At 29.8% G+C, this 72089-nt stretch overlaps 4 protein-coding genes and 3 long non-coding RNA genes across 10 annotated transcripts in view; 4 read left to right on the top strand and 3 right to left on the bottom strand.

Annotated features, from left to right (window-relative positions):
* LOC105969611 (agamous-like MADS-box protein AGL70) overlaps positions 1 to 2715 on the bottom strand; it is a 5207-nt gene extending 2492 nt beyond the window's left edge. Inside the window, exons 1-2 of the mRNA XM_012994383.2 lie at positions 2272 to 2715; positions 283 to 349 (exon numbers count right to left, since the gene is read on the bottom strand). Of these exons, the coding sequence (XP_012849837.2) occupies positions 283 to 349; positions 2272 to 2456 (252 nt within the window). The 5' untranslated portion in view covers positions 2457 to 2715. The remainder of the gene's footprint in view (positions 1 to 282; positions 350 to 2271) is intronic.
* LOC148766835 (uncharacterized) overlaps positions 1 to 5751 on the top strand; it is a 46037-nt gene extending 40286 nt beyond the window's left edge. Inside the window, exon 3 of one of the 2 annotated variants that reach the window (XR_016034487.1) lies at positions 5306 to 5751. This is a non-coding gene — a long non-coding RNA (uncharacterized LOC148766835). Of the gene's footprint in view, positions 1 to 336; positions 1446 to 5305 lie in introns of those variants that run through there. The other variant, XR_016034478.1, reaches the window with a different exon arrangement.
* Positions 5752 to 29445: 23694 nt separating this feature from the next.
* Positions 29446 to 35185, top strand: LOC105969610 (uncharacterized). The gene is made up of 13 exons (XM_012994381.2): positions 29446 to 29812; positions 30344 to 30417; positions 30535 to 30618; positions 31482 to 31557; positions 32139 to 32203; positions 32775 to 32876; positions 33451 to 33540; positions 33652 to 33726; positions 33943 to 33975; positions 34080 to 34160; positions 34243 to 34302; positions 34390 to 34518; positions 34638 to 35185. The coding sequence occupies exons 1-13, from the start codon at positions 29767 to 29769 to the stop codon at positions 34806 to 34808; spliced, it is 1086 nt and encodes a 361-aa protein (XP_012849835.1). The 5' UTR covers positions 29446 to 29766; the 3' UTR covers positions 34809 to 35185.
* A 3833-nt stretch (positions 35186 to 39018) lies between these two features.
* On the bottom strand, positions 39019 to 40737 carry LOC105969614 (uncharacterized). The gene is made up of 3 exons (XR_001173834.2): positions 40326 to 40737; positions 39941 to 40006; positions 39019 to 39773 (listed from the first exon to the last, which is right to left on the bottom strand). It is a non-coding gene; the product is annotated as an uncharacterized LOC105969614 (long non-coding RNA).
* Positions 40738 to 41323: 586 nt separating this feature from the next.
* Positions 41324 to 47336, top strand: EMB2813 (DNA primase, large subunit family). Its single transcript, XM_012994384.2, has 19 exons — positions 41324 to 41617; positions 42228 to 42289; positions 42383 to 42486; positions 42570 to 42651; positions 42752 to 42811; positions 42939 to 42996; positions 43092 to 43111; positions 43455 to 43538; positions 43619 to 43683; positions 44069 to 44117; positions 44438 to 44485; positions 44570 to 44659; positions 44752 to 44811; positions 45052 to 45111; positions 45415 to 45489; positions 46019 to 46104; positions 46639 to 46732; positions 46812 to 46919; positions 47057 to 47336. The coding sequence occupies exons 1-19, from the start codon at positions 41476 to 41478 to the stop codon at positions 47075 to 47077; spliced, it is 1368 nt and encodes a 455-aa protein (XP_012849838.2). The 5' UTR covers positions 41324 to 41475; the 3' UTR covers positions 47078 to 47336.
* A 6940-nt stretch (positions 47337 to 54276) lies between these two features.
* On the top strand, positions 54277 to 57789 carry LOC105969609 (uncharacterized). 3 transcript variants are annotated; one of them, XM_088825163.1, is made up of 4 exons: positions 54416 to 54544; positions 54720 to 54741; positions 55531 to 55882; positions 56874 to 57789. In XM_088825163.1, the coding sequence occupies exons 3-4, from the start codon at positions 55686 to 55688 to the stop codon at positions 57547 to 57549; spliced, it is 873 nt and encodes a 290-aa protein (XP_088681289.1). In that variant the 5' UTR covers positions 54416 to 54544; positions 54720 to 54741; positions 55531 to 55685; the 3' UTR covers positions 57550 to 57789. The 3 variants fall into 3 exon arrangements, with proteins under 3 accessions (XP_088681290.1, XP_088681289.1, XP_012849834.2); XM_088825164.1 differs by lacking the exon at positions 54720 to 54741 and having other exon boundaries at positions 54277 to 54544; XM_012994380.2 differs by lacking the exon at positions 54416 to 54544 and having other exon boundaries at positions 54602 to 54741.
* An 11589-nt stretch (positions 57790 to 69378) lies between these two features.
* LOC148766834 (uncharacterized) lies at positions 69379 to 71360 on the bottom strand. Its single transcript, XR_016034460.1, has 3 exons — positions 71132 to 71360; positions 70363 to 70501; positions 69379 to 69698 (listed from the first exon to the last, which is right to left on the bottom strand). It is a non-coding gene; the product is annotated as an uncharacterized LOC148766834 (long non-coding RNA).
* Positions 71361 to 72089: the final 729 nt, after the last annotated feature.

Genomic DNA, 72089 nt, shown 5'->3' with positions numbered 1-72089 from the left:
CGAGACTGATGACTACAAAAGTTCCAAACACCACATATCTCACAAGAATAAATATTATCAATCAAACTCGTGTATTTATTAATATCACCAATCATGTAGTTATATGACAGACGTGAAAGATTACGAAATTATCTTCCTTAATTGATAATTGACAATGCTTCAAATTTCAGTAATGATCCACATTTTGACAATATAAATCTCGAGTAAGACCTGTGTATTCAGTTTTTGTTTTTTTGTTTTTTTTTTTCTTCCAAAATCTATTGTCGGAGGCGTGAATCTTACCTTTGTATCGCAACCATCTTTCCCACTCTCGACTCGACTTTGATATTGTTGCAGGACCTGCGCCATGCTGTTTAACAACAAAAACAACAACAATAAACATGAAAGCTCATGCAAAAACAAAATAATATTGAGCTACTACCAAAAGAAAAATAAGAATGCAATTGGAATAAAGCTAAGGCAAGAAGAAATGCAATGATCTTTCACTACGAAACAAAATCATTTGTACTTATCAAACATGGAATATTGGAAAGTAGAAAATGACACATTCATAAATTGTCTAGAGTTTGTAGTACATTTTTTTTTTGATAAATAGTTTGTAGTACATTCATTCCTTACAAAAGTACAATATGTTTTGGATCTTACATCGCTAGTACGTACAATATCCATCTGTCCATTTTTCAATTAAAAAATAAAATAAAATTATATCTTGCTCGTACATATGGAAGTCTTAAAAAAATGTGACCAATCAACCAATAAACGACATGAACTTCTAAATAAGCTCGAATTTTTCATTTGAACTCGTGTCTTGATTACCAAGTGGAATACCATAGAGGGTTACGTGCTTATATTAAAAGTACAAAAACGGTCATGTGCACAAACTTACCAGCGGAGGATCTCACAGTTAGAAACCTACCAGCGTCAAGAATGTATAAATTGAAACATTACATGTATTTCGAGTGTCATAAAAAAGAAATTAAAAATAACTGTTTGCTTGCAACTTCATTATTCAACATTCAAAAATACCACACACACCCTTAAGCAACAGCTTGCTCTTATTGTCCTTCCCTATTTTTTAAAATTAATACAAGGTGAAATTTTTTTTTAAGAATTATCATAATAATTTCAATGGCTCCTTTACTTATTTATTATGAAATAATACTTTACATGGTAAAAAGAATAAAATATTATTCTTATCTTAAATAACAATAATATTCTCTACTGATATTAAATTTGTTATAGTACGTACAAGCATTAAAATAAATAATATGTTACAAATAATAATATTATTAAAAAATAATTTATGAAACGCTTATACAAAGATGGAAAGTTATATGTGTTTCAACAAAGCTTGTCATATGCACGAGGATAACTCGTGATTAACAAATTAAATACTAATACGAAACAACTTTTTTCCCGAGTTAATATATCATTTTTTTTCCAATGATTGAATGACAAATGCTAATGTTGTGTAGGAGCGTGCACGGCTCGGTTTTGCAATACAGCAAACACGTACCGACAATATTGGTATTTCATATTTTAACAACCGAACATGTCGGGTTTATTTGGTTCGGTGTTAACCAGTTTCGGTATCTATTCGGTTTGTTTTCGGTTTCGGTTTCGTCTATTGATTCGCCATAAAAAAACGATATTTGATTTACAGTGAATTTGGACTTTCATTACATTTGTTTGAAAAAATTAACAAATAACAACCCAAAATTAACTAATAAAAAACATGTCACGTGGAGGCGTTCGAAGGATAAAAGAGCAGCTAGGGGAAGACGGTAAATATTTATACTATATATCAAAGAGACGTATTTTTTTATAAATTGGTTTTGTTCGGTAATTTTTTATTCCCCATACACAAATCGATATTTTGGGTTTTTTTTTAAAAAAAAAAAAATTACCGTATATGCAGTTTTAAGTCAAAACGGTGCATATCGGTTCGGCTTTTAATAAATTATTATATCTTTATGTTTGTAATATGTTGAGAAGTCTTTATCCTTTTTCTCTTTAAATCAGGATGAAATTGCATGAGCAATTTTTTAAGGAATATTTGAATTCTCCACCACCATGGGACTACTTTTAATTTTCAAGTACCGAAATAGTAATTTTATTACCCGGTCCCCTTATTAATTCCTCTATTTTAGGAATGTGAGAACTAGGGTTTTGAAATTCCCACCAACCAACAATTTCAACTCTATGTATATAAACAAAAACATAATTCAAATAATTAAGGAAAAGAAAAGAAGATTAGGCGGTGTTAATTACCTATTAGCGTTACAATACTCATAAAGCTTTCCCCTCTTGGAGAAGAAAATGGCGGCCACGTCGACATCGCAGAGAGCAGATAACTCCTTGGCTTTCTTAATCAGACCATTTTTTCGCTTCGAAAAACAAATCATTCTCGCACTGTTATCCTCGATTCGCTTGATCTCCAGCTTCTTTCTCCCCATCTTCGGTAAACAAACGGAAATCCCTCTTTCTCTCTCCCTTTTCTTTGTTCTTTTCTAGAGAGAGAAAATAAAATGAACTTTTGTAATTTATTTTGTGGTTAAAAAAACAGCCGCCTTTCCTCGCCAGTAAATTCTTGTTTCTCACACAGTGTGTGTGTGTGTGTGTGTGTGTGTGTGTGTGTGTGTTGTTCACTTATTAGAGGAGGAGTGGGGGACTCTGTATGGGAGGATAATTGGAATCATCTTTGAGTGAACTGTGGGAGTAATTCTCCTTTGCTGTGACTTTTAATTTTTAAAACAAAAAATTAATAAATAATACTAATATGTATGTGCGATTACTAACGTGTGTATATTAATTATAAAAAATATATATATATATATATATAGGGGTGTACACGTGGCGCCACGGGGGCGTATATACGAAGCAGACCATGCTATGTTTCCCTTATCTCTGGCCCAATCCCTGTACGACAAGAAGACAAGTAGCTTAGCTATGATTGGCTCCCAATTCCAGAGGTACATTGAATGTTAAATACGAAAAAACAGCCGTCTTTTTTTATTTTTTTTATTTTCAACCAAAACAAGGAAAATCTCTGCTGTACCACAACTGAAAACTTGTTACGTCATATGGAGTGGGCCCTAAAATAACATATGGAACACTTGCAGCTCAATTTTATTTGTATTTTAAATCTTAGTACATTAAAATTTGGGTAAATTACACACACACCCCTTAGGTATGCTCAAATAACTGTAAGGTCCCTGTGGTATCCATAATTACACTCACCCCCTGAAAGGTACTTAAAAACTCTAACGGCATAATGTATTGGATACATTATTCCGATAGGGTTCTAATGGACTATTGGTTTCAGGAAGTGGTGAAGACAACAAAAAGTTATGGGTGATTTAAGAAATATTGGGGGAGCCATGTCACCCCATAACTCCCTATAACTCTATGTTATCTCCACAACTAGCTAAAAGTAATAGTCCATTAGAACCCTATCGGAATAATGTATCCAATACATTATCCCGTTAGAGTTTTTAAGTACCTTTCAGGGGGGTGAGTGTAATTATCGATACCACAGGGATCTTACAGTTATTTAAGCATACCTCAGGGGTGTGGGTGTAATTTACCCTTAAAATTTTCTTTTTTCATTTAAAAGAATAATTAAAGTATACAATTAAAAAAGGGCGAATGGCAAATAGGCAAATGCACATTGGTCCAAAAAAAATAGTTTATCAAATAAACTCATCTTCATGTCTTTAGTCTAAAATACCCTCCATAATATAATTCTTATCAATTTCATCTATTATGCTCTAACTTTCTTAATATTATACATTGACCCCGGATTTAAACAAATATATCACATTAACCCCCATTTTAATAAATTTTTGAATTTTTTTTTAAACATTTTTTTTTCTGAATTTTTTATTCCGGCCCGCTTCCGGCGTTGACTTTTTTTTTTTTTTGTAAACTTTTTTTTTTTCTGAAATTTTTTTCCGGCCGGTCAACCACCGTTGACCGACGATCTCCGGCGTTGACTTTTTTTTCAAAATTTTTTTTCTGAGAAAAAAATATTTTAATTAATATTACTGTCTTGGCTACTAAATTACTGTCTTAGACAGTAATATTACGGTTTGGGAAAAAATATTATGAATATTATTTTCTGAACAATAATATTATTAATATTACTGTCTGAAACAGTTAAATTATTGTTGGAGACAGTAATTTAGCAGTCAAGACAATAATATTAATTAAAATATTTTTTGTTAAGAATCAAAAATTTCAAAAGAAAATAAAAAAGTCAATTGGCACTTAAATTTCTGTTTCCGACAGTTAAATAACTGCTGGAGACAGTAATTTAGCAGCAACCAAGGGATATTAATATTAATCAAAATATTTAAAAAAAAATCAATTAACAGTGAAATTACTGTCTCCGACAGTTAAATAACTGCAGGAGACAGTAATTTAGCAACAAATACAGTAATATTAATTAAAATATATAAAAAAAAAGTCAATTAACAGTTAAATTATTGTCTTCGACAGTTAAATAACTGTTGCAGACAGTAATTTAGTAGCCAAGATACTAATATTAATTAAAATGTTTTTTATTTAAGAAAAAACAAAATTTAAAAAAAAATGTCAACGCTGGAGACCGACGATCAACGGCGGTTGACCTACTCGAAAAAAAAAATTCAATAAAAAAAGAATAAAAAAAAAAAAAAAAAAAGTCAACGCCAGAGACTGACGGTCAACGGCGGCTGACTGACGGTTTTCGGTGGTGGCGGATCAAAATTGGGGTCAAAATTGAAATTATGGTTAAAATTGGTTAATTGATAAAATTGGGCTAAATTGGGGTGTAAATCATGAAATTGGAGTTGAATTGGGTTTCAATGAATTGAGGGTAATTTTGGTATATATAAAAGGATTTTCCTTATCGCAAATAAGTTTGAATGAGCTGAATTTATTTGTAAGACAAAAAAGTTGGATGTCCCTCTTTAAATGAAGTGTCCTTGTCATGGGTCTATTTGCCATTATCCTTAAAAATATATGTTGGAAAATGCAGTATTTTAAAATCTAAATATAATATTTTTTATTGTTGGTATTATTAGTAAGAACCCCCCAATACATTAGGATATATTATGATGGATCCGCTCCCTTTTTCAATAATAGTGAAACCCCCCTTAATTGTTTAATTAAATTAATATTTATATAATTATTAGGTGTTATACCTGTATTATCCCTAAACACATAAAACCCTAGCCATGTCTTTTTTACCCAACAGCCGTTGTATCGTCAAATATTATCTCTATCTCTTCTTCTCTTCTTCTCTAACTAGAAATCTGTGCAGCGTCGGAGGCGGCGGCAAGGAGAGAAAGAAGGCGACACCACATCTCGACAACGATGAGGGAAGAACCCCATAACTGCACTGCCGCCGCCCCTCCTCCATTACACATCCGCCTAACTTCCACTCCAATTCAGATCAGCACCGTCGCTGTCATCTCATATCTTCCATGCCTTTAGGGTTTCGTTTGGTTGAAGATTGGATTAACAGGTTGTCGCAATCTATATTTTGTTTTTTTTATTCGTTCTACGATTTCTCTCCATTGTCGAGTTCCAAGGATGATGTGAGAAGGCCCATTCTAATTGATTTTGTGGCAATGATTCGTGTTCCTCTAATGCTTGGATCTTGTTAATTGAGGAGCAATTTTCTGAATTTTTTATTTGACTATTTTTTATGTTGGGTATGTTACACAATAATATAGTTGTTTTCATTATTCTGCTATTTTGTTTATAGTTGTTTTCGAGAGTTTTTAGTTGTTTTCGACATTTTTAGTTGATTTTTGGTTTTTTTGGTAGTTGATTTTAATTTTTTTTTATTGTTTTTATCAATAATATGATCTGCTCGAAATATAAAATCGAAAAAAAATTGAATTAAAAAAATTAAAAAAAATTTTACTTCATTTATATTTAGTTGTTTTCGACGTTTTTAGTTGATTTCAATTTTTATAGTTGTTTTCAATAATATGTAGTAATTTGTCGATTTGGTAAATCAGCTGGGAAAAAAAACCGAAAAATTGAATTAGAAAAATTGAAAAAATAATAGTTGATTTTGCAAATAATGTAGTTGTTTACGGAAATATTATATTTGATTAGGGAAATAAACGAACAAAAAAAGTAATTTTCTCAGTAATTTGTAGTTGATTATGGAAATAGTTGATTTCAGAAATAGTTGATTTGAAAAAATATATATAATTATTTTCAGAAATTTTATAATTGATTTCAAATAAAAAACTTAAAAAAATTCAAAATTAAAATCGAAAATAAAATTAAAATGATTATTTTTAAATAAATAAACGAATGGTATAATTTTAAAAAATTAAATAGGCATTAAAGTAGTTGAGAGTGAATAATAAGGAATGAAGGGTAAATTTGACAATAAAAAAAAGTTGGATCTATCACTAATAAAAGAAAAGTGGTTGGACCCATCTTTATTAAAAAATAATAGATGGGGTTCTGACTAATAGTCCCTTTATTGTTATTCTTTAGGTGCATATTTTAATAAATAACATCTAGTTGTTATTAGACCAATTAATCGAATATATTCATATTGATAAATTTCAGGAAATCAGTAATTTGAAGTATTTAAATTTATTTTAGTTCATTAATTTCTTAAAATATATTTTTATTCATTATTATTCAATATATATTACTTTTTATTCTTTTTCGAATAATTTAACTATAGTTACTTTTCAACTTTTATGATCCAATAATTATTAGATTGTTATGTTTATTATGTTTTAATTTTAGAATATAAAATATTTGATGTTGAGGGAGGTAAGTGTTACAAATAATATTTTAAGGAGGTAAATGTTACGTATTCTATACTTCAGGGGTGCAAAGTGTATTTAGCCCCGCCGAATAAAAGTCAAGGCCGGAGATTGACGGTAGAAACAAAGAAAAAAAAAAGTTTGAAAAGGAAAAAAGTTAAAATAGATTTTTTGTCAAAATTGATGAAATTAAAATTAAATTGGGGATACAATTAAGAATTGGGTTTAAAGTTTTGGGGTATTTTTTTCTTACACATTAAGTTTGCATTTACTTATAGGGTTAATGACAAAAAGGTCCATGATAAGGACACTTAATTAAAAAAATGACATTTAACTTTTTTGTCTTTCAAATATTTCCAGCTCATTTAAACTTATTTGCAAATAAGGAAAACCTTTTTATATATACCAAAATCACCCCCATTCCTTGAAACCCAATTCAACTTCAATTTAATGATTTACACCCAATTTATTCCAATTTTGAGCCCAATTTTGAACCGCCACTGCCGGAGCCGCCGGTCTCTGGCGTTGTCTCTTTTTGTTTTTTTGAAAACTTTTTTTTTCGGTAGGTCAACCGCCGTTGACTGCTGGGTCTCCGACATTGATTTTTTTTTTTTTCTAATTTTTTTTTTCTTCAGAAATATTTTAATTAATATTATTGTCTAGACTGTTAAATTACAGTCTCCAACAGTAATTTTAAACAGTAATTTTAACTGTTAATTGACCTTTTTTTCTAAACATTATTTTAATTAATATTATTGTCTTGGCTGTTAAATTATTGTCTCCAACATTAATTGAACAGTTGATTTTTTTTTCTTTTTGAAATTTATAAAAAAAAATTATTTTAATTAATAATACTGTCTTGCCTGCTAAATTACAGTAATTTAGCTGTCGGAAACAGTAATTTAACTGTCTGATACAGTAATATTATTGTCTGGGACAGTAATTTTAGTGTATTAATTAATGTTATCGTCTTGGCAAGTAATTTTGCTGTCTTTGACCGTAATATTCTGTCTTCAACCATAATATTACTATCCCGACCGTAATATTACTGCCTCATGCAATAATATTACTGTTTTGGACAATAATATTAGTAATATTACTGTTCGGGAAAGTAATATTCATAATATTATTGTCCCACCCAGTAATATTACTGCCAGAGATAGTAATTTAGCAACCACGACAGTAATATTAATTAAAATACTTTTTTAAGGAAAAAAAAAATCAAAGCCAGAGACGGGACGGAAAATAATTTCAGAAAAAAATAATTTAAAAAAACATGAAAAAAGTCAACGTCGGAATGTGGCAGGAAAAAAAAATTATGAAAAAAAATTATTTTCTGAAAAAAAATATTTTTTTCAGAAATTATTTAAATGGGGGTTAATGTGATATATTTGATTAAATCAGGGCCCAATGTGTAATATTGATGAAGTTAGAGTATAATGGATGAAGTTAATAAAAATTATATAATGGAGTGTTATTTTTGACAAAAGACATGGGATGGGTTTATTTGGAAAAAGAAAATTGCGTGGACCAATGTTCATTTAAGTCCTTTGTCATGTTCATCTTTGCCATTTGCCCATATATATATATATATATATATATATATATATATATATATATATATATATATATATATATATATATATATATATATATATATACTAGTAATTGTCCCCGTGCGATGCACGGGGCAACAAATTACATTGTTTTGATATTGTAAGAATATAAACAAACGTTTGATGTATCGTATGATCAAAATATTGTTATAATAATCATTCATTAATAATTCATTAGTGGAACATTACTAAGTATACTACACAAAAAAAAAAAAAAAAAAAAAAAACAAATAATTTTACTGTTGAATAATTTTCTAAATAAATTGAATCAACTAATACCATTAGATTGAAAAATTGAACAAAAAACAAAATCATCAACTATGTATTTCATGTTGAGTTTAAAAGTAATTAGATTTAATAACTTACTTAACCTAATCAAAACTAAACTATCGACAACGTAAAAGCCCATCTATATATCTTGCATCGTAATTAAGCCCTTCTTCACAGCCTCGTTTTGGTCCTGTTTTGTCACTGGAATTAACAATTATATTGGAAAATTTAGAAACGAAAATAAATATAAACAATAAATTAAATATACATACAAACAATATGTCTTGACGGCCGACTTCCAATAGCTTGTGGTTCCGCCCATTTTTTTTGCTTAGTTCTCTCCAATCATCCCTTTCTATAACATGTCCAATAACATCAAAAAGGAAATAATTGCTATTAGGGATGGCCATGGGGCGGGTACGGGGCGGGTATCGCAATCCCCGCACCCCCCCCCCCCCCCCCCTCGTTTAGAAAATCAAGTAACCCGTACCCGCCCCATACCTGTTGCGGGTTGGAATTTTAGAACCCGCCCCCAACCCATTTTGCACCCGCGGGTACCCGCCCCGTTTGACGACCCGTTTTTCCTTTTCTCTTCCATTTAAGATTTTCCTTCTTATTTTGAATATAAAAATCAATTCTAGTTATGTTCCTTTAAAAAAAATAGCTTTTTTTTCCCAATGCATATATATATATATATATATATATATATATATATATATATATATATATATACTAATTACTAAATACAATTAAAATATAAATGCAAATCAACAATCATTTTATAAATAACATATTACATCAGAAATTAAAAGCAAGCATCGTTGTCTTTTAACAAGCCACCCACTCACCTATGTTCGACAATACTTAATACAAAATAAATAGAAAGAAAATAAATAGAAAAATAATACATACGAGGGTATTATACATAAATAAAAAATACGGGTGGTAAACGGGGCGGGTACGGGGGAAATTTTACTATACCCGTACCCGCCCCTTACCCGTTGCGGGTATAAATTGTAAAACCCTTACCCGCCCCAATCCTAAACGGGGCGGGTATTACCCGTCTAAAATGGGGCGGGGTGGGGCGGGTACCCGCCGGGTCGGGTAATATTGCCATCCCTAATTGTTATACACAAAATTTGAAATCTTTGGTATAAATTAATGAAACACATAATTTAACAAAAATAAATTACCTATAAGCCATGATGGAAAAATATGCAAACTAATTACCACACACTCAATAGGATGAAGAAGAAAATAAGAAAAAAATTCTAAAGCCGGGTTACCAAAAGAAGAAACCTTAGGTAGGATGAAGAAATAAAATTCAAATGTTGTAGATCGAGGTGGATATAAATAAGAAGAGCAAACACAAACGTGTTGAAGTAGAAGAGAGAAGTTAAAAAGGTTAAGAATCTTAAGGGAAGTCTTTGGGAATCGTCCATCTTTGGGAATACGATAATTAGTATTTTATCATCAAAAAATAATATTTAGTGTTCAGATGTTTATGGCTGAAAATTAGGAGATAAAATAATATTTAGGAGATTTCATTGTTTGTGCATTAGATATATCTATGGCTGAAAATAGCAGTGATTTGGTAAGTTCAGGCATAAAAAAATGATAAAAATTGAAAATAATATTTAGGAGATAAAAATCGAAAATAATATTTAGGAGATAAAAATTTGATGAAAATCGAAAATAAAAATTTGATAAAAATCGAAAATAATATTTAAATTAATATTTAAGAGATAAAAATTTGATAAAAATCGAAAATAATATTTAAAATAATGTTAATGAGATAAAAGTTGATAAAATACGAAAATAATAATTAAAATAATATTTAGGAGATAAAAATATGATAAAAATCAAAAATATTAGTTAAAATAATATTTAGGAGATAAAAATTTGATCAAAATCGAAAATAATATTTATGAGACAAAAATTTGATAAAAATGAAAAATAATATGTAGGAGATAATTTTTTTATAAAACTCGAAAGCAATATGTTAAATAATATTTAGGAGATATAAATTTGATAAAATTCGAAAATAATATTTAAAATAATATTTATGAGAAAGAGATTTGATAAAAATCGAAAATAATATTTAAAGTATAAAAATCTGCTAAAAATCAAAATAATATTTAAACTATATTTAGGAGATATAAATTTGATAAAATTCGAAAATAATAATTAAAATAATGTTTAGGAGATAACAAATTGATACAAATCAAAAATAATATTTAAAAGAATATTTATGAGATAAAAAATTGATAAAAATCGCATATAATATTTGGGAGATAAACATCTGATACAAATCAAAAATAATATTTTGTAGATAAAATCTAAAATAATATTTAGGAGATAAATTTGATAAAAAAACGAAAAAAAAAAATTACAAATATGACATTAGGATTTCTTAGGGTTGCCCTAGCGTTTCGTTCTTTTATATATAAGAAAAATTACAAATATGACATTAGGGTTTCTTGAGTTGCCCTAGCGTTTCTTTCTTTTATATATAACTAGTAATTGTACCCGTGCGATGCACGGGACAACAAATTGCATTCTTTTGATGTTGTAAGAATATAAACAAACGTTTGATGTATCGTATGATCAAAATTCTATTATACTGGAACATTATTAAATAAACTACACACAAAAAAAAAAAGGACATAACTTTACTGTTGAATAATTTTCCAAATGAATTGAATCAGCTAATACCAGTAGATTGAAAATTTGAACCAGGAAAAAAATCATCAATTATGTCTTCCATGTTGAGCTTAAAAGTAATTAGATTTAATAACTTAGTTAACATAATCAAAACTAAACTATCGACAACATACCATCGTAAAAGACCATCTATACATCTTGCATCGGAACTAAGCCCTTCTCCACTGCCTCATTTTAAGGTTGTTTTGCCACTGGAATTAACAATTGGAAAATTAAGAAACAAAAATAAATATAAACAATAAATTAAATATCGCATACAAACAATAAGTCTTGAAGGTCGACTTCCAATAGCTTGTGGCTCCGCCCATTTTTGGTTAATTTTCTCAAATCACCCATTTCAATAACATGTCCAATAACATATAAAATGAAATAATTGTTATACATAAAATTTGAAAACTTTGGTATAAATTAATGAAACACATAATTTAACAAAATGAAATTACCTATAAGCCATGATGGAAAAAGATGTAAACTAATTGCCACACATGCAATAGGATGAAGAAGAAGATAAGAAACAAAATCTAAAGTCGGGTTACCAAAAGAAGAAGCCTTAGGTAGGGAAGAAATAAAATTCAAATGTTGCAGACATTTCTGTAAAACGATGTCACAAAATCCGCTATGGATGAAAATCAGATTTATTTACCCTTTTCTGTAAAAATCGAAAATTAGATTATTATAAATAATATCTAGGAGAATTTGATGAAAATCGATAATAATATTTAAAATAATATTTCGGAGATAAAAATTTGATAAAAAAATCAAAAAATAATATTTAGGAGATAAAAATCAAAAATAAAATTTAAAATAATAGTTAGGAGATAAAAATTTGATAAAAAATCGAAACTTAATATTTCAAATAATGTTAATGAGATAAAAGTTGATAAAATATGAAAATAATAATTAGAATAATATTTAGGAGATAAAATATGATTAAAATAAAAATTATGATTTAAAATAATATTTAGGAGATAAAAATTTGATAAAAATCGAAAATAATATTTAGGAGACAATAATCTGATAAAAAACGAAAATAATATTTAGGAGATAAAAACTAATAAAAACATGATAAAACTCGAAAAAAAATATTTAAAATATTATTTAGGAGATATAAATTTGATAAAATTCGAAAATAATATTTAGGAGACAATAATCTGATAAAAAACGAAAATAATATTTAGGAGATAAAAAACTAATAAAAACATGATAAAACTCGAAAAAAATATTTAAAATATTATTTAGGAGATATAAATTTGATAAAATTCGAAAATAATATTTAGGAGACAATAATTTGATAAAAAATGAAAATAATATTTAGGAGATAAAAAACTAATAAAAACATGTTAAAACTCGAAAAAAATATTTAAAATATTATTTAGGAGATATAAATTTGATAAAATTCGAAAATAATATTTAGGAGATAAAAATCTGCTAAAAGTTGAAAATTATATTTAAAATTATAGTTAGGACTTAGGAGATATAAATTTGATAAAATTAAAAAAATATTATTTATAATAATATTTAGGAGATAAAAATTTGATAAAAATAAAAAAATAATATTTAGGAGACAAAAGTCTGATAAAAATAAAAAATAATATTTAAAATAATATTTAGGGGATACAAATATGATAAAATTCAAAAATAATATTTAAAATAATATTAAGGAGATAAAAATTTGATAAAAAATTATAAATATGACATTAGGGTTTCTTAGGGTTGCCCTAGCGTTTCTTTCTTTTATATATAAGATATATATATATATATATATATATATATATATATATATATATATATATATATATATATATATATGAAATAATAAATCAATTCGATAAAATTTTAAATAAAATATTAAATAATATAGGAATAATATGATTTCAGTCAATTGTATATCTTCTGAAGTTAATTATTCATATTTTCAAGATCTTGTAGTAAATATTGTTATTTTAATAATCTTTTTGTTGTTATGGAACTTCAATTTTGAAGATGGGTCTAATTTCATTTTTTATAATTCATTTAAATTTATTTTTTATAACGTAATTTAAATGGTAAATGGATGTCCATGGGTATTTGGATGTTGGTAGTAATGTTCATGTATTGGATTTAGATATATTAAATAAATGGTAATGATTTTGGTATTTAAGCTCCGCTGTCATCCCTACCTGTAGTCTACATTTCCTTTTGTATTTTACATCCTATTATTTATCTTTAGGGTAAATTACAAACACCCCCCGAGGTATGGTCAATTTACAAAAACACCCCTCTTGTTTGGATAATTACAACGACCCCCTTAACTCCTGAAATTTAGTGGAATCTTCGAGATTATCTGGAACATCATCACTTTTGTACCCTATTTATCCCATTCGAACTCTACATTATGAAGCAAGATGATCATAATATGTGTTTTTTAGCTTGTATATATCAGTTTGTGGTGCATCGAAAACTGCATTTTTACACAAAACGAGTACAAACTAGAGCACATTCCACATAATCTAGATGATTATGTTGAATTTGGCACCATAAGGGTGGAGGTGTAAGAAAAAATCATAGTTGAGGGGGTAGATGTAATTATCCAAACAAGAGGGGGATTTTTGTAATTTGACAATACCTCAGGGGGGGGGATTTGTAATTTATCCTTATCTTTATATATAAAAGAAAGGTTTTGCCTCAAAACTCTAATCTCATTTTTGTGAAATATTTATAACCCTAGGGTTATTTTCGGTAAATTGAATATCGTACAATTAAAATTGAAAACTGCATTGCACGATTTATCTGTTCTCAAAATTCGAAAACCTCACGGGATAACCACCCACGCTCTACTCAATTTAAAAACTTCTCCTATAACTTCCACGATTTGTAATCGGCATAATCCATCTCGAGAATCCGTTGGCATCTTCATCTCCTCAACGTTGTTAACTTGCGCTACTTTATGTAATGGATGATTGACTAAAAATATTTTATAGAGTTTATTTTTGACTAAAGACATGGGGATGAGTTTATTTAAAAGACTGTATTTTTTTTTTTTTTTTTTTTTTGTGGACCAACATGTGCATTGAAGTCATTTGTCATGTCTTTTTTTGACATTTACCCCTTTTTAAATTGTTATTTAGTATAAACCCAATCAAACTCAAATACCTTATATACCCTAATTATTATGCCAATAAATTAAAAAATATATATATTGATATATTCAAACCCTGCCTTAATTTACATCCAAATCTTCTCAAAAAATTATGCACACGCTCCCAAATCAACTCTCAAAGTCTCATTTTTTTTTCTTTTTTAATTTCGATTTTTTTCTTTTTATACTTCTGGTTTTTCAAGTTAAATTAAAAAGAATAGTTTTTAAAAAATTGAAATCCACTAAAAAGTTACCCAAAATCACTATGCGAGTATAGTATTTTGTTACGAAATTCCATTATAAACTTATCGAAAATTATTATGTAATTAACAAAAATCACTTTGTAATTAATGAAAACCACTCTCTAATTAACGAAAATTACTATATAATTAACAAATTCCATTACAAAAATTCACTAAAAACTTATCAATTAACAAAAACCACTCTGTAATTAATGAAAACCTCTTTATAATTAACGAATTCCATTACGAAAATATGTTATGTAATTAATGAAAATCACTATATACATGTAATTAACGAATTCCACTATCTATAACCAAACATGTATGTTCATACATCTACGATTCTCTCGAGATAACTCCTGATTGTCATGTTGGGTTTCGATAAACCATTGAAGACTGATATTTTTTTGGGTCGATACTTTACAACGTGAATTGAATAATTTTTTGGACCCCGTACCCCATAGGTTCTATTTATCCAACATTTTTTTCACTCACTCACTCACTCCCACAAAAACCATTTCACACATACACACACACAAAAAGAGGGCGAGGGAGAGGGGTGGGTGTTGAAGTCGAGACATTAAAAACAGTAGAAACATACAATAGATATTTAATTTCTAATTATCGAATTTTGTTTTTTTTATAGGCCAAGTTCTTCTTACGGAGTCGATAAGTTTGGGTTTGATTGAAAGAGATAATGGGTTGGAATTGAGAAAAATAAAAACAAGCACCCTATTTTCCTTGTAATAAAAAATAAATAAATAAATTAGAAAAAATGTTTTTCCGATATATTTCTCGAAGTTTGACCCGATATATCGGTTTGACCCGCCACCGACTACCACAGATCGCCTCGGACCGCCTCACCTTCAAAAACTCAATTTTCAAAACCGCTACACAAATATCAACAACCGGTATTTAGAACACTGGTTAATATTATTGTGCTAGAGATTAATATAGCAATACTATTGTATTAAACTCTACTATAGTTAATATTACTGTGTTTAACATTAATATAGTATTTTTGTCAACCACAACAATATTGTTGTTCAAACGGGGGCAAAAAGATGTTAAAGAAAAAAATAAAAAAATTGAAAAAGTCAACGCCGGAAATCGGCAGAAAAATAAGGAAGAAAAAAAAAAGTCAACGCCGGAGACCGGTGGTGACGGGCAAAATTGTACTCAAAATTGTGTTTTGGGTCAAAATTAAATAGTTTGTGAAATTTGAGATCAAATTGAGGTTAAAATATGTTTTCAACATATCTTATGAAACAGCGCCGTTTTGCGTTAACATCTGCCTTTTCAAGTTCAAATTTAATTTCATTTGCATTTTCATTTAATACTTAATTTTTCGTCAGACCGAAACCGTGGGCCCCGCTACCACTATTCCTCTTCTTTTTCCAGCAGTTTCTTTGGGCAAGTGGGACTTAGAGCATCTGTAGTGGAGCTCCCAATTCATATTTTAGTGTCAGGTCCTCAAATTATAGGGAAATTAGATGCTCTAGTGGGTGATTTGTAACTCCCTAAAACTCCCCCAATTTTAGGAAACCCTCAAATCAGTCCCCACTCCCCACAGTTAGGACTCATTTAGGGAGGAGAGAGAAGGTCATTGGTGGGCCTCATCTATTATTATATTATTATATTATATATTTCATCAATTTTCTTTTTCACTTACCTTTAAATAAAATATTTTTTTAATTATGTTATTCCATATATGCCAATTACTTTATAACTTTTATTATTAATAATACAATTATTATGATTTTATTAGTTTTTTAATAAAGATTAATGGATATCCTTTCTTTTCTTCATTGAATATTTGAATTATATATATATGTTAATTTTTTTTGAGTTTATCTCATTTATTTATTCTATTTTATAATTAATTTATAAAATATTTAAATAAACTGTCAACTTTGTTGGATTAGTTTCTTTTATCACTACTAGCAAGGTGTATATAGTAATAAATGTGATAAAATGTTAAAAATAATTAAGATATTGTGATTTTCAAATTTAAATTAATAAGAAAATTATATTAATTAAGATAAACATAATATATATTTTATTATACTTAAATACATGTACATCTAATTTTTAAGGAGGATTCAGATGTACACTAGAGCACATTTTCATTTGGGGAGTGATAAAAGTGGACCCTAGCTTTAGGGAGTGAATAAATTGATGATGTGGCATGTGGGTCCCACTATTTAGGGGGTGGTTTTGGGGTTTACGACTAGAGATCCCTTAAATTTAATTGGCAATTTCATATTTTTCGTCCTAACTGCAGAAAACTGGGCCCCTGTTATTTTCCTTATTGTCAGACAAAAATATGTGGCCCGTATTATCTTCTTGGGCAATCTGCAATCGTTACCCCTCTTTTTCTTTTTACTTTTTAACTAAAACAATGGGTTTAGGCAGAAGGGCCCACATGCTTTTTTGTCTCCTCTTTTTTTTACTATCTTTTTCTTTATGTACTAGTATTTCACCCGTGCGATGCACGGGTATAATTTAAATAATAAAAAGTATTTTAGATAAAATAATTTACTAAAAATTTTAAAAAATTAATATATATAATATGACATAATAAAAAAAATTCAGTCCGTTTGATTTAAGTACGGAATCAAACAAAATAATTGATAAAAGTATTAAATATGAAAAATGTGGTATTAAAAATACGATACATCATCGGTTACGAATGTTACAACTATTGAACCAACACACTCGAGTCTTTAATGTGAAACTTAATTATCAAAGTGGGGTTTGAAAGCACATTCATTGACGTAGCTCATCTAGTTAATACCTAGCGAGTAACTTGCACATTGTTAATTTTTCATATGCAATCATGGCACACATTACTGAAACATAAATAACCTAAAAGTGAAGAGATAAATATAATTAATATTAAATTACTTTGATAAAATAGCTAGTTCATTGGATTCGACTGCAAAATTAGCATAAAGTGCAAATACACTTAACACAACAAAATAATACAAAAGTCAAATGTTCACGCCACCTCTAAACTTAACTCTCGATATTACAATGTATAATTGTACATATCACCTATAATATTAATATTAATACTAATATTAATTCTAATATTAATATTAATACTAATATCAATACCAATACCAATACCAATACCAATACCAATATCTATATCAATATCAATACCAATATCAATATCAATATCAATAACAATATCAATACCAATACCAATACCAATACCAATATCAATACCAATTCCAATACCAATATCAATATCAATATCAATATCAATAACAATTGCAATACCAATACCAATACCAATACCAATATCAATACCAATTCCAATACCAATATCAATACCAATATTAATGCTAATACTAATACTAAACTAATACCAACACTAATATGCGTAGTCAATGTAACACTAATACTAATACTAATAGTAATACCAATGGCTGCTAATACCAATGACAATGTTAATACTAATGCTAATAATATTACTAATATTAACTATAATACTATTATTAACATTAACACTAATAATGTTCATACTCATATTCATATTTATGCTCATATTTATACTTATACTCATACTCATACTAATATTCATACTAAAACTCATACTAATATTCATAATAATATTCATACTCATACTCATACGTCTACTCATACTCATACTTATACTCATACGCATACTTATATTCATAATCATATCAATATTACTACGAATACTAACACTAATACTAATATTGATAGTACTATTGATAGTAATATTGATACTAATCATGATACTTATACTGATACTCATAATGATAGTCGTAGGGATACTGATATTGTTAGTGATACTAATATTGATATAAATATATTGATATTGATACTAATATTGATTTTGATACTGATATTACTTATACTGATACTCATACTTATAATGATACGCATAATTATACTTCACACTACTACTTATACTGATACTGATACCCATGTTGATACTCATATTGATATTGATTATGATAATAATATTGATACTAATATTGATACTCTTATTCACACTCATACTGATACTAACACTGATACTCATAATCTGGCTAATATTGATATTGATATTTGTATTGATACTAAGACTGATATTCTAATACTGATACTAATACTACATTGACACTATTATGATATTAATACTAATATTGATACTAATACTGACAATAATATTTATACTCATATTGATACTAACACTGATACTCATTAGTCATACTGATACAAATACTAATACTTATACAAATATTGTTGCTAATACTGATGTTAATGTTAATTCTGATACTAATATTAATACTCATACTAATACACTTATTATACTCATACTAATACTACTAATACTAATATTGATACTAATATTGATATTCATATTGATATTCATAATGATACTAATATTGATACTCATACTAATATACTTATTAATACTCATACTAATAGTGATATTAATACTAATATCGATACTAATACTGATATTACATAGATATTACTATTGATATTCATATTGATATTAATATTGATACTCATATTGATACTCATATTGATACTCACACTGATGTTCATACTTATACGCATATTGATACTGATGTCGATATTGATACACATATTGATACTGTTACTGATAATGATACTGATATTGACACTAATATTAATACTAATACTGATACTGACATTAATAGAGATACTATTACTTACACTTATTTTGTTACTAAAATTGATAGTAATACTAATACTCAAAATGATACGCATACTGATACTGATACTGATAATGGTACTGATACTTATAGTGATACTGATACCCATACTCATACTCAGTCTAATATTGATGCTTATAGTACCTTATGTTTAAATTCTCCATGTGATACTCATACTGATGCCAATACCGATACTAATATTGATACTCATACTAATATTAATACTAATGACAACGCTAGTAATAATGTAATACTAATGTGAATGCTAATGTTATTAATAAAACTAATATTAATTATAATACTAATACTAATACTAATACTAATATGATACTCATACGCGTACGCATACTCATATTAACACTCATACTCATATTGATACTTATACCCATACTCATACTGACTAATACGGATACTAATACTAAAACTCATACAAATACTAATATTAATACTAATACGGATACTGATAGTGATACTCTTACGACGTTGCAAGTAATGCTTGACAACCCATCGGATTCTGATTTGATTAGGATCTTTATGCCATATCCACTCATGATTATTGAAAGTGAAACATACAATTGACCGTGACTGAATACATATCTAGGAATATATAAATCAACGTGCGAAAGTGTTTGACCCGAATTTCAAATGAAACCATGAAAGGAAATTATCGCCTCTGGAACTTAATGGGCAAAGTGGAGTTCGATGGGACTAACATCATCCGATGAAAATTATATCACCGATATTTATGTCAGATAGAATCTTGCAACTAAGAAATGGGTTAATTAGTCAAAGTAATTACAATAGTTAAAGGCACATAACTCAAGAAACAATATTAAGTTCATTTTTTTTAATTGTTGTACCTTTATTAAATATTGTTTACTTAGTTCTTTAAATAGTTTATCTAGTTGTGGTAACGAAATAGGTATTTTAAACTATTTATCCAAATTTAACCGTATTTAGTTTTTTCAATATGATAAAATACTACCACACATAATTCACAAACCTATAACTTAAAAAAATAAAATTGTTATTTTACCACTATATTCACCCATTTTTTGAATCCTGGATCTTGTGGTTGTAACCAATGTTTTGAAACCCGGACCGGACCGGCCGGTTCGACCGGTTCAACCGCGAACCGCTGCCTTGTCCGGTCCGGTTAACACTACAAAACCGAAAAATGCAAAAAACCGGGTTAAATTATAAAATCCGGTTTTTTGGCCGGTCGAACCGTTAACCCGGAAACCGGCTAGAAACCGGTTTTTGAGAAATCAATTACAGATCTGAGTAAGATGGTGGAGAAAGAAGAAAAAAAAACGAGAAAGAAAGAAAACTTGTCAAAAATAGCCGCTGGAAGAGGTAGAGGGCATGGGTGGCGTTAATCTTCAGGCTATGTTTTGAGATGTTGGGCTGGGATCTTCAATGATGTCTTGATGGGTGGTGCAGATTGGGGAAGAAAAGAAGCAGCAGCGCAGAGACGGAAGCAAAAAGAGCAATAAAAAGTGACTGATGTTTGGGGTAGGTGGGTGGGTGAATTATGTTTCAATTTGAAGTGATGTCTTTTTTTTCTCTTTTTTTTTTTTTTTTTTAATAAAGAGGGGATTAGTGAAATACAGAAATAAAATAAGGAAAATCTAAAAGTAAGTATAAAGAAATATATATATATATATATATATATATATATAAATAAAATTATTTACTATGCTGTAAGGTTAATAAATTAATATATAACTCTTTGAATAGAAGTTAAATGATGCAAACAAATTATCAAATACATTTTTAAAAGATATAATATAGTATAATTATTCACAAATAATTAAATATAGAAAATATTAAAAAACCCGGTTGGACCTCGGTTGAACCGGTCCAACCGTGACCCAGTTCACTATCCGGTTCAATGTCCGGTCTGGTTTTCAAAACATTGGTTGTAACGAAAGGTGTTTAAAAATTATTTATCATACATTAAATGGGTTTCGATTAGTTAAATTAATTCACATAGTCCAATAAACAAAATTGGCCAGACAATAACTTACAAAAACAATTATTAGTTTACTAATAAAAAAATCATCTACCCATTTTTTAAATCTTTTATCTAATGGTTCTAACAAAACATGTATTATAGAAATTGTTTACCCACATTTAGATGGGTTTAGATTAATCTCAAACATAAATAAATTTGTATTGCCAATTAACATCACATTCGATACGTATAACGATTTCCAACCAAATGCGAGGAGAACCTTGGTAATCAAAGTAGCATTTTTTACTTATGAAGAAGGGGGATGAGGGTGGTATAGGTAGTGGATGTAGAAATTTAAACGTGTTCATACGAAATTCCGAATTTATTTTAATTATTGTGGAGACCTTTTTTTACTGTTTCTATTCGATGGAAAAAATTGGATGTAGAATATGATTGTGGTGAAATGAATTATAAAGGGGGATTTATACCTATTTTTAAGGTATGTTTACAATTATGATTAATGATAATTAGTCACTGTTTATGATTTGATTAAGTTAATATGGATGATTTAACTTATTATATATGGTATTGATTTTGAAGAATATTAAACGATTTTATTTTTGATTAAATATTTTACGTAAATTAGTCATACAATTAAAATCAATCAAATTATATAGGTTATAAATAAAAAGTATATAACATAATATCGGGTAATTGATTAGGAATTTCTATACGGTAAAGAACATTTTGAAATTTGAAACTTTAGAAATTTGAAATCCAAAAATTCATAATTTCAAAATTCAAATGTAGTGTAATTATTATTTCGGATTATCAAATTTTAAATTAATATAAAAGTGACAGACATAATTAATAATGAAAATTAAAATGTTAGAAAATAATTTTATTTTGTAATTTAAAATTATATTAAAAAATATCAATATAACAATTTATATTACAAATCAAATAAAATACTAAAAAAATCAGAATAATAAATAATTTAATTAAAAAAACAATTATTAAAATTACATATTTAAATACACGACATACTATAACATAAAATAACAATAATAAAATTGACTAATAATGAGAAGAACATAAACCATGATCTTTATACAATTTTAATATCCAATAAGAAATTTATTGCTATAAACAACAATAATTGACTGAGAAAGAAAGTATAATAAAATCGGAATAGTAGAACAACAATAAAGATAATAACAAAAGATTAAAAAAAGATAAAATTCGAAATATTAATTATATGCAATTATTACACAAAATTCAGTTAAAAAAATGAATATGATCATTAGAAAACAACAATAGTACAGGCTTTACCGTTTTCAAGACGGGAAAAATAAAATTTACTAACAATAAATGAAAAGAAATATACAAAAACGAAAAAAATACATTCGAAGAACACATGCGTACGTTTTGTTCGGGTGAAAGTTAGTGGAGAAATGAAGTGATAATGAAGGGGTTTATATACTTGTGGTTAGATGATAAAAAAAGAGAAAATAAATTCAATATGGTAATAATATTAAAAATATTAATGACAATATAAAGGGACACATTTATGAATTTGAATATGTTTCAAAGTGAAGGATAATCCGGAAGAAATCATTCAGTTTCCAAAATTAAATATTTTAGTTTGACAAATTTGGGTAAAATTTTATTTTTTTGGAAAATAATTAAGAATCCAGTAAATTTAAAATAAAAGTTGCAGGAAATAGAATTTTGAGTAAAAGTAAAAGAATTAAAAAATCCTTCAAATAATTATTAATTATGAGTGTGTAAATATAAGAACTATATCGAAACAATCAATTAAAAATATGGAATAACGTTTCACCTTGCTACGTGCCTACACGTGTTATGTAGGATTGGTAATAAACTAATAATCTATAAATATGGATAAATATACTCTTAATATATGGACATGATTGAGAAATTTAATGCACATCCGCTTAATTGATTTAAATTATCAGTGATATTTTAGAAAAAAAATTGAAATATTATATTTACTAAATATCAATTCAATAATAACAAATAAATGTATATTTGTATATATAGGTTTGCATGTGGAAATATAAATTAAAATAAACTTAAAACATTACTTAATATAGCAAATAACTAATCATTTAATAAGTACAACTAAATAATAATTTATTAAATAGGACAATTAAAAAATAAAACATTTTTTTTATAATTATTTTTAATTGAATGGATATTCGAATATTCCAAAATATTGAAAAAAAAAGAAAAAAAAAAAAGAAAAGAAAACCGTATTCCTTTATTTTAATATTTGAATATTAAAAAATTATTTTTTTTTCTGAAAATTATTGGAATATTCGTAAAAAAAAATTATCCCTTAATTTTTTCTATAAATATATTTTGAAATACTAAAAATATAAATAAGATATTTTTATTTCGAATTTATAAAATATTAAATTTGGAAATAATATATATACATGTGGTAATTGTTTAAATGAGTGTACAAATGTTAAATAGGAAAGAACTTAAATACATACCAAAATAAAATTGACAACTCACCAATTGAAGAATCCACCTCATCAATTGAACTCCAACTAAGCAATTTTGATAAATGACATCATCATTTGCCACATGTCAATCATTGAAGGCATAGATCCTCTTTTTATATTATATATAGATTTTTGATAATTAAACAAGCATTAATAAATTGGACTTACTCTATTTATTTCAATAAATGATGAGAATTTCTATATTATTATCCATTCCTTTTTAATGATACTACCCTGTTAAATAAAAGTTACTATCAAAAAGCCAGGTCTATGTTAACCACGATGAAAATGTAGGGGGTTAACTAAAATTTAAGGGTTCGAAACAGTGCCCCGAAAAAAAATTTAGGTTCACAAGACATTGCAAAAATAAGTTTAAATTGATCTGTTTTAATTAAAATGTTATATATATTATAATTTTATCGTATTTTAAGCATGAAAAAAAAATCTAAATTAATTCAAATGATTCTAATAATGTATAGTACTTAATATTTTGGAGATTCATGGCATCGTCTCATATTAATTTTTAGAGTTATTGATAAAAAAAATTTAAAAATAAGTAATTATTCATAAATTCAATATCAAAATACCTAAAAAAAAAAAATTTTAATCTTGGGGGGTCAACAGCCCCTGGCCCCTTGTAAGTTCCGCCTATGTTCTTGGGTGAAGTTCTTGTGCTTTCAAATAATTTAGCCTTTTATGTTTCGGCTCTTAAAATTTCAGTTGTTCATTCTACAAATGGAAAAGGCGTTATTCGTTCTTTTGTGATTTTATATAGGGTAAATTACACCAACACCCCTGAGGTATGCTTAAATAATTGTAAGGTCCCTATGGTATTGATAATTACAATCACTCCCCTAAAACGTAGTTAGAAACTCTAACGCGATAATGCATTGAATAGATTATTCCGATAGGGTTCTAATGGACTATTACTTTTAGCTAGTGGTGGAGATAACATAGAGTTATGGGGAGTAATGAGGTGACATGCCTCCCGAAATATTACTTAAATCACCCATAACTCTTTGTCGTCTCCACCACTCCTGAAATCAATAGTCCGTTAGAACTCTATCGTAATAACGTATCCAATGCATTATCCCATTAGAGTTTATAACTATGTTTCAGGGGGTGAGTGTAATTATCGATACCATAGGGACCTTACAGTTATTTAAGCATACTTCAGGGGCGTGGGTGTAATTTACCCTTTTATTTATTTGTTCATGCTATTTTTTAGCATTTCTTTTACCTATATACTTTATCTGTATATACATTATTTTTTCTGAGCAACCTATTTATTCTGTTAAAAGAACTCTTTACTTTATTCCTGATATGATGATATGCATGGGAAATATTTTTTCTTAATGCAAATATGAATAGAAGTTCTTATGCTTCTGTGAGCTTTGATTTTTCTGTTTGTGTATCTAATTGAATTTAATAGAATTTTTTTTTCATATGAAACAAAAGGCTTACTTTTGTTATTCTATAAAATATGTTTTTTTTTGTCAGTGTAATGTTAATTTTTGTTGGTTGAAATGAAAGTCTTCTCATTTGGAATGCGCCATTTTCACATCTTATGTTGTTTCTATAAAATAGGTACTATTTAACTGGTTCATTGAAGCAACATATGTTCGCTAAAATATCAGCTGAGTTGGTTTTGGCAATTTAAGAAAACAGTACACATCATAATAAATTACAAGATAATACGATTTTGTAAATCGGCTCCGTTTATATAATTTAACTATGAAATTTAAATATTTTTATGCAATACTACACATAAACAGCAGGAACTTAAAATTGTTAGTTATGTGCACTTGTTCAAATAAATAATACATCCCGGATGGACATATCAGATAGAAAGTTTTCCGTGTTGCAAAGCTTAAACGTGTTGTCACATTCACTCTTATTTATTGTATATATTCAGGAAGATGCGATCATGAGAACTCAATTGAGCCATACATTAAGTTGGAGACATCTTGTATGAAATGTTATGGATGTGAACAACTTCAAAAATTGGCTCCTTGTGTATCGATGGAGAAAATGACCCTGCAAACGCTGGGACTATCCAAAAAAGTCCGAGCCTTGTTCGTTTATAGGTGGACCAAGAGAAATGAGATCGTGGTTGTGCTACACCCACCAACCAAGTTCTTTAACTTGATTTTAACAGCTGAATAACAAAAAACTTACACATGTACTTTTATGCGCATTGCTGTGTAATTAATATTAGACGGTTTGCACTTTTGTACTATCTCCTGAAATGCATATTTTCTGTATAAGAAATAAATCGAACGTCTTGCTTAGAATGTATGACGATATCTTAAAAGACTTTAATGTAATATGCAGGCTTATAAATTAATTTCATTATTTAGTACAACCAAAACCATTCCAAGACCGTGACGGTTTGTATTTCTTTACCACAATCATTACCAAATCATAATGGTTTCGTAATGGGTTTTAAACGGGGAGGATATTCATGGGTAGCAAGCGGATCGGTTTTTTTTGCCATTTCCAACTACATGCAATAAATTTCTAATTAAAACATTGATTAATTTTATTCAGTAAATCAATTGCTGGAAATTTTGAGTTTTTATTCTTTTATAGTTGAATATATTTAAGTGGATTAAATTTAGTCCCTAAAAAAATTAGTTTCTCAAAATTATTTTTTGGTGAATGAGCTTCAGATTTTTTATTGCGGAAAATGAAGAGGTGAATAATCACCATTATAAACTGGAATTGTGCAGCAAGTACTCCTACATCAAATATGTGTTTAATTGTATGAAAATGTATGGTACATTTTCAAGTGATCATTTTACTAAAAATTGTGACTTTTGGTCATAACTTGTTAGAATTTATAAATATATTTTAAAATCCACTATTTTTTTTTGGAGAAAATAAAATTCCATCAGTCGATTCATTCATTTTTTTTTGTGCATCCAAGCATTTAATTTCTAGTCTCTCATTGCACATTGTTTTAAAATTTGAGTCTATGTTTTTGTGTCTAATTATAAATGTCCAAAACATTGTTTGGTTCATCGTGTTTAAAGTCTTGTTGGGCTACGTACTTTCTTGAAATTGAAACAGTCTTTTCTTAGAGGCAATTGCCAACAACTGCAAGCACTTCTACGAGGTAAATTTTTCTTAAGGAAAAAGAACTAAATTTTTTGCCTCGACTATATATTTTGTATAAAATCTCTGTCAAAATTTATTTAAATCCCATTCGGAAATACACACACCCAAATAACAATATTAAGACATTTTTTTTCTTGTATTTTTGAAACGTTGAACCATAATGAAGTTGCCGGAGATGCATCAATAAGTATTCCAACACCTATTGTGACACTCATTTCGACGACGATGTAGATTTATGATTAGTGCTATGTCAAAATGAACTGACGGAGAGAACGCTATCGTAAGTGGCAGATGAACGACCAGTACCAAGACCTCAAAATGAACGGTCAATATCGAGTTTCAAAAGAGTCGAACATATGCGCTCAACAACTAATGGACCATCGAGGTGGGCCGATTTCAATGTGGTGGGTGGCTTTAGTGGGCTTGGTATAGTTGGGCTGGTTATTAAATAACCGGTAAATGTGTTTTTATACAACGATTTAACAATCCTCTAAATATGTTCGTAAAATCTTTACAGCCTTATAGACGACTATACACTATATGAATATTTTTAGGGGTTATTTGTTAAACACGCCCCCATTGAGATTTGACTTCTTGATAAATCTTTAATTTGTAATTGGTGTTTAACATAAATTCATTGGGCCTAAAAAACCTTAAATGCCCTCACTAATTAATATAATTATTTTAAATAAAAAATACGGTGAATTAAATGGAGAATTCCTCCCAAAATCGCATTACCTAAAAATTCTCCCAATATTTCTCCCCTAATTTGTTTATCACATCTAATCTTTCTCCATCTCTCCACAAATCTTGCCCCCAACTTTCCCAGTATTTCGAAAATTCATTTCATCTTTTTTCTCTTGCTCTCCAAAACTGCAGCAATGGTTTCACGTTTACTGCAAGAAAATCTACTATTATTTTCGGACAAAAACTCCTTCTCTTTAGGGCAAACAACATAAATATATTGGTTCAACGTCACATAAGCTTTTCCGGTAAAAAATTGACGTGTATTACAGTGGAAATGGCAAAAATCACTTTGCACAATACTGGATTTAATAAAATGGGAAGGTCAAAATTCATGGATTTAATAAAGGAAAGGCAGAAACCACTTTGCGCGCGAAAACCACTTTACGTGCAAAAACCACTCTTACATTTGTTTAAGCATCAACAAAACGTGTACAGTGCAGTGCACCAGACACATACAAATCTTATATACATCAATAAAACGTGTACAAACACATACAAATTACTGGCCAACGTAAATCAATACAAAACCTCACATATAAAGTCTCATGTGAGCCGAAAACCACCATGTGAATCTGCACCACCGCCGCTTATCTAATGACTCAAATAAATTATTATTTCTGTGAGTTACAATTCCGATTCTACATAAACGGAATGTGTAATCAATAAGCCTTAATGATGGAATTAGTTGAGAAAGTGCTATTTAAAATATTTATGTAGAAGATATTATGTATCTTCTAATAACATATATTAAAATACGTGTATTAATTAGTTAGGGGCATAATAATGATAATTAAGAGTTTTTAATTAATAAAAGTTGTTTTGGATTTATCTTAAAAATGAAAAATAAAATTGGGCCTAATGTAATCACCTTTGTGTAAAGCTGGTGTTTTGTCAAATTCTCCCATATTTTTATTTTTGGTGTGTTAACTCTTTTATAGTGGAGAGAGCCACAAATATGAATTATAAAATGTAATCAAAAGCCAAACATCATGGCTTCCATAAATTACATATTGTAACATTTATCAGTTACATATTGTGTTCCACATTTATCATTTAAGTTCATTCATTCAGCTCTTGCTAGAGATGTAAACGAGCTTAGCTTGAATGCTTGGGCGAGCTTGAGCTCACTGAGTTTATATTTTGAGCTGGAACTGGAGCTCAATTTGAGTTTGTCAAGCTCGAGTCTCAGCTCATTTTTTTTTTATTTTTATTAATGTTAGTATATTATTATTATTATTATTATTATTATTATTATTATTATTATTATTATTATTATTATTATTATTATTATTATTATTATTATTGTTGTTGTTGTTGTTGTTAGTATGTTATTATTATTATTACAAATTATTGATTTACCAAAAAAAAATTACAAAAAAGAAAAACTATAACATTTTTATATGAAATTGATATTATATTTTATATGAATTATATATTTAATTATATTTATAATAAAAAAAAAAAAAAAAAGCTCGCAACCCAGCTCTAAGCTCGAAAAAAAGTAAGAAAAAATTCGAATTCGAGCACGAGTTCGAGATTTTGTCGAACCCGATTAAACTCATTCACATTTCACAGTCCTACTTTATACTAACTTGGGCAATAAGCCTACAAGGGCAAATCCGTAAATCCACAAACAATCTCGTAGTCAGAGATCAAAGCATGTATTCTACTTGTCTAACGCCACTCCAGTTTTCGTCATCTCCAATCCTCAAATAGGGTTTCGCTAAATTATCAGTCTCCTCCGATTTCAGATTCCCCCCTTTCCTCAACTGGCAGTCGAAATTTTGCAGAAAACCTAAAATTCGAAATCGCCTTATTCCACAACTCAGAAACATTCGATTTTCTTCGCTTCTGGTTTCTGATATCCTTTTCTCTGCGGACAAAACGAATTCAATGTTTGATTTCGCCTGTTAAGCTTCCATTGGAATTTACCTATTGTATATACCCAGTATGATGGCGCTTCCTCTCGGAAAGCTCACGCTAATCGTTGGTGCAGGTCAGTGATTTCTGACTTTTGCAGTGATTGATTTATTAGATTTTATGTTTGTTTTTGCTTTTTTTGCGGGTTTTTTTTTTTTTTGCTACTGTTTTTTGTTCTTATTATATTATGTTGGAGTTTCGACTAGTTGGTAGTGCTCCGACGAATTTTAGGGTTTATTACAACAAACCCTTGTTTGGCTGTGTACCAAAGGATATCAATTTTGTGTGGTATGATATTTTGTTGACTTCCAATAGAGTAGACAATTAGATGAACAGAAAAATACCCCTTTTAATGTTTTGGTTGGTAGGCGGTGTTTATTTCGTTATTGCTTGAAATCACTGGGTGGAGGAGGAGGAGCTAAGTAATAAGGCAAAACATAAAAAGAAAATTAAGAGCTAGTTTTAACCTGTTAGACACTCTTTATTGTTTGTAGAACTATACATAATCTTGTTGTGTTATATCTCTGTAAATGGTGACGGTATACAATGGTGTATATTTAGTTTTTCAAATGATATTTTACTGAGCAAATCGAATACGTACATGCAGGCCTTTTGGGGTCGGTTCTTGCTAAAGAAGGCGGAGTACCTAGTGTTTCTGATGTTTTCTCTTTTACATATAAGGTAATTTTGGCCATGTGCTGAATCTGTAGTTTATTATGTCACCAACCTACTGAAGCTTTTTTCTGAAATGTTTGATAAGCAATGTCTTATTTTCGTCATCTTTTTATTAACCTGCAGCATGTTTTCAAGCAACTTAAAAATGATGACTCGAGTTCGACTGCATCGAGTTCAAAACCAAGAAATGATTCTTTGATGCAACAGGTTTTGAATTAATGCCCTCTATAGTTCGACGGATTCCTTATTGTCTTAGATTCTCGTCCTTCCGCTTTGCCTAGACTTGCCGTTTATCTTTTCTGTTATTTTATCTCGTACTCGAGTATCCTTTTTAAAACGCCTTCTACACTACATGAGTTTTTCTACAAGGTAGTTTATGTATAGGATTGATATATTTAATGAATTTATGCTCCTCAGTTAGGTATTAGATAATCATAGAATACAGATACATATTCATGTTTGTTTTACCTGTTTTTGTTGTTAAGAGTCATACTCACTCTGAAAACACGACTTATGTTTTGTACAATGTTCTCTGCCTATGTTACAAAGGTCTTATTGAAAGTAGATTTTTCAAGTATAATATGTGTAATATGATTTATTTATAGGTTTCCAAGTAGGATTAAGTCAAACTACTGAAAAACGATTGCAAACTTAAAAACTTTGGCGGGAAAAAAAGTGCTTATTTGAAATTTAGGTGGATAAGAGAGTCTGTAGCATTGGCAAAAGAATTATCTAGCTCTTTTTAGTCTAACAGTAAGTCAAATTAACGTTTACTTCGGAATTGTGTTATGTCTAAGAACAATTGATTCTGCAATATGTTTTTATTTTTATGTTGGCGGTAGAGAAAGAAAGATGTTCTGTAATTCATAACAAATGCTCTCCGAGCGTTTCGGTGCTATCTTATCTTGGTGCATACTTGTGTGAGTTGTATAGATCCTTGACCACATGTCGTGCTTACATTTTTATGGTTTTTGACTTCCTAGAGTTTTTGGTTACCCAGCATCAATGCTCTTTCAAAAAAACATCGATGCTGCTATTGAAGAAACTGATGAATGTTTGAGATCTTACAGGTTAACAGTCTGCGTGAGGAGCTGCAACTCCTAGCATCAAACAGATCGGTTACAATTGTAACTGGATCCAGATCAGGTTGCTCTATCAAATTTAAGAACAAATATCATTGCTAGTGATTTATCGTTAGATTTTTCTGAAGAACTTCAATGTTTGTGACTCTGTGTTCCTTTTGGAACTACATGCCATGTGAAATCCATATACTACATATTTTGAGTGCTTCATATTTTATTGTGACCTTTAAATTTCTCCACTTCCTCTCTAATTATGTCATGTGACAGAGCCTTTTGTTTTCTCTTTCTCTTGATCCATCAGTTGAATACATGCATCAAAATCCTACAGGCACTATTGTGCATGAGGGGTCATTGATTCCCTCGACATTTGAATGTTGGTGCTTATTTTCATGAAAGTCCCAATGTTTTTTCTTCTTTATTTTCTTTTTCTGTTTTTGGACTAGCTTAATTCTGTGTAAATTACTGGGTTTGGTTGAAACATGAAATTTATTAGCAATGTATCGGTAATGATGGATGTTCTTTAATTAAGAAAACAAGTGGCCTTGTTTAAAGTGCCAAGTATGCATCTAGGTGTGTTTTGCTTGCCCTTATTTGTTTTTGGGTAATAATCTATGTGGTACTAACATCTTGTCCTACTTTTTACAGCATCTGGCAAATATGGTGTAATTGTTATTGTCGTAGTTGTTGGATATGGTTACATTTGGTGGAAGGTAATGTCATTGTTCTTCTTGTAATTTAGTGAAGCACTGAACACGTAATAATTTGTTTTAACCGTAACGTTTTCATGAATTGCACCTAATGTCACTTCTCTTGTTCTTATATTTTATTTTTTTACTGGCATACAACTTCTCTTTATTTCAGAGTTGTTGTTTGCGTACTTCCTTATTAACTATTATGTGAGGTCATTATAGAACATCTATTGGTTTTAGGTGCTGTAGAGTCAGTGTTGGACCCCAATGATAGGGGAGATTCCTCATTCCCGATGCTGGGCTTGATGATAATTTGAAGTTCTAAGACAAACCTAATTTCGACCACTTTTATTGTCTTTGTGTTCATGTTTGTGCTGTTCTGTAAACAAATAACTTTTTGCAAACTTGAAGATAATTTACCCAGTGAAGATAACTTACTGACCCCGAATCTCTTGTATGTTTACCAACTCTCGTTAGGAGAGTTGGTATCTAGTCTCTACTATTAGAGTTGAGGTCTGGGGTTTAACTTTTAAATAAAAAAAAACATCTCTTTTATGTTTGATACAATTTATAAGTATTTATCCATTTGCAGGGCTGGAGACTTTCTGATATGATGTTTGCAACAAGGCGTGGCTTAAATGATGCATGTTCTTCTGTGGGTAAACAGCTTGAGAATGTTTACTCCTCAGTTTCGGTAAATCTTCAATTCTCACTTCAGCTAATGATTCTGATGCATTCCTGGGATTTACTAATTACAACGAGAGCTTGTGTTGTTCCCTGAAACAAATTTCTCCCCGTGATTTGAAGCTATTGTTGATTAAGTATATTACTGAATTATTATTAATTATTACTATGCTTCTTTGGTATTTACTATTCGGTCAATATGATACTTCATGTTTATGTGGCGTTTTCGCATTGGTTAGGACTGATTTTTTGCAAGCTTGATGTTAATCATTTCTAAATTTTAGCCTCTCTTGTTTTAGTTTCTCAGCCACTGTCTAATTGGGAATGCACATGCTTACATGATATGTGTGAATATGTCTGTTTACACCTAATAATTTGTTGCATATGATCCTTGTGTGTGTCTAATTTTGTTCACCCCTCAAATGACATTCATCAGTCAATCGTTTACATTGTTTTGCTCTACTTAAAGAAAGAGGTGTAGAGAAAAACAAAATTGTAAGCAATGGGATGCATGTGCAGAATGCTGTTTCCAGTGACCTACTATCAACTCTTGCCTTTGTTAACTTCTTCTTTAACATTTCCAGGCCACTAGGAAGCATCTATCCTCGAGAATTGACCGTGTAGATTGTAAAATTGATGAGTGTGCTGATAATACTGCTGCAACAAAAGTGGAGGTGAGGCTGAATTAAATAATTAATGGTTGATTACTGTTTGTTTGGCTACTTGTTTTTCCTTGAGTCCTGTCAAATAATTAATGGTTGATTACTGGTTGAGCATTTTCGTAGGTAACTGAGCTACGAGGTGACGTAAAAGTGATAGGTTCAGATGTAGAATCTGTCCACCATGTCGTACGGTCTCTGGTGATTATCTCTCTCTCTCTCTCTCTCTCTCTCTCTCTCTCTCTCTCTCTCTCTCTCTCTCTCTCTCTCTCTCTCTCTCTCTCTCTCTCTCTCTCTCTCTCTCTCTCTCTCTCTCTCTCTCTCTCTCTCTCCTTCAATCTCTCCTTGTTATCTTTGAGATGAATTTTACTCGATTATGGATCAGAAACTAATCCTTCAACTTTGTTAATGTCATAGGAAACTAAAATTAGCAGGATAGAAGGAAGACAGGTACTATTAGAGTAACCTCTGTTATTCTACAGCCAAGCTAAGTGTATTTACCGGCAATTGTGTTTCCTAATATCGGCACTTTTTTGTGTTTGTTATTTTTGTAGAATGAAATGAACTTTGGTGTCGGAAAGTTGGTTAACTTTGCCAGGAACCTAGAGAATAGCAAAAGTATGGAGCAAATTGAGGCAAGAACACAAACTTGGTATGCTTTGTCAATGTAATTACTATTTATCATGTTTTTCCTGACTATTACAATGGACTCTCTAGGGGGGTGCATCAAGTTCGTCGAGGCCTGCTCTTGAATTGCCACGTGTATCTCCAGCAAGGGTAAAATAACTCCCTAATAAATATGCTGTTACCTAAATGCTAGTGAAATCAAATCCTCTTATTTCACTCTGTTTATTTTACGCACAGGCTATCTCGTTGCCTACCAATACTTCACTAGAGCCACCGTCACCCTCAACTGCTAACGGATCTCGGAAGAAACAACCTTTCTTGCCTCCCAATTCTTCACACAGTAATGGTTCTGCTTCAGGCCTTAAGGTAATGGATATGTTCTTTGATAACCTCATTGGCTTGTGTGTCGTCATCATTAATTATTATTATTGTTATTTATTTTTTTGGGTAATTATTCTGTAACCTCTCGAGTGGTGTTTTTACAGGAGCTTAATGGAATATCCGATGATGTGGGAATTTCGAGCCTAAGCACACCACAGGGTTCAAATGGAACATCTGAAGAAACGCAGCCCGAGAGCGCTAGTGCTGGTCTGTTTGGGGGAAAATTCCCGGGCTTTAGTGCATCTTTTCTTACAAGAATGCAGTCTTTCAAGTAGAGCAATATATACTGTAGATTGTGATCAGAGGAACTATTTCTAGGATATAATTTTTTTGTAATTACTAATAGGAGAGACCTTTCTATTTTAGTTAGGGCTAGCCCTTGAACCCAAAGGAATGCCCCTCCTACATTGGAACGTTACCCGAATTTTGTAGGAGTCTGTCTCTATTTCCCGTAATTTTGCTATGCGACAATTTTTTTGTTTATTTTTATCCATATTCGGTAGTATTAGAAAGTAGTAGAAAATATTGAATAACAGAGACCTGTTTTTCTGTCAACTTATGGTCTCGTTGTATACTTGTGTGACAGACGTGAAGATTTGGACGGTCACTTTGATTTATTTCCTTGTTGAAATACTATCCCCGTTTTTGTTTACTTGTTCATTCGTTGGTTGAAATAAATGTGGACGGTGTGATATTATTTGTTTTCCGTTTTTATTATGGCATATAAAATGAAGAATGGATGTTGCAATTGTGCTTATTCGTAAAATCTCTCTTTCTATCTCTCTTCATCTTTCCCTCTCTCTCGCCAAATCTCTTTCTACTGTATTCCTCGTGCCCAAGAAAATCGTCTCTAATGGCGAAATCGGCGGGAATTGTATTTGGAGCCTTGGCTTCCGCGATAGAGCTCGCGCTCAAGACGTGGCTCGTCAAGGCTCGATCTTCCATGGATGATTCCGACCCAGATGATTCCGCCACTGCCAAACCTGCCGTTGATGGACATGTTAGTGCTAGGTTTTTAGTTGATTTTTTCAAAATTAGCTTTCATGGTCTAGTTTTTCTCTCTCTAGGGGTTAGTTACCACGACTGGTCTAAGATACTGAAGGAGTACAAGGAGAATCACCGTATGGAGAGATCTGAGTACGGTTTGAGGCTTTTTAATTAACTGTTAGATTTTATTTTTCTCTTTCTTTTTGGCTTTTTACTTTTTTGGCAAAAAATAAAGAAAAGAAAAGAAAAGCCTCATTTTTTTACCATGGATTTTTTAGGCGAGATTTGAGGTCTGTATATAGGTGTTTGTGCTTTTCTTGCAATGTAATTCACATGTTCCATTTTCCACTTCGTTTTCTTTAATTCGTATTTTTTTCACAGGTTTTGCTATTAAACAACTTCATGAGATGCAGAGAATAAGATGCGGAGAAGTACATTGTGAAGTTGGATTCATGCTACAATCGTCTATATATATAACTACAAATAATTGTAGATAACTATAGTCACGTATAATAGCATATAGTTATATGTATGTGAATTACATTACATTTTCTAATTTCCTTCTTTTTTTTGTCACATACCAATGAAAAATAGTTTTGATTCATCACTCCTCATTGTTGCTATAAACTACAAACTACAATATATATGACTATACTCATATAGCCACATGTGGTCACATACATGTACTCATATATAGTGACATGTGGGTTATATCAAATGACCCCTAACCTTACAAGAATTTATAAGGCATCTCAATCTTATGGAGTTTTTTGACTCAATAGAATTTTGGGTAAACTATAGTTGCACCCCCTTTACTATAGAAAAAGCCGCATTCACCTCTTACGGTACCAAAAACTACAAAAACTAGGGGTGAGTTTGGTAGGGCAACCGTACCAAACACCTCGAATCACTACCATTACCGAATTTTCGGTATTATAACATCCATTACAATTACCCTATCAAAAACTTTGGTATACTGATTTCGGCATACCAAAATTTCGGTACGGTAGGGTATGGTAATGGTAACTACCAATCTATGTTATCTACTATTTAAATCGAAATTGAAAATCATTTTTTCAAAGCAATTCAAGGTATCTACATGTTTGAAATGTTCAAAACTAGTATTTATGATATAAGTATATTCTAAATATATGTTCTTAATTTACTTAACATGCAATACTTCGTAAATAAAATTATAACATAAAAACTTTTAACTTCAATTATATCATTATTAATGAAAGCAATTTAAAATATTTTTAACATACCTAAAGAGTACAATTAATTTTAACTAATAGTAGTTAGTTAGGATACTATGTTCACTTTCTATATATAATAAATTAATTATTAAAATAAAATTTTATTTATTAATAATATTTCGGTACGGTGGTAGTAGGGCAATACCATTTTAATAATATTGACTGCCGTTGCCCTACGAAAACATTTCGGTAGTGTACTAACCAATATCTGCATGCTATAAACTGAGCTTTAAACCACTCAATCTTATCACGATATAGCATATCATAGTTAAACTAAACCCTATTAATTAGCCGTATCTTTATTAATATATATATATATTATAGATAAATATTGTATTATTGATATGTATATCTCCTAGTTCCCTTGTGTAAAGGGTTAGTGTTTTCACACATGTAATATATATATATATATATATATATATATATATATATATATATATATATATATATATATATATATATATATATATATATATATATATCACAATAAATATTTATCTTGTATCATAACCTTTTAAGAAAGTTTTACTTCAGCAGCTACGTTAGAACCATTCTTTCAGATCTTACACTGATTAGAACAAATTTACCGGAACTACTCCGAGCCCTCTTTCACATATATTCTTTTAAAACCCTATAGTTCTTCTATAAACAGACAACCCCTTATTTAACTTTAAAAAAATAATAATAAATAGTTAACGTCAAAGAAACTAGTTTCTCATTTATGAGTTAGTTTAGCTTAGCAGGAAAAGACTCATCCAAATTAGGAAGTGAAATTAATAGAAATTTATTGCAGTTTTCTTCTCCGATCCTAAGCTACAAATGAGATAAGAGACCACTTCATTTAAACCCGTCTAACTCGCTTGTAATAGCAAAATCACCCACGTGTAGGAATAGTAAGACAGACGGTAGGTATTTCGAGCTGCTTTCACAAGTACTAAAGCAAGAATGAAATCAAGTATGGAAAGAAGATGTGGACTATTGTTACCCCTTAATCGGTGATATCGGTAATGACTCGAGTGTGGCCGAGTCATGACCGAGAATGGGTGCCAAGCAAGGGTTGGCACAAGACAACCACACAATCGGCCAATGAGTGGTCGAGTGTCGGGCAAGCATTCGGGGTGTTTGTCCGAGAAAAGCAAGGATCGGCTTGGTTCAAGTGGGAACGGTGATCGAAAGTACTAGTGGCTGGCACGGGCGTTGCTCGGCAGCAAATGCAGACAAGCGTGGGCAGTGATCGGCATGCGGCCGATAACTTGGGCAAACGAACGTTCGAGGGAAATCGACCACGACTTGACAAGTGTAGGCAAGTTGGCACGACGGATTGGCAAGTCAATGAAGGCAGCCCGATGTGCGGGCGTGCCAAAGACCGTGAGGGTAAAGAACTAGCAAATAATCGGTAAAGGCAAGCAAAAGTGCGGAAAAGGCAAGGCAGATGAGCTGCCTAGCAACCGGTCGGGCTGTTTGGGCCGTTTGGCGCGCGCCCGCGAGCCCGATCAAGATGGGCTTCGAAAATCAGCCTTGGGGGCGGATTTGAGGGAAGTTACGGAGCGGTTGAGGCCTGGAAAGCATGGAAAAACTGCCCCTTATTACTTGTAATAGTTGGCCAAGTGTCATGTAATAGTGCTGCCGTGTGTCCTTAGGTAGTTTTGCGTGAAAACTACATTTTCCTTGTATTTATTTGGCTATGAGTGCACAAATCCGACCCAACTAGTATAGGAGAGTATAGGAGAGTTCAGATTGCAATTGTGGGCATTCTGAGTGAGGATTTTGTGTGTGCACCTTAGTCTCCTTTATATTCTTTGTGGAAAATTAATATAAAGGTTGGGCATTGCCCGTAAACGTGCTTGTGTGTTGTTTTCCGCTGCATACTCTTGTTCTCGTTTACGTTGGCTTAAAAGACTTGTGATTGTGCGTTTTGTGCGAAGAGAATCGTGAGGAAGGCTGACTGATTTGGTGGGCAAATCAGGCCGCACGGACGAAAATTTCTTGAGTAAAGAAACCCCTGTGACAACTATCCATGTGAAACTGTAATACAAAAATAACAATTAAAGGAAAGCGACTCGACCGAGATCATGGGTGTAAACAAATACAAACCTGCTCAGACAAGCATGCCTGATGAAATGCGGCTGGGCAATTACCAATTCACCTTCCACTAGACAACATTTGCCACATATATCATCACCGTGACTAAATTCATCGGGGGATTTTTTTTTCCTTGTATTCTGCTGACCAGGCTTCAAGATGACATAAGATTAATGACTTTCCATATTCCATGAAAAGACTCATGCAAGGCCATTTTGAATTTGAACCAGCATGTGCAGCAAAATCGGAGATTGAGAGCGTCTTGTTACAACATGTGCACAAGAGTCCATTTTTGGTTATTATACTTTGTGCGTTGGAAACTAATTTACTTCATTCAGGGAAACAACCCCTGAATGAATTAACCAAGATAAAACTGTTCTGGCTCTATAGTGGAAGACCAATTCTTTTGCCGTGTTTGCTCTGGACCTCTCTCTGGCTTACTGGGTCGGCCTCTCGAGCTCACGAACACTCGAGGAAACCTCGTCGATCGGTAGATGTGGATGACGTCTTACTCACGAAGAAGGAAACCAAGAGCTCATCATCGTTCATCATATATTGTTTACCACGGAATGCTCCAATAATACCCCTTTTAATTTCCCGTGAGAAACTCAGTTTCAACACTGCTAATGCACTAATCCTGCAAATTATGTTGGAAAAAATTAACTTTTGTAGACAAGAGGCACTTTGAAAAGCAACCAAACCAACTACACAATTGTTGTTTAAGTCATCAAGATAAAAAAATTATACCCTCTGTTAAATTTTATGCTTTTGGATGAGGTAATTATTAACATGAATCACAAAAAGAAAGCACGGAACATGCACAAAAAGAGAAGACTTCCCAGTTTTCACAAACACCATGTAAATCAGCAACAATTCATCTCTGCACCAGTGAAGAAAATATTCTTACTTTTCACACTGTCAAATGAGCAAAGGAAAAAAAAGGAGATGATTTATGAATAATAAGTGCACATAATCCATGGAAAATAAAAGCTTATTACTTTAATCCTATCTGCACTTTCACCTACCTAAAACAAACAAAAAGCATTAAATTTACACAATTAAAAAAAAAATTGAATTATTACCTCCGAAATCCTCAAAATAGCTAAATTCGAATTCAATGTGAACCCCATTAGAAGTGCGCTAATTCACTGTTCAATTAGAAGTGGGAATCGGATTAGAAGTGCGCTAATTCCCCGTTATTTCAGAACAAAAACACGCCGCCCAAGCATTAAATGAAAATTTACATCCATGTGATGTAAATCAGCAACAACTCATGAATGGGCCAGGTAAGAAACATTCTTACTTAGACATAACAACTAATTAATGAACAATAATTACATAATTATCCATGGAAATAAAAAGCTTCTGCCACTAATACTTTCCGTATTTACGTACGCCTACCTAAACAAACAAATTAAAAGCATCAAATTTACAGCATTAAAAAAAAAAAAAAAAAAAAAAAAAAACCTCATTTCCTGGCGCGAAATCCTCCAAATGGCTAAAACCAGAATTCAAATTCAACACAGAGAACAAATAATGGTTGAATTCAGTGTATCCACACTTCAACCCTCATTTCCTGGCGCGAAATTGCAGTGAGGAAAAACAGAAGGCCGACGAGAATCATTGGTCCAGCAGATGAACTGCGGTTGGGTAATTTCGACGACGAATCCATTTATTTCAGCCGATTGATTATGATTCCGGGGTGGGAATTGAGAAAAAAATAAGAGGGGTGAAAAGTAGATTGAGAGATTAAATTTGAATTCACTGTGAATTGTGATAATGGGATTGATTGTTGGACTGTATTTCTAGGGTTTCTGCTTCAAATTCCAACTCAAAGAACTCAGTAATAAATAAATAATTTCTTTGCTTCAAAAAACCTACACCTATATTCATCTAATCTATATATATATATGTCTAACCAATTTTCCCATAATTATATTTGTTTTTGTCTCCTTCAAACATTATTTTACTGCTAGACTAAAACAAATGTCTAAAAAACAAACAAACGTTTTGAAAATATTATTCTAAAATACATTTTCCCGACATCTTCACACATAATTTAAGTGTTACAATTCTTTTTTCCCTCCCAAAATATAAATAAGTATTACAATCTCAATTTATTTCCTAAAAATTGATCTCCAAAATATAAGAAAATTTCAATACATATGATTTTATTTTTTATTTTTTTTTGTTGAGAAATTTGAATGGTAATATCAACAGTTAAACCTCTATAAATTAATTCAGTTGTGATCAGAAAATTCCATTAATTTAGCGATTTATTAAATGATTAAGTTAATAATTGAGCACATTTTTACCGAGTCGGGACCAGGAGACACTATATTATTTCGACATTATTAATTTATCGAGATCCTACCGTAGTATTTACATTGTATTGTTCAAATATGAAATTACCCAAAAAAAAATGTGGAAGTTCTCAAATGGGCTTTTGACTTGAAGCCCATACCAGACCAATAATGGAGGGAACCATTTCCCGCCATTTTACATTTCTTATTGAAACGGCGAAACCCCTGAATTCTCTTAGCTCCTGCTTTTCTCTGTTCTTTTTGTTCCGGTGAATTTTTCAGATCCGGCTATTGAACTGTAACTAATTCTGCACATGGAAATCGTCGGATCCCGCCGGAAATCGTCGCTTTCCTCCGCAGGCGACGCTTTTCCGACCCTCCCGCTCTACCGATCCGCGCCTGTACTTGAAGTCCGACTCGAAGACTTTGAGCTTTACGCTATTCATCGCCTTCGAGGTTTCTTCATTTTCTCTGTGTGTGTGTGTGTGTGTGTGTGTGTGTGTGTGTGTGTGTGTGTGTGTGTGTGTATCTGCATTCATGTATGTGTGCTCAATTGGGCAGTTTAGGGATTGGATTGAGTTCTTAGGATTGAAATTTATTAATAAAATATTTAATTTCAATTGTTTGGACTCGTTAAATTGACCTTGAATAATTATAATTGATGACAAATTGGTTTAAATATAAACTGTCTCACGTCTGATTTCTCCATACCAAGCAGCACCGTGTTAGGGTTTTCTTTTTTCTCGAATATGATTCCATAAATAGTCCCGACAATTTGTTGAATTTGTTTCCCCATGTATACTTTGAAGGTATTCTTTACAAAATTCCAGAACTTTCGGGCCTACAGCTTAGTAAATCATTAGACGTTTTGGTTTTGGGAGGAGTTGTGATGGGAATTTCGGGCGTTCGCGTTGAAGTAACTGCAATTTTCTTCACATTTTGGTGCATGTAATTCTTATTGTTTATGTCACGTGGTGGTAATTAGTGCTGTCAATTTTCGTAGCAATTGTTTGAGAATTTGGGAAACGAATACGAGTTCAATAATAACTTTGCTTCTTGTTTATAGTTCTCAAAGGGATTTCAGATGGACTATCCCGCGGCAAGAAACCCAACGAGATGGAAAATCTGGTAATATTAAAACTTTTCTATTTCTGTTGTTTCTGACTTTTTTCACATAACAGCTGCTGAAAGTTTTTTTTTTTTTAACTGTTTCCGATACAGATAAAGGATTTATGGAAGGTAAACATGATGCATTCTGAAGCAGCTGAGGTCATCAACAAGGACATCATTTCCCATTTTGTTTTACGCCTCGTCTACTGCAGAGAGTTAGTTTCATCTTGTATTTACCCTCCTTCCTTCTATCCTCTTGCATTTTTGTTTTGCTTATGTTTTAACTTAACTATGGTAGGGAAGAATTAAGGAGATGGTTTCTTTCGATGGAGACTACACTGTTTCGCTATCGTTTTCAACTCGAAACTCCTGAAGCCCAGGTCAGATTTTTGCTATATATAATGATCTACTTCACAGCTGGTCCTATTGCCCACGAAATTTTATTTGGTGGCTGATCTGTTGTGTTGGCTTTATCTGTAGAGGGCATTACTGGCAGAGTTTGACTTGCCTTATAAAGCTATAAACAATGCGGAATACGAGGTAACTGGTGTTATCATGCAACACGTGATTTGCGTTTTTGACAATATGCAAAAAAGCTCCTCGTTGACACATCAGAATAGATACTCTTATTTCCATGAAGTAAGTCTTTCGGGTGATTTTGTTTCAGACTGTGAAAGACAAACTGAACCAAGTAGTACGCTCCACCGGTCAATCTCTATCCAGTGGTATGTTTGTTACTTCCTAAATAAAATCTAACCAACGTCGAGTTTTTCCTTATTTCTTCATTTCTGGTGACTTTTTTTCCCCTGATTCATTACAGCTGATACCGTATACTACAAGGTAAGATCCAACTCCGTGTCCCTCTCCATCCTTACATGTTCAGTACGCAAGCATGCAGAAGCAAAATGGCTTTACGCTTCTCACCTGAGTGGAAGGAAATTTCTAGTATAAAATAAAGGATAGCGGGCAGTAAAACATTAATAATATTTGTACGCACTCAGAAGTCAACTTCTCAAACTATCAGATAACGGTTTTTAGAATGAATTAGTATTTTTTTTTTCATCTAAAGTAGGTCAGCAGAGAACTTTTAAACCTTGATTTTCAACTGGCTCAGCATCATTACACTGGGCTCTAATTGATTCTCGTCTTAGTTGTAACTTATGTCCCTGTTTATAAAATGAAGGTTCCTTTCGAACAAGTTCCGGAACTAGTAGCAACTCGACGAGTATATATCCTGAAGGGGTATGCGTACGTTGCAATGAACCAGGCATGCTGCTGGATCACTTTCTATACAGACTCGAGCTTCTTTTCTATAATTTTATGAATAAATTCAGATTCTCTTTGCAGGTTAATTCCCTCCTCGTGACACAATATCGCAGCAATCTTTCAAAAGCACTAGTGTTGACAAACAGGTTCTTGTTAATCCTTGATCTGCATTACTTCCATTTTCTTTTCTTATTTAGATGAGAACAGATTATTTCAATTTGTCGATGAACTAAAGGCGTTTGTGTAAAAATGAAAATAACTTGCCGCATAAGATAAATAACTTGCATAAAATACTAATTACCATATGTGAGTCAGTGGGGTCTTTTCGAATGCTCTAAATTCATTGGTCTTAGTTCATCCAAACTCCACGATTCAACTTTTCTCTGTTGCTAAATTTCATGGTAAAAAAATATTGTTGCATTTGAAGAATTTCATGGGAAGAGTTGAAGCCACAACATGCATATTTTGCTTCTTTCTAGAGCTTAAGATTTTATTTTCTAGAGTGTCACAACCTGCATTATTTGCTGTCAGAAAATGGACGTCCATGATCAGAGAGCAAGAGAAGGACCGCCTCACTCCTGTAAGCAAGAAATGATTCTTCATCTCTTCATATTGAAGTTTTCATTACGTTGATCGGTCAACAAATCAAACAAAATAAAAAAGCAAAAAAAGAAAAAATAATAATATTGACCGGTGACAATACTATAACTGTAAACACAATAATATTATCGTCAACCATATCAATTTTTTTTTTGCCTTTTTATTTTGTTTGATTTGTTGATCGGTCAACGTAATAATATTATTGTCTACTATTGTAATATTCCTGTGGTTGACAGTAAAATTACTGTAAACACAATAATATTACTGTCATTAGCATCTAACTTTCTGTGTTGTACTTAGATTGTTGAAGCCCTATCAGTAAGCTATTTAGGTCCTGACTATAGCCAGGTAATTTAAAAGTCGAGCCTAATTATCCGTTTACCTGTAGTTGAATATAGAGTTGGTTGATTGACTTATGAAGTGCCATTGCAGTCAAAAGAATATGGAGAGATATCATTGAAAGACATCGATCAAGTTGCCAAAAAATCATTCCCTCTCTGCATGCGCCATTTGTTTGGGAAGGTAACGAGTAGTTCTGTGGAAATAATAATTTGTTTCTCTTCTGGTTAAATGTCGTTTATAACCTCTACCATACCCTATACTTCAATGCGCAGCTTAAGGAGGACCATCACTTGAAGCATGGAGGCCGGATGCAACTGGGTCTCTTCCTCAAGGTTATTTACGTCTACACTTAATGTGCATTACGGTTATATATGCTTTAATTATCATGGACTGAAATTTGATAGGACTGTATATATTGAATTTTTCTTTTACACTGATAACATAATCTTAAACATCTATGGTTTTGAATGTGGGAGCATACAAAAGATTCCAAATGTGTCTAATTTAACTGTTAAAAGATGTTTCTTGATTTTTTGTCATAGCACTGATATTCTGTTAATATGTATTATTAGGGTGTTGGACTCAATCTGGATGATGCCCTTGCATTCTGGAAAGCAGAATTCTCGAGAAAGGTGATCCAAGTTCTATTATCTTTAATTTTATTTATCTGGCCGTAGTAAAAGATGAGGAATGTGATTAGGATTTGTGTATTGGCAACCGAAAACATCAACTGCGATCATTCGAAAGAGTTTGCAGTATCTTGTCAAATTTGGAAATGTGTCTTCTATTTGTCGTGCAGGGGGTTGAATGATTTGTTATATGCTTGTATTTTGTATTCGACTATTACTGGTGTTACTGATTTTAGATTTTGGTATCAACAAACTTATAGAATCTGCTAATTTGGTGCTGAAAGATTCGAGAAATTACTTTTGTAGGTTGGTGCTGAAAGATTCGATAAGGAATATGCATACGGCATACGACACAATTATGGAAAAGAAGGGAAGAGGACGGTAATTAATCTCTTCCACTGTTTATGATTCATGTTTCTCTATGGAATCCCTTCTTGAAGCATTTATTCAATAAATTATTTTATGTTAGACTTCTTTTGTCGGATTAAGGATTTTCTAACAATTTTATACACTAAAGTTTTATTCGAAAACATAGTACTGTAGGTGTCTGTTGTGACCTGGAAACATAGTATAAGAGAGGAAGAAAAAACACGTTGAAGAGAGATTATAATGTTTGCTTTAATCTCTCTCTCTCTCTCCCCACATAATTATCACTGGTTTCAGGAAACTTTGCATGCATACAATGTATAAGATAAAAAAGGAAACGAGAAAACAGTATATAGGTACATTTTGTGATATCCATGACCTTTTGTTTCTTCAGTGCGCCTGTGGGGGTGTGTCGCGGTTCTAACATAATTTATAAAAAAAATCATATTATTGAAATGCTATGTTTTTGTTTTTTTTTTCTCTTCGTTTTCCTGTCTTTGGGAGAGCAGTAATAACTGCATTCTGAATGTATTCATGTATGCAGGATTATACACCCTATTCATGTCAAAAGATAATAACATCAACACCAGGTGTAGGAGACCATCACGGCTGTCCTTATCGTCATTTCAGGTCAAACTTCTTAATATAGTGTCATTCCACTTTAATTAATTTAAAAGTAGAACTAACCCTTCTAAGTTCAGCGTTGAATAAAACCATGCAGGAAAGATTATGTTTGTCAACTGTCTTTGAGTTTGCACCAATTAAGCTTTTTCCGTTTCTGCTTGATAAAAAGATGGATACAGAGTCACCGTCTTCCTTTTCACGTGCATAAAGTATAAGAAATAAATTCAGATTGTTTTATTTGGCTTGCCTTCTTCGTATAGTGTACACGGGTTCTAATCTTCTGATCACTGATTTGCAAACCACTGATCAAGATTCATCAAAATTTATTACCTCTACATCACTAGAAGATTAGCAGTTTCAATATTTCCATGTTCTTGGATCTTGATTTAGAGTAAATAAAAAAAATGTGATGTAATTATATATCTCGATATGTTAACATGAAACGACCTTTCAAAACTACAGTTACTTGTCAGAGTGCATCTAATCACTCTGAGTAAGCTCAGTAACACAAGAACATGACCTTTAGTATTGCTTGAGCAGTGAGGATAATCTGAGAGCAGCGCTTAGTACAATGGGAGTAGGCAATCGAGCAGTCGAGGATGTCATGGATAAAGTCCGGAATAGACATTATCAGGTTTTTACATATAAACAGAATATTCCTCTTATGATTCCATTTCTTTATTCCCTCTTAATTTGGAAATGTGGTTATGCAGTTGGCGTGCACCTTGACATTCGAAGCTATTCACGGCGCATCTTGTGATGAAGGAATTAATCATCCAAATCAGTACTATACTGACAGCAAAAAAGTGCTGGAATCAAGGGTAATTACACACACACACACACACACACACACACTAATAGAATGTTTGAACTAATTAACTCTTGGCTTGAATGCATCAGGATCCAGTTATTTAACATGGTGCGTTAACTTTATTTGTTGTCTTTCTTTTATTTGCAGAATAATTCAAAGGGCACTTAGGAAGTTTATTTGGCATCAGAAGAATCGCTTCAGCTGGCTAACCAAAATTACGTGCAAGTGTTCAAATCTCGAATATTTACATGTCTGCCCTAGTTACATTATCTCAAAACTTGTCTGAGAAAAAGGATAGGATTTCTTGTAATTATTTATAAACTCAGGCCAGTCATCGGTTGATCTATGGTCATCATGCACATATGTCCATCAGCCTGGTGTACGACGACGAGTATTACAAGTAATGTATTATTGCCAGAATTTGACATTTTTTTTTTTGTTGCCGAATATTTTGTTTCCGAGGGCAACACCTAATCGCACCGTTTCATGTAATATTTAACAGCCAAAACGTATCGTCTCAATATGGACTTCCAAACTGCAGCAATCGGATACTACACAGTAAAAAATAGGAGCTACAGGAGAACCTCGTTTAAATAATAATTTTATTTTGGTCCCGACTCGGGTAAAAGCGTACTAAACTATTAGTTTGATAATTTAATATTTCGCTCAATAAATAGAAATTTGCTAGTTTTAACAATTTATAGGGGTTTAACTTAAGCTGTTGAAATTCATTCCATTTAAAAACGAGTGAGTGCTAATAAAAAGAAATGCATAAAGAGATGAATGAAATATGCCCTGCTGATTACTAATTACTAATAAATTAAAGGAGTAAATAGCAATTTGGCTGTTGAACTGTATAAGTTGATTTACACTTTACCGCAGAAATATTTTACTTTGAACACAATTTGCCTTTGATTTAATTAATCTTATATATAAAAGAAAGAAACGCTAGGGCAACCCTAAGAAACCCTAATGTCATATTTGTAATTGTTTTTCAATTTTTATCAAATTTTTATCTCCTTAATATTATTTTAAATATTATTTTCGAATTTTATCATATTTGTATCCCCTAAATATTATTTTAAATATTAAATTTTATTTTTATCAGATTTTTGTCTCCTAAATATTATTTTTTATTTTTATCAAATTTTTATCTCCTAAATATTATTATAAATGATATTTTTTTAATTTTATCAATTTTATATCTCCTAACTATAATTTAAATATAATTTTCAACTTTTAGCAGATTTTTATCTCCTAAATATTATTTTCGAATTTTATCAAAGTTATATCTCCTAAATAATATTTTAAATATGTTTTTCGAGTTTTATCATGTTTTTATTAGTTTTTTATCTCCTAAATAATAATTTTGTTTTTTATCAGATTATTGTCTCCTAAATATTATTTTCGATTTTTATCAAATTTTTATCTCCTAAATATTATTTTAAATAATAATTTTGATTTTAATCATATTTTATCTCCTAAATATTATTCTAATTATTATTTTCGTATTTTATCAACTTTTATCTCATTAACATTATTTGAAATATTAGTTTCGATTTTTATCAAATTTTTATCTCCTAACTATTATTAAATTTTATTTTCGATTTCTATCAGATTTTTATCTCCTAAATATTATTTTTTGATTTTTTATCAAATTTTTATCTCCTAAATATTATTTTAAATATTATTATCGATTTTCATCAATTTTTTATCTCCTAGATATCTTATATATAAAAGAAAGAAACGCTAGGGCAACCCTAAGAAACCCTAATGTCATATTTGTAATTGTTTTTCAATTTTTATCAAATTTTTATCTCCTTAATATTATTTTAAATATTATTTTCGAATCTTATATATAAAAGAAAGAAACGCTAGGGCAACCCTAAGAAACCCTAATGTCATATTTGTAATTGTTTTTCAATTTTTATCAAATTTTTATCTCCTTAATATTATTTTAAATATTATTTTCGAATTTTATCATATTTGTATCCCCTAAATATTATTTTAAATATTAAATTTTATTTTTATCAGATTTTTGTCTCCTAAATATTATTTTTTATTTTTATCAAATTTTTATCTCCTAAATATTATTATAAATGATATTTTTTTAATTTTATCAATTTTATATCTCCTAACTATAATTTAAATATAATTTTCAACTTTTAGCAGATTTTTATCTCCTAAATATTATTTTCGAATTTTATCAAAGTTATATCTCCTAAATAATATTTTAAATATGTTTTTCGAGTTTTATCATGTTTTTATTAGTTTTTTATCTCCTAAATAATAATTTTGTTTTTTATCAGATTATTGTCTCCTAAATATTATTTTCGATTTTTATCAAATTTTTATCTCCTAAATATTATTTTAAATAATAATTTTGATTTTAATCATATTTTATCTCCTAAATATTATTCTAATTATTATTTTCGTATTTTATCAACTTTTATCTCATTAACATTATTTGAAATATTAGTTTCGATTTTTATCAAATTTTTATCTCCTAACTATTATTAAATTTTATTTTCGATTTCTATCAGATTTTTATCTCCTAAATATTATTTTTTGATTTTTTATCAAATTTTTATCTCCTAAATATTATTTTAAATATTATTATCGATTTTCATCAATTTTTTATCTCCTAGATATCTTATATATAAAAGAAAGAAACGCTAGGGCAACCCTAAGAAACCCTAATGTCATATTTGTAATTGTTTTTCAATTTTTATCAAATTTTTATCTCCTTAATATTATTTTAAATATTATTTTCGAATCTTATATATAAAAGAAAGAAACGCTAGGGCAACCCTAAGAAACCCTAATGTCATATTTGTAATTGTTTTTCAATTTTTATCAAATTTTTATCTCCTTAATATTATTTTAAATATTATTTTCGAATTTTATCATATTTGTATCCCCTAAATATTATTTTTTATTTTTATCAGATTTTTGTCTCCTTAATATTATTTTTTATTTTTATCAAATTTTTATCTCCTAAATATTATTATAAATACTATTTTTTTAATTTTATCAATTTTATATCTCCTAACTATAATTTTAAATATAATTTTCAAATTTTAGCAGATTTTTATCTCCTAAATATTATTTTCGAATTTTATCAAAGTTATATCTCCTAAATAATATTTTTAAATATTTTTTTCGAGTTTTATCATGTTTTTATTAGTTTTTTATCTCCTAAATATTAATTTTGTTTTTTATCAGATTATTGTCTCCTAAACATTATTTTCGATTTTTATCAAATTTTTATCTCTTAAATATTATTTTAAATAATAATTTTGATTTTAATCATATTTTATCTCCTAAATATTATTCTAATTATTATTTTCGTATTTTATCAACTTTTATCTCATTAACATTATTTGAAATATTATTTTCGATTTTTATCCAATTTTTATCTTCTAACTATTATTTGAAATTTCATTTTCGATTTTTATCAGATTTTTATCTCCTAAATATTATTTTTTGATTTATTTATCAAATTTTTATCTCCTAAATATTATTTTAAATATTATTATCGATTTTCATCAAATTCTCCTAGATATTATTTATAATAATCTGATTTTCGATTTTTTACAGAAAAGGGTAAATAAATCTGATTTTCATCCCTAGCGAATTTTGTGACATCGTTTTACATAATGTCTGCAACATTTGAATTTTATTTCTTCCCTACCTAAGGCTTCTTCTTTTGGTAACTCGACTTTAGATTTTGTTTTTTATCTTCTTCATCCTATTGACTGTGTGGCAATTAGTTTACATCGTTTTCCATCATGGCTTATAGGTAATTTCATTTTCTTAAATTATGTGTTTCATTAATTTATACCAAAGTTTTCAAATTTTATGTATAGCAATTATTTCATTTTATATGTTATTGGACATGTTATTGAAATGGATGATTTGAGAGAATTAACCAAAAATGGGCGGAGCCACAAGCTATTGGAAGTCGACCTTCAAGACTTATTGTTTGTATGCGATATTTAATTTATTGTTTATATTTATTTTTGTTTCTTAATTTTCCAATTGTTAATTCCAGTGGCAAAAACAGCCTGAAAATGAGGCAGTGGAGAAGGGGTTAGTTCCGATGCAAGATGTATAGATGGCCTTTTATGTTGTCGATAGTTTAGTTTTGATTATGTTAACTAAGTTATTAAATCTAATTACTTTTAAGCTCAACATGAAAGACATAGTTGATGATTTTATTCCTGGTTCAAATTTTCAATCTACTGGTATTAGCTGATTCAATTCATTTGGAAAATTATTCAACAGTAAAGTTATTTCCTTTTTTTTGTGTGTAGTATACTTAATGATGTTCCAGTATAATAGAATTTTGATCATACGATACATCAAACGTTTGTTTATATTCTTACAACATCAAAACAATGCAATTTGTTGTCCCGTGCATCGCACGGGTACAATTACTAGTTGTTCAATAATCAATAGCATTCCTTAGAACCCTAGTCAAAATAACATGCATGTGATTTTCTCAAGGGCAAAAATGTCTTCTCCTGTTTTAATGGTTAAAATATTTATCATCGCACTGCACGGTACAAGAAGGAAAATGCCATTCACGTGCACAATTCCAACAAAAAGAGCCGATATATATATATCGAAAAAAACACTTGCACAATTTCGTTGCCCAACATTAGTTGTGTAAATGAGTTGAGCCGGCTCGTGAGCTCGATGAATCGGCTCGATAAAAGTTCGAACTCGAAGTCGAGTTTTCCGAGCTCGAGCTTTCTGACGGCTGAGTTTGAGTTTTTTTTCCTCAGTTGTTTATGAGCTCACGAGCCCTTCTTTTAATTTTAATTTTGTTATATTTTCATTTTAAATATGTAATAATGTAAAATATTATAATAAGGGGTTATTTTACATACCCCTAGCCACCAAATAAACTAGGGATAAACACAAGCCCAAATCATCCTTTGACATATCCCCTGGAGAAGCGAAAGTACTATACTACCCTTATATGCAATTTTCGGCCAAACTGCATCAGCATATATGGTCCTGCATTTATCATTTTCGCTGATTTATTTATTATTTTTTTTTTTTTAAACCTGTTTGTTAAATATATATATATATATATATATATATATATATATATATATATATATATATTTAATTTTTTAATTTTTTAAATTTTTTTTAAATTAAAAATAATAATTTTTTTTTTTCTTTTTTAATTTTCAAAATAATATGTTTACAGTACTGAAAATAACTACATGTAACTATAGTACCTATAGTAATTCATAGTTATGTTCGTTTTTTTCCCCATGATTTTAGTCGATCAATTGTGTACACACACGAATACTGACTTATACAAAATAAATTCATAAGACCCCAACAAAAATTTACAAATTTCAATATTTTTATTATAAATCACATCAGAACTAATAAAAAGCAAATCGAAAATACACAAATATACGCATATGTAACTACATGTTACTATAGTAATGTACAGTAATGTATACAGTCTGTTGAACAAATCAGATGTAACTTCAAAAAAAAATTTGACACCTTAAAGGAAAGGATCAATGGCCTTCATTAAGCTGCAATTGCAAAATCAAAACAAAAAGAAATTACTATAGCGCAAATCAACAAAATTTGAAGAAAAACATCAAAACACTCAAAAAATCAACAAACACTAAGAGATCGAGAGATAGATAGAGAGGTTATTGCTGGGAAATGATTCAAATTTTAAATCAAACAGACAGTGACTCATCACCCCCTCACCTGCTACCAAAACCCTAGACGCCGCTAATAACCACCCACGGTTCCGCGCGTCCACAAATGCAAAAAAATATAGAAATAAATCTGAAAATATAAAAATAAACGAAATTACCATCAAAATATAGATCACAACGAGATGAATCAAACGGTGGGTGACCCGTCAAATTTCGACGGGTGGAACACAAAATAAAGCTCCGGCAAGACCACCATCCTCAAAAGAAAAAAAATTGCAGAAACAGATCTGCGCTCGAAACTGAATAAAATCACCACCAAAAGAAAGAGCTCGACGAGAGGAATCCAACGGTAGTTAAACCATCGAATTCCGACCACCGGAGAGAGAGTTATGGCTCCGGGAAGCAATTTCGCCGGTGGGAGGTTTGTGGGCGGGATTTTGAATCTGGGAGAAGAAGAGAGAGACCGTGAGTGGCTAGGGTTTAAAACTGATTTTAGAAGGGTATTATAGGAACTTCGGGGTAGCCCAGGGGGTATGTCAAAATATTTTCGAAATGAGGGGGTTTTCCCTATAGTGTAATCCACTTGGTAGTTAGTTCTATATAATTTGGAAATGAGGGGTCTACAAAATAATCCCTTATAATAATGATACAAAAGTGCATATAAAAATTTACAAAAATTAGTTACAATTATTATTATTATTTTTTATTATAACATAAATATTTTTTAATAATAAAAAATAATAGTACAAATAAATTAGAAGAAAAAAATAAAAATAAGCTTGGGCTCGAGCTCGAGTTTGGGCTTGAGCCAAAAAAAAATTACTTAGAGAGCTCGAGTTCAATAGGCTCGAGCTCACCAAAACAGCCAAACTTGACATGACCTCGACTCGTTTCCACCACTACCCAGTACATGATTATTTATATAAGAGTGCTAAAACTATCAAAAGTTAGTAATACTAAATAAATAAAATAATTAAGAACGAGTAAGAATCAAAGTATAAAAGTAAATGAAATGGAGTGCAAAACATACACACTTATCGTAATTGTGAACTCAAAAAACCAAACCTTTCTCATAAAATTTTACTCCATGAATAAAGAAATAGAATGAAAAGGCACAAATACACCCTGTCCCTTTCTTTGCCACTCATTCATGTCATGTATGTGGGTCCCACCTCCTTCTCCCCCCAAAAAAAATAAAAATAAAAAATCTTGATAGCTTAGTTTTTTAATCACTTGTTACAAAAAGCCACTACCCCAAAAAGGAATGTGACCCTTTTAGTTTAAACTGCAACCATCTCCTTTTCCTCCTTTCTTTAAAGCCCACAAACCTAACTATTTAATTAAAAAAATAAAATCATACCCCACTAATGTATACATACACACATATACATACATATACATACATACATACATACATACAAGTTCTTGTTTTTGTATGTATAGTTTTGAGTTCTTGCTCTTGGGGTAGTAGTAATAGTAGTACATTACATTATTGTAGATTGTTTGGTGGTGGGGATATGATATATGGTCTAATGTGTCTTTTCTTTCTCCTCTCAATAATTTCACACACACACACACACACACACACACAAACACAGAATAAATTAAAAAGCAACCCTTTTTGGCTCTCTTATTGAACACACCTTCACCTTCTTCTTCATTTATAACCATAGCCTTTTATTTTTATTCACCCATACCCCTATTCTACTACTTATGACTGTAACAACTACTACTAGTACTAGTCTATACTCTCTCTCTACATCTTTCTTTCTCTCTCACACACTAAAGCACACACAAAAACACACACTAGTCATATCCAGCTTTTGTGTGTAGCCCACTTTTACTGATCCCATCCATCTATAATGGGGAGTCATTGTCAGAGAATGAATGGCTGAGAAGACCGAGTTAGTTCCTTCTCCTTTTGCACTTGTCTGTAAGTTTTAGTTTTTTTTTTTTATTTTTTTTTTATTACACTCTCATTTTCATTACACCCTAATTTAACTAACTAAGTGGGTTATCTATTTCTCTCACTTTCTTGCTCCGAGCTTTCAATACATACTCATTCTGGGCCTGATTTTTTTCCCCTACCTCTTTCACTTTCTTCACAGATTCTTGGATTTGTTTTCTGAGGTACAACTCCCAAATCTCTCTCTCTCTCTCTCTCCCTTTTTTAATTTTTTTTTGGGTCCCTAATTTTTTTCCCAAATTTCCAGTCTTTATCACTAACCCACCACCAGAAATTAAAAAAAGGCTTGAACTTTATCAAAACTGTATTCATTGGGTTTAGCAAACTGCAGTTTCTTTTGTGAATTCTTGATTTGTGACTGTGTGTGTGTGTGTTAGTTTCAGGTTTGATAGTGTTTGTGCTTTCATCAGTATCTTTTGTGAATTCTTGATTTGGTATCTTTTTTATATCCTGTGTCAATTTGGTAATTTAATTTTTTACCTTTCAAGAATTGCTGTATTTTTGGTGGTTAGTTGGTTGGTTGTTGGGAGTTGGGGATGGTGGACTAGACCACTTCACAATTCCTTTTCCCATAAAAATCCAGTCTTTTAATTGGAGACAATTCAAGATTCAATTTTTTTCTTCTTTTTCTTGATTTTGTATGAGCATGTTAATTATTATTTTTTCCCTATGTAAAAGGTTATGATGAGGGTAGCTATATATATCAAGCATTTTAATTAATTTATTTATTTAATTTTCTGTGTTGGTTGAAATATCACAATTTTAGCTGAATAAAACACAAAAAGTTGACTTGAATTTTATGTTCTTTTTTATTTCCCTGCAAATTTAGTTGCATATAGATTAGCATTTCCAATTCATCAATATTTTCCCATTTAAACTAATAAAATCTATAAAAAAAAAATCATTATTTTTTTGTATAGTGTATCTAATCATTCTCCATGGAATCTTGCTAGTTTGATACAGCAGTTGGATGAATATTCCTAGAATCTTGGCAACAGGGGAAGTGGTTGAAGATTGCATCAAGATTGTGATTTGAGATCACACTTTAATTCTCAATCTTTCGTATAAATTTTATTAAAAAAAAAAAACTATTGTGTTACTTTTCGCAATGGAATCGTCTTCGAAAAGGGCAAGAGCACCCGGAAATATGACTCAAATTGCCCATTGTTTGGTCGACGGGTGCAACGCCGATTTGAGCCTATGCAGAGACTATCACAGACGGCATAAAGTATGCGAGACTCACTCGAAAACCTCCAAAGTTACTATCGGCGGTCGAGAGTTGCGCTTCTGCCAGCAGTGCAGCAGGTTAGTACCGTAACTTCACTTTTTTTTTTTTTTTTTTTACGATCTTATTCAATTAATTAATTATTTATCTTGTGGTTTATGTTATGCTATTCCATGATTGGTCAAAAGGGAGTAGATTGAATTTGGAAGAAAAAACCGAAGAATATGTTTCTTTAGATTGGTTCTAAATCATTACACTACAACTTAGGTTAATATTTGATATGTATTAGGGGACCATATATATATATATGGTGGTCCAACATGTAGATAGATCAATCTTGTCACCTATTTCACCATATTGTAGGTATATTGAGTCCAATTGGCTTTTTGTTCGAAAGGGACCGCTTGACGTGTTTGTGGATTTATTACAATTTTTCGATTATGGTTGCTCGAGACAATTGTACTCGATGTTAGTTAGTTATTAAGTTTACTTTCCGAAAACAAACTGAAAATTGTTGTTATCACGAATTCGCTTTTTTTCTTTTCTGATCTATATAGATTAATATAATGAAATCAAATAATCAAATAATAATAATCTTATATATAAAAGAAATAAGCACTAGGGCAACCTAAGAAACCCTAATGATATATTTGTAAAAAAAAATATTTATTTATATATATATATTAATCTCCTATTTTGCATCCACTTTTTTCTAATTACTTTCACACCAAATCTCAGCTAGCACAATCCTAATCCACTGCTTCTATATCTTTTTAATTGTTCTTATTATTTTTCTCTAATTTTTATGTGTTTCATTTATTTTATAATCGGTTTTATATTATGAGAACTAAGTTTATATATATTTTTTTTCGGAATCAGTTTGTATTATTAAATTTGTATAAATATTGATGTTGTTACCAATATCGCAAATAAATTTTATTGTAATTGTTATTTGTCATATATTAAATCAATAAGTATTTTCACGCTTGAAATGCTATCCCGTGCATTGCACGTGAAAAAAATGCTAGTAATAATAATAGTAATAATAATAATTAATTGTGATATTTACAGGTTCCATTCACTGGTAGAATTCGACGAGGGAAAACGGAGCTGCAGAAAAAGACTGGACGGGCATAACAGGAGGCGAAGGAAGCCACCTCAGCTCGACCGAAATTCCGGGCTCGACTTCTCCCACCATCGCAGTACTACCCTCACAGCCACAGGTACAACACCAACAACCAGCCTCGTATCATTCAGAAGCAACACTAGTAATAATAACAACAGTCCACAAATATTGCCAAGTGCCGTAGTGGGCTTCTCTTGGCCCGGCCCGAATGTCAAAACCGAAAGCGAAATGGTCCTCTACAACAACATGAATTTCATGGACAGACCAAATGATTACAAGGCGAATAATTACATGAATCATAATAATCATCACGGTCAAGTTGTGGGGCCCGATGGTGCTCTCTCTCTTCTGTCATCGAACCAGTCAACCTCCGCCACAAGGGAACTCGGTTTTGCTCAAAACGAACCATTAGTGCTACTGTCTGGTCATCAGGGCTTGGTTCAAAACTACGGGGGTAATTTAGGACAACACTATCCAAATCAAGAAATGAAGACGGTGAACGATTCGTCGCATGGTAGGACGAGTGCGTCTACTCTGCATTTTGCTGACATGTTTCAACAAGGGGAAGAAGGATCTTCGGCTAGCGGGCCCCATCAAACTCTCACATTCATGTGGGAGTAGATGTTTATATGTACGTATATGTATATGGAGCCAATTGTCGTCGTCGTTGTTGTTGTTGTTGACTACTATGTTTTATTTTTAGATCATATATATATATATATATAAGTTGTGTTTAGTGATGAGAGATTCATTGTGAACTCTCCCTAGCTAACAATGTATGTTGATTTTCACTATTGTTGTGAACTGGTGTAGCAGATTTCTTCGATTCGTAAAATATTGTAGCTCTCTCTCTTTATCGTATATTATCTGCATGTTTAATGTTTACGGCCGGATAATTTGTTGGAAACTTAAACCCCGTATGCGGTTGCGGACATGCCGAAGAATCATATCGAAAATGTAACTTAGTTTGATTTGTGTAACTGTGCACCGAGGGTCAAATCTCACTGATAGTCGCTCATCTTAGTGTTCAGTCTCACTTTAGTCCCTCATGTTCCAATTATCTCATTATCATCCTCCAACTCTACAATCTATCTCAATATAGTCCTTTGGTGCATAATTTAGTTAACTTTAACGCAATCTTTTATTTATTGAATGAAATATTCTATTCTTATAATTACTTGTAATAAACTATAAACAAATTAATAAATACTACAAAAACATATATAATTAAATTAGTTCTTTAAATATGTTTCTAAATTCAAGTCATATATATATATATATATATATATATATATATATATATATATATATATATATATATATATATATATATATATATATATATATATATATATATATATATATATATATATCCACAAAATAAATGATTCGTTTTACATTAATATAAATTAATATTTCGTAAAAATAGTAGTTGTTTAAGTCATATATTTATAAGTTATATTTTTGTTGGTTGTAAACATTATTTATAAATTGCAAACTTTATTATTTATTGAAAAACGTCATAATTTATCAAAAATAATTCTAACAATGTAATATTCCATCTGTTTTTAAAAAGATTCCGTTAAAGTTAACATGTTTATACACCAAAGGATGATAATGAGATGGATTATAGAGATGCGGGATGAAAATGAAACAATTAAAACTTGAGAGACTAAAGCGAGACTAAATGTGAAGATGGTGGACTATTAATGAGATTTGACCTAAAGTTTTAACTGTAATACTTTGTATTGTAATGATAAATATAAAATATATATAAACTTACATAAGAGTGTGGAGAAAAAACAAAATACCAAAAGGATCAAAATGATATTTACAAAAAACATTGGGGGCCGGGGCTAAAATTCATATTCACAAATTATGTCAAAAATTACTTATTATTATTATTTTTATTTTTCTAAAATCTTTGGATATGATGTTTTAGGAGCTGATAAGCTGTTAGGTCTTATTTTAAAAATTATTGTTTAAGGTAGGACTGTGCATGGATCGGTTTTAACCACCAACTCACCCATTTTCGACCCATAATTTGTGATGGATGATCAACCATCAACTGACCCATTTAAGTTGGGTCGATAATGCCAACCAACCCATGTATAGTTGGGCCGATAATGGTTTCTAATATACTAAAAAGTTGATTAGTCGGGTAATATCGGCCAACCAACTTTATTTATTAATTTATTATTTATTAATTTTATTTAAAATGTTTAATATTTTTAAGTTCAAAATTCTATTTTATATCACATTTATTAAATTATCTAATATTGACCAAAACCCTAAAAGTAATAAATCTAACCTAATTATCTAATTTGAACTATTTTAATTTTAAGACATATAGCCTAAATATTTAGACGATTATTATTTGTTAAACTATTTATGTTTAATTGCAATACATATGGCCCCTAATGTTTTGAGTTTTTTATTTGAATATTGTTGAACTAGTCATAGTAAATTTATAAAAGATATAGCGTTGTAACAACTAATAAAATATTAAACAAAATTAAAACATATTTAGATGGTTGACCCATCAACCGACCTACTAAATTGGTTTTCAACCATCACCCAACCCATGTAAATTGGGTCAATAACGGTTTTCAATATTTACCAAACTTGGTTGGATGGGTTGGGTTGGTTTTATGACTGATTTTTAACCAACTCAACCAACGCACAACCCTAGTTTAAAGTGTTTGAATATGTAGCTTATAAGTTACTTTTAATATTTATAAGTTACTACGATGTTTGGAAATATAAGGTATGTTTATCGCCGTAATGACAAAAAAATACATGACGCCATTATAACTATTAGAGTGTTAGACTTATATGACTCAAATGTTTTTTTTTTCTAAAATATTATTATCATATTTACTAATTATTTTTTTCAAATAAAAATAATAACATAAAATTATATATGTAATAAACTAATTCATTTTTTTAATATTAATATGACATGTGACTATTATTTTGAAATAAAATGAAGTGTGATAAAATATTTTAATGAAACAGGTATGTGAAAATATTAATTTTTGCCCCATTAATATATGAATATTAAATAAAGTTTCTTATTTTTAAGAGAGATATCATATATTGTTGAAATAATAATAATATTCAGATATTTTATATACATATAAAATATAAATATAGAATATTTTTCTTTCACAATTATTAGGATAATTTTGATAATTATATTGTAACTGTTTATTAATCTTGATAACAAGAATATGTTGTTTCGATAAAATATATATGTTATTCGCACTTATGTAATATAAAAAAGTATTGGAGGGTAACTTTGTAATTTGAGTGTTTCAGTAAATAAGCAGATAAGATCTTAAAGAAAAAATATGAGGTAGGTACTTTTTAAAAAACATTTTATAAGCTCCCTAACAGCTTATTTAAAAAAAATTATAAACATTTTTAACAACTTATAAGCTCTTAAACATCTTAAATGATGTTTTTAGGAACTTATAAACTCAGCCAAACATGCTCTAAGTCCCGCTCCTACTCAGTGGAATCTTTTAAATTCCACAAGTCTTCGCATGTTAAAGACTTTGGTGAAAATACCAATCTTATTGTTCGCAATCTTTAAGTGACTATTTTATGCACCTCAATAGCTAAATGTTACATAGTTATTTTTTACTGTTTTTTAGATCTTATATAAAAGAGTTCATTACAGATTACCCATCGAAGTACGCCCCTTATAATAGATACCTATAATGTACCATTTGTAACAGATACCGTTTGAAAATGTTGGTTTGCCGCATGATAACTACTGAAAAATATAATCGTTCGGCTACAGACAAAATTACCCTTCGATTTGTTATATATATAGACAAGCTTATTACACACGCATTTCATCCAATTTTCAGCACATTTCATACTTTTAACTCACATGTTGCCAGCAAATTTTACTCATATTTACACATTTTTTCACAACAAATACATTGAATTATCATGACTATTTATTTTAAGAATTTGTTTTTACACGATGTCGGGGGTTCTTGCTCTGGAAATTGTCGTTTCACACGGGATTCACGTTGCTCCTCTAACTATTACATATCTAATTTTACAGGTATAAATTATAGGTGCGCAAGATCCGCACCAATTCGTTGGACATAAAAAAAACCCCGGTAGTAAAATGAGTTTACAAGTTCATTATCCAAACACTTTATAAATTAATTGTAAAAATAAGACGTAACAGCTTACCAACTCTCAAAACAGCTTATCAAATATAAGAATTTCTCCAACTGTTTAAAATAAACTTAGCCAACGAGCCTCTGCATTTAAAGGATTTAAGCACATGGAACTTGATAGTTAATATTGGATTGAATTAGAGCTTTGCATTTCTACTTTAGTAGCCCATTTAATAGCCATGCATGAAATAGAGTGGCCCATTTGAGGTCAATTCGATTAGTCCAATTGTGGGTGGGTTGACTTTCTCTCTCCTGTTTTAACTTTGGGATTATTTCATTATTGTATAAACCAAAAATTGGCCTAATATTATTAAAAATTCACAAAATATATTCCAAATTTTAAAACTACCTTAGTATGATTTAGGTAATATTTTACAAATATGAGTTTTGGTCCCCCATCTTTTAGTAAATATAGGTTCTAGCAGGGTTCGCCAGAATGGCCGGAACGGCCGTTCCGGAACGGGAACGGTGCCCGCCGTTCCGGAATCCCTAATAAAACCGTTCTCTCCCCTTTGACGCGGTGGACCACCGTTACGGCCGAGATTTAGCCGGGAAACGGCACCGGAACGGCCCAGGAACGGCCGGAACGGTCTGACCTTGACGAAAAAGAAAAAAAAAATTGGGAACGAGCCCTTGCGAAAAATGAGATGTATAAAACCAAAAAGTAATTTTTTGGAGTTAAGAGCTATTTTTTTTTGGGATAATGAGATCCCACTAATCACTCTAATTCCCTATTAATAGGAGAAAGTAACAATAACTAAAACATGACTATAAGTTGTGTATTTAACCCAAAAGGAAATAGCAATAATAAATATTTTTTTAAAGAAAATAATAAATAAAATTGAATTTAATTCTTAAAAAATGGAAAATGAATATCAAAATAGAAATAATAAATAAATATAGAAAATTCGAAAATATATATATTATTTAAATTTTATTTAAATTTTTTTGCTTTCAATATTCTGTTACTTAAATATAATCATTTTAATTTGGAATTAATTCATCACATAATATGTTTTACTACAAATAAACATAAATATGTGTTTTTATTTTTGTTTTTAATTTATTTAAATCTAATTTGTGTGTATATATAAGTTTTTTTATTAAAAAAAGAAAAGAGTTGAATAAAAGAATTGAAAAAAAAATTAAAAAATAAAATATAACATTTTTAATAATTTTAGCATATTATTGTATTCTAATATTGGTATTAAAAATATATTTGAAACAAATTATATTTTTAGCATTTTAATTAAAATTTGTCCGTTCCGGCCGCGACGGAGCCGCGACGGAACCGCGACGTTGCAATGGAACTGGAACGGCAGTGGCCGCGACACTAGATTGTTCTGTGCCGGCGAACCATGGGTTCTAGTCCCTTTATTTCTTTTTGTTTTTCTCCATACTCTTATATATATATATATATATATATATATATATATATATATATATATTTGTATTTATCATTACAATATAAAATATTATGATATTATGATTAAAATTTATACTATTTTATATATACTAATGTTAAATTGTAAATTTCATTTCATTAATAGATCATATATTGAGGGATGAGATTGAAGTGAATTGTAAATAAGAGGACTAATTTGAAATTAAATTGAAAAGTGGGGGAAAGTGACTTTTACCCTAGTTATAACATTTATATCAATTAATACTCGACTTTGATTAAGTAGGGTAGAGCGAATACAATATGTGTACGCTTTTTACATTTTCGATCTTTTTATTTTCCTTTTTTTTTTTAAATGATACTTTGACAAATCAAATAGAATACTATGAAAGTTCAAAATATTGTGACAATAGAATTTATACGAATCTTTGATTGAGTAAGACATTTAAGATATTTTGCAAAAATAAAAGTTAGGAATTAAAGTTTATTTGCAAATACTATAATTGATTAGCTAATTAAATTGATTTTAGAACATTTGCAAACACCACCGACGTTTTTTTTTTCCGGGTATACCTCATACTTTTATAAAATGAACAATTATCTGAATCTTGGCTCGATCACCGACTTGTACTTTTGCAGAAACTTTTAGCAAACACCACATAAATATTTCTTTTAAAGACCTCTCATATATATTTCATATTTAAGTGTTTTAACTCTCTTATTTTCTGCATTAATTTTTTCATTCACTTAATGAGAAAATAAATCCACTAAAATATTGATTTAACTTCAAATTTTAATTTTAATAAAAAAAAAGGTAAAATCACCAACATATTTTTCGATATATATACTATAAAATAACAGAAATAATTTGAGTTTTTAATGAGAGTGGAACAATTTTCCTCCAATTTCTTTTTACATCTTGCATTTTTTTATTTTATTTAATTTTGGATGTAATTGAGTGGCTAAATAATGCATTTCTATAAGTAGAAGGTAATAATTAATTGCATTTGCAAGTGGCCAAAAGACCTATGAGATGTAACTTGTCATGGTCTTGGGTTCCTTTCAACCAGCTCAGATATTAGCACATGAATTTGACTAGGATTGGTCCACAACATTCCCCATTCTTAATAACAATAACAACACCAATAATTATAATAATAATAATAATATTATTATTATTATTATTATTATTATTATTATTATTATTATTATTATTATTATTATTATTATTATTATTATTATTATTATTATTATTATTTATTTATTTATTGTTATAATAATGATTAAAAACAAATTAAGGACCAAATTGTTTTTATTCTTAAAAACATCCTAAAATTGATATCAGTGCCCTTTCTCCCTTAAATCACCAATCAACTATAACCAAATTCAGTATCCTTTCAGAATTATTAAAATGGAAAAAATTGACTTCAATGGTTTTGATTATAATTTGAAACTTGCTAAATATTTTGGTATAAACAGTACAACCTCGATAAATTAAATATTCGATAAATTTATAACATCTCTTAAATAATAGTTGTTTCTGATCCCGACTCAGTAATAACCTACTACATTATTAGTTCGATAATTTAATATTTCGCTAAATTAATAAAATTTTACTAGTCTCGATTGTATTATTATTATTATTATTATTATTATTATTATTATTATTATTATTATTATTATTATTATTATTATTATTATTATTATTATTATTATTATTATATATATATATATATGGGATAATTAGTGAAAACCCCCCAATTCATTTACTTATATTAAGGTGGATATAACCTCCTTTTCATTATTAGTGAAAACCCCCCACCTTATATTAAATAATATTTTTTTAATTAATATTATTTTAGACATTACTAATATACCTAATTTGCCCTATTATATCTAAAATAATTAAACCTATTTCACGTTCTCTATTTCTCTTATTCTTCTCTCTCTTTTCTCTCTACATATCGGCCGTCTCCAACTCTCCTCCATCTGTGTTCTGCCACCGCCTCCAACCCTCTTCAATCTCTGCGCCGCCATCGTTATTCTCTTCTCCCAACGGCGTTCCTCCATCCACCGACGCGAAAAGAAGATGGTCTTCACCCCTGGGATTCTCTCGTCAAGGACGGCGTTAGGGTTTTCGCTAGGGAGAAAGACGAGATTATGCAGCGGCGCTAGGGTTGATATTGCGAGATTTCAATACAGACCACCGCCCCATTGTTTCATTGTTGTTGTTCTTCTTCTTCTCTGATTTTTTTTTTGGAATCCAATTCTCGAATCTTAATTTTCTTAATTGGAGTTTTTGGTTGAATTCTTATATAGAAGGCTAATTTTGTGTTCAATCAATAGTATAATGTAGGTTTTGTTTTTGTTGAAATTGTGTGGTGTTATTTACAGATTTATAGATATTTTCGTACAGCAATATAGTTGTTTTCGTACAGCAATATAGTTGTTTTCGTACAACAATATAGTTGTTTTCGTACAGCAATATAGTTGTTTTCGTACAACAATATAGTTGTTTTCGTACAACAATATAGTTGTTTTCGTCAGCAATATAGTTGTTTTTATTACTTTTTAGTTGAATGTAATAGTTGATTACTTGATTTTGATAAATGAGAGTTGTTGGAGATATATAGTTGTTTTAATCATATTGTTTTAATAACAGTTGTTTTAATAATAGTTGTTTTATTGAAATATAGTTGTTTTAAGTGAAGACAAAAAAATATAGTAAAAAAATATTTTTTAAAAATATAATAAAAAAGTTAAAAAAATATTTTTTTTAAATATTTTTTTTAAATAAGAAATAAATAAAAAAATGAAATTTAAAATTAAAATACAAAATAATAAAAAAAATAAAAGTGTATCAAAGTAGTTTATAATAGGTAGTGAATAGAGGAAGGGTAAATTTGAGAATAAAAAAAGGATGGGTCTCCCACTAATAAAAAAAAAGGAGCTGGATCCATCCTTATTAAAATAAAGGTGGAGGGGGTTCTCACTAATAGTCCCTATATATATATATATATATATATATATATATATATATATATATCTTTGAAAATATATTATATATTTAGTTCGATCATCCATGTTTTGAAAAATAAAAAGGCCCGATCAATATTTACATAATTAATATTAAATTTAAATTATATCTTCCTTTTAATAATAAAAAAGAGATAGATAAAAAAGAAAAATCAGACTCACAATTATAAGGGTCTTTTTATTGGTTGAATGGTGTTATAAATGGCAATATTTGCTATGTGTGGAAATATGAAATTGTAATAGTGTGAACAAATTAGGGAAAAAAAGAAAGGCAATATTTACTTTGCTCACCTAATATTCTTCGAGTGGAGGTATGGTCTTCAATTATTTATTTGGTACAAAAAAAATTAGATATTTTGATGGGATTAAGTAGTAATTTTGATGGTGACTTATGCATCATATGTATGTATGCTTCTTTGTGGACCACTCTTTATTTATTACCTTTCAATTTATTTTACTTTGTTGATTGTGACATATTTTTAAATTAAAAATATTAAAATTTTATTGTAAAGAAAAAAAAACCCGTTGATTAGGTTTGGATGAATTCATTCAATAATAAATTTTAAGATTTTTATTTGTAATTGGACTACATTTTAATGAGTTATTATATATGTTAATGACTATCTCAACTAAAAGATTAAAAATTTAGTAAAATGTATTATTTAACATTAATATATTTGTCTTAAAAAAAAAATTAGTATATTTGGGCTTAATTTCACTTTGCACATTTGAAATGGAGGCTTTGGCCTTTTACACCCTTGAAAAATAGTAATAAAACTTTACACCCTTAAAACACAATACATCATTCACAATGCACAAAGGGAATTTTTTTTTTTTTTTTAGGGTGCCAAATAAAAAATTAAATTGTTAATTTCTTCAACCTCCAACTTAGTTTTGAACATATCAAGTGTTGGGAAAAATATTAAAAATCACACCGCATTATTGAAAAAACCCTATATTTTTTTATAAAATAAAATAAAATAAATTTTTATCACTAAATTATTCGATTGATGGTTCTAATATTCTAATTGGTGGAAATGTTAGGAATAAAATATAATTTTCAAATAACTTGATAACGAAATCGCTGAATTTTTTTTTAATTATTTTTTTCGTAAAATATTTTTTCAAGATGAAAGAAATATATTGATGTGATGTATTTTTATTTTTAAACTTTTATAGTTTCAAAATGATTGATGAAAAAAAAATGATTTCACATCTCGCATCCTTATAAAGAACCACTAAAATATTAAATTACATTTATTAGCTTTTAAAATTTATGGTGCATTATGCATTATTTATTGTGTTTCAAGGATGCATAGTGCTATTAATTAGTGAAATGTATCATTTAATATCAATATATCCAATAGCTCCCTCAAGTGCATGTGTATTATATTTGAAGCCTTCCACTTGAAATATTTGTAATGGGTTACGATGGAATTCGAACTCATAACCTTGCATTTGATATGATTCTGAAACCAGGTTAAATGATCATCTGAACTGAAAGAATTAAACTTGTTACTGAAATGTATTATTTAATGTTAATATCTCCGATAAGAATTTCGTCCTATTTTCATCACTTTGAGTTTCTTTAGAAAATTATTATGAATTGAATTCTCTAGCAAAACATGAGATTTTCATTGATACATGTGACAAATTGAAATTAACTGCTAAAAAAATTAGCTGTTTAATATTTATGATCACAAAATAAATATCAATGAACAGATGTTTAATTTCGTTGGTAAAACCACACTTTAATTTCAAATGTATAGAGCAGCGATTTGATTGGTCAGAATCAATCATTTCGATGGAGAGTTGAGTGACCGTGGGATCCATCATATACATATATATTTATATTATATATATTTAAATGCAAAAAAGAAAAAAAGAAAGAGGTCGAATTCATCTTGGCATTTTATTGGTAAACTGCAAAATAGTTGAGTAAATTATAAAGAGCAATAAACATAAAAATTGAATTATTGAATATTCATTTGATATTTGAGAAAGTATTTTAATATTTATTTGAAATTCAGCTACTTTGATTATTGTTATTAAATTAATCATCAATTGAAAGTATTTCGGTGATTTTATTTGTAATCGTCACATGTCAATGTGTGAATGGATTAATAGGTGGTTGTTTTTTAATAACTCAATCTGCATAAAATATTTTTTAGATACGAAGAGGCAGAATATCAAAATATGAAAAGGTAGTTTATAGGTAGTGCAATAATACTCAATGTCATTCTCAACTACCATGGTATTGCCCTAACGAACCAAAATATTAAATAAATAAAATTACAATAATTTAATTGAATTTTTATATGAAGAGACAATATAATAATTGTTTTGGTATCCAATTTATTCTTATTTAAAATTTGTAGGGCTAAGAATCGGTCTGGTCCGGTAATTATCAGTCAATTACTTTATTACTTGTCCGAATCGACCACCCAATTTTGCTGCATATGGAAAACTATTATCGGCCCGACAATTATGGGTTGGTTAATGGTTGGCAACCACTTTATCAGATTAAGTGATTAACAATGGATCGATTGGAGGTATTATCGGCCAATTTTTTTTTTCTTTTTATAATAGTAAAACGTTTTTAATTTTTTTTCCAAAAGATATTTAAAATTTTGGGAAAACTTATATTGCAAAAATCTTAATTTTCAAATTAAGAGTCTACTGTTTTTTTTTTAATTAAACTTATGCAATAAATAAAAACATAAATGAAGAATATGAAATAAAGAATTATAAAAATATGAATAATACGTAGAGGTTTATAAATTTGTGTATAGAGTTATCGAGTTTTGACTTCTTTTATATATTTCAACGTTAAGAAAATAAGAAGTACAATTAAATATTTGTAATAAATTTTTATTCTTAATAAATTGGTTGGCTGCTATTACCCAACCAACCGACTTTTGAGTAAACTGAAAACCAACGACCTTCCAATTTATATATTGGTCGGCAAAATTATTGGCCCGACAACAAAATTATTGGCTGATAAAAGTGGGTCGAAAGTGGGTCGGTTGGCCGATAAAACCGACCCATGCCTAGCCCTAGAAATTAGTTATAATTGTTGTGTATGTAAGTTTTCTGAATAATCATGTTAAGAGTTATTACATATGTCATAAGTTTAATTTATAAATATAATATATGTTAGATGAGTTAATAACCTAAACTAATAAAATTTATTATATACAGTACTAGTTTCTGACATTTAAAATATAGGGGCCATTTTATATACACCCCTAGAATGAAAAATATATAGGGATAAGACCACCCCTAAAATTCTTTCTTTGAGATACACCCCTGGAGAGGCAAAAGTACTATTGTGCCCTTATTTGTAAATTTTAACAACTGTATTCAGCTTTTCCAACTGCATTCAGCATGATAGCTCACTGCACTCCACATTTTTAGACATGTATTTATCATTTTTCAGATTGTTTAATAAAAAATTATAACTTTTTATTTTATTATTATTTTTTAATACGTACCCTCTTTTTGTATTTTTTGTATTTTTTTAATTTTTTTAATTTTATTTATTTTTTATTTTTAATTTTTAAGTTTTTTTAATTTTTTTATAATTTTTTATAATTTTTTTTTTAATTTTTTTAATTTTTTTTTAATTTTTAATTTTAAATTTTTTTTTTTAATTTTTAATTTACTGTACTGAAATTGACTACACATGACTATAGTATACCACAGTCATGTATAGTTACATGTAGCCATGTACTGTTTTTTTACCCCAAAGTTATGGTCAATCGATTATAAAAACCGTTGATTATATATATAAAAAATCATCTATACCAATAAAAAAATTCAGAATTTGATTCTTGATATTATAAATAATTTAATGCCTAACAAAAAAGTGAAAACAAAAACACAATCATCAAGATCACTATACATCAGAAAAACCAGATAGCTTGTATATAAATATATATAACTACATGGAACTATACATGACTACAGTTATCTATACGACTAAATTTGACTCAAATCGCACTTGTCAACACGAGAACCGCTTGTTTTGAACAACGAACACAATCCACTCCGCAAAAACTTACTATTTAGTAGTTCAAACACCAAGACCAGTGAAAAAACTTACTACATAGTAGTTCAAATACCAAGACCTGTGAAAAAGAAAAAAGAGTTAAACAAACAACGAATTTTTCTTCAAATATAAATGTGCACACACGCACTATCACCTACTGGTACACATAGATACTCCCCACTTAACTCATACATGGCTACATATAACTACATGACTACATAGTTTACTATATATTACTACATGTGACTACACCATATATTACTGTATGTTACTACATGTGACTATATATTACTATATGTGACTACACCATATATTACTGTATGTTACTACACATGATTATATATGACTACATGTATATGACCACATGTGACTATATACATGTATGCGACTTTATTTGTCCCTTCAAGTACCTGACTTTTTGTTCTCCAGGCGATACGAGACAACTTATATTATCAAAATCAAATTACAAACAAAGTATACTAGTCATTATTCTTCGTATAACCAAAGGTTAAAGATCAAAGCAAGTTGAAGTGGAACACCATAGATAAAATAATAGTTGAAACACACGTAAAGTAGTCACCTATTTCATTCTCGATAAATAAAATATCAATATCATATTACCAACAAAATATTCTCATCACGAATCTACATATACTCCCAAGTATAAAAAAAAAGTAAACAAATCATTTGAGGATCAATAAACAGTGATTCAATATATTAAGAAGCACATTAAAATTCATTACCTTTTCTATGCCTTAAATGGATGAACAGTCAGTTTTGTCGCACCACCACTAGGAACAAGTTTCGAGTTTTTTTTATTATATTTCTTGCCACAACAATCGCGTTTTATGTACAAGTCGACTCCTAAAATTAAACTCACAGCTTCACACACAAAAAAAGGAAAAAATTAAAACCAAAACTCAAAAAATAACTGCAATATACGATGATGGTTGTACAAAAAATACAGTTATATATATAACTGTATATTCACCTGACCCAAGTTCTATAGTCATGTATAGTTATATGTATCCATGACTATACATGACTATATATATGACTGTATATGACTACATATAAGTGTATATTCACCTGACCCAAATCACTTATTTATGTAACCACTACTGATTAAGTTTTGATTAAGTTTCTACTACAGGCAAATAGAGCTCTCACACTCTAGGTATTTTGAATCATCTTCAAATAAATTCGAAAAATAAAAGACATATGATTTATAACAAAAATGAACAACATAAGAATCAAACAAAATAAAAGTTACATATTAGCTACCTTAGCCAAAAAGCTACAGATCTCCCAATCATTGCCCCAAAATCAAAACAAAAACACCAAAAATTCAAACTCGATGCCACTAATTGTTACGAAGACGAACTAAAAACATGCGATTATTTACTTCAAACATACATCATAATTTTGCAAGTAAAAAAAAAATTAGATTATAAATCCCAATGGTTATAATAATAATTATTATAAAAAAGGCAGAAAAACGTGTTAGCTTACACCAGGGGACGCGAGAGATCTGAAATAAAGAGGCTATCAAATCCAACAAATAATCCCGAAATATGAGCAGCGGAGCATCGCGGTGGTGGAGCAAGGTGGTGGCGGAGCAACGGAAAAAAAAAAAAAAAAAAAAAAAAAAAAAAAAAAAAAAAAAAAAAAAACAAACTAACCATAGTCGGTGAGGCAGAAAAAACTCAAGTGATGATGAGCTTGAAACTATTGATAGACACTAAAACAAAATATTCTCATCACGAATCTACATATACACAGAAATATATTTTAGAATTATTTTGAAAAGATAATGTTTATTTTCTTTCCTAAAAGTAGGCCAGCTAGGGATAAATGAGTCGAACTCGAGTAGAATCTAGGTGTTTTGCCAAGCTGAGTTTCCTAAAAAAAATCGGATCAAGTTCGAGCTTGAGCCCAATGTCATTTTGTTAATATGCTTATTTTATTAAAGTATTTAATATATTATTCTTATTATGAATTATTTATATTATAATAGGAAAACTATAAAACAATTAATGAAATGTATTTTTTTAAATATAATATATGTATTTATGATATTATTATATATATTATTTATATTTAAAATAATAATGAAAATTAAATTAAAAAAATAATGTCGGGGGTAAACTTGTGAGGTCATGAACAGTTAAGAAAAAACTTCAGCTCGAACTCGTCTGAAAGCTCGAGTTTATATTTCTCGAGCCGATACAACTCATTATTTACACCATCTCGACCAGCATAAATTGGTAATACCTATTGGTATGCTAAACATTTTGGTAGATACCGAAATTTCAATAATGATAGCGAATTTACACAACTAATCTAGAGATTCTGATTTTGGAAGATGTTTTTCATGTGGGAAATGTGCGTGTTTATTCAATTGTATGTATATAGTGGCTTCACTATATATATCTGATTTGACCATTTGTTAGTCGTTGACTTTGTGCTT

Source organism: Erythranthe guttata, chromosome 11 (assembly GCF_056151865.1).
Source record: "Erythranthe guttata isolate IM_541 chromosome 11, IM_541, whole genome shotgun sequence".
In the NCBI taxonomy this organism is placed as follows: Eukaryota; Viridiplantae; Streptophyta; class Magnoliopsida; order Lamiales; family Phrymaceae; genus Erythranthe; species Erythranthe guttata.
This window is presented reverse-complemented; position numbering and strand designations above follow the sequence as displayed.

Bases quoted from the DNA above. Each gene is read 5' to 3' on its own strand.
- LOC105969610 (XM_012994381.2), top strand. From the start codon at position 29,767: ATGATGGCGCTTCCTCTCGGAAAGCTCACGCTAATCGTTGGTGCAG. The intron at 33,727-33,942 runs GTGATTATCTCT...TTAATGTCATAG, and splicing joins ACCATGTCGTACGGTCTCTG to GAAACTAAAATTAGCAGGAT. The intron at 34,519-34,637 runs GTAATGGATATG...GTGTTTTTACAG, and splicing joins GTTCTGCTTCAGGCCTTAAG to GAGCTTAATGGAATATCCGA.
- EMB2813 (XM_012994384.2), top strand. From the start codon at position 41,476: ATGGAAATCGTCGGATCCCGCCGGAAATCGTCGCTTTCCTCCGCAGGC. The intron at 41,618-42,227 runs GTTTCTTCATTT...TCTTGTTTATAG, and splicing joins CGCTATTCATCGCCTTCGAG to TTCTCAAAGGGATTTCAGAT. The intron at 43,112-43,454 runs GTAAGATCCAAC...TATAAAATGAAG, and splicing joins CTGATACCGTATACTACAAG to GTTCCTTTCGAACAAGTTCC.
- LOC105969609 (XM_088825164.1), top strand. From the start codon at position 55,686: ATGGAATCGTCTTCGAAAAGGGCAAGAGCACCCGGAAATATGACTCAA. The intron at 55,883-56,873 runs GTTAGTACCGTA...TGATATTTACAG, and splicing joins TTCTGCCAGCAGTGCAGCAG to GTTCCATTCACTGGTAGAAT.